General features: G+C 29.1%; 1 protein-coding gene across 1 annotated transcript; it reads right to left on the bottom strand.

Annotated features, from left to right (window-relative positions):
- Positions 1-7166: 7166 nt before the first annotated feature.
- Positions 7167-33492, bottom strand: LOC119613695 (putative carbonic anhydrase-like protein 2; the record flags this gene model as incomplete). The annotated part of the gene is made up of 6 exons (XM_037969722.1): positions 7167-7436; positions 7563-7658; positions 22788-23000; positions 23069-23205; positions 32691-32741; positions 33449-33492. Coding segments are annotated over 6 exons (811 nt in total), but the record flags the coding sequence as incomplete, so codon positions are not given.
- Between the last annotated feature and the right edge of the window lie 30333 nt (positions 33493-63825).

The raw sequence follows: 63825 nt of genomic DNA, 5'->3' as shown, positions 1-63825 counted from the left end.
CTACAAAAGTAGCTTATGTTGAATTTCATAACAGTTCTATTATTTTTAAGACAGCAATGAGCGTTAAGGTAATTTTCTGAAGGGAACTACTTGTATGGGGGCTATGCGAAAACGGTGACTGATTTTTATACCCTACACCACTATAGTGGGGAGGGTATTATACGTTTGTGCTGATGTTTGTAACGCATAAAGATATTGGTCCTACACCCACCTTAAAGTATACTGATAGACTCAGAATCTGAGTCGATTAAGACATGTCCGTCCGTCCGTCCGTCTGTCCAACTGGCTGTCCGTGTAAACCTTGTGCGCAAGCTACAGGCCCCAATTTTCAAGATATTTTGATAAAATTTGGACCATACGAGTTTTTTGTCAAAAGGACGATGCCTATTGAAAATGGTTGTATCGGTCCATTATTTCACCTAGCCCCCATACAACCATACCTTCCGATTTAGGATTTTTTACTCATAACTACGTCAAATATACTACTATCTCATAAAAGATTGGCACAACTAAGTTATATATAGGCATAAATAAAGCCTCTTTTAGAAATTTAGTTTTTCATCAATAAATTGCTTAAATACATAAAAGTTTCTTTATGAAACTATGTGATACCCTACACCATGGGTGTAGGTCATGTCCGACTATATTTTCCTACTTGTTCAAATTTTCAATAACAATGAAAGGAATACAGACGGACGGATGGATGGACATTTTGACACTTAGAATTTAATAAGGTCCCTGAATATATATACCTTTGTGAGTCTACGACCAATATTTTGATATGTTACAAACACAATGACAAACTCAATATATCCCCATCATTTCTGATAGAGGGTATAAAACATAGGAGAGAAAACGAGCATTCGGAGAGAACAGGGAAACTCTGAAACACTTTGCTTTTCGGCGATATTAGATCCAAATATCTTGGGTAGTTTCTGCACCAATCTAATGACAAGTCTTTCGAATGGTGTATTACCTAGTCTTTACACTAGATATTGACATGTCTATGTATTAGTATAATTTTGACTTTTCCAAATAGTTATTAATAAAAATACGCAAAATCGTTTTTATATGTATGACATGCAAAAACAGTCCTGAACGAGGGAGTTTAGACAGTCGACATTGAGCACTTTTTGAGTATAATGTACAATGGAAAATAAATAACTTACAATTAAGTAAAGCAATAAAAATGCATCCCATATAATTCTTATTTTAATTGAAACTGCTCTATATACAACAGAAACAGTGTACATTTTCAAATAACACGTACTACAACTTTAAAGTACAGGTATTTAACAACAACAACAACAGCAAAAAAATAAAATAAATTTAAAGCAACTTTGTTAAGAGAAAAAGCAATGTAAGTTTTTATACTCCCGTGTAAATATGTATGTAAGTAGATGTACGATTATGTGTTTGCAACAACACCAGAAATTGCAATTAAAGCTTAACTCAGATGCAAGCAGGAAGTTACAGCATAACGATGGCGTGATGATACTGACGACACGGTTGATAATTTTATATAAAAAACTACAACAACTTTCTACAACACTTTGCAGCACACCACAATATACGACGGCTGATAGCTGTCTTAGTGTAGTTGGCATAGTAGTGGTTGTTGTAGTGGTGGTGATATTTTATACAGATACCAATATTTAAAGTTACAATTTGGTTTGCATTTAGCCAACCGGAAATAATGCCGGCAATTGTTTCCTGTATAAATGTAGTGAGAGTGTATGCATACTTATTTGCAGTAAGTAAAGTTGTTACAACGTGTAAAAAGTTTTTTGTGCCTCACTGAAAATAAGAAGGCGCCTTAGAGTTAGAGTTGTAAGCAGTTGAAGTTTAGGGGATAAAAGTGAAAAAAAGAATGTTGGAAAAAATTTAATTCGAAGGATATTTTAAGCGATATTTAGAAATTAAATTTAAAATTAGTTTAAAAGTAGTTTAATTAATTGTTTAGAACAGCATATGTTAAGCAATAGGTTCTACAAAAAACCGATTTAAACTATTTTTTGAAGTACAAATATTTACGTAAAAAAAATGATTATTTTTTTTTTATTCTATTTGTTATGTATTATATTTTACAACAACTATAAAATCTTATTCAAATTATTTATTAAAGAGCAATTTAACAATTTTATTTTATTTTATTTTAAAACTTTTTAATATCAACCTGTTACAATAAAAGCTTAAACTCTGTAAAGCAGTAGGAGTATATTCTGTGTTGACCATTAAAAAATACATACATACTTCCTCTCCACGTTTGGTGTTTTTATTATGTGTGTGTGTGAAAATTGAAAAGCGGGCGTTCTACATGTACACAACTTTATAGATGCGTAAAGTCACATTATTAAAAAGCAATTAAACAGCTTCAACATCATGTGTATGAATGGGATCATGTGCATATGACTTGTAACAAGTGACCTGGTAACACAACCGATGTGTGGAACTTGATTACAAAAATGAAAGGAGACAATGATTAAAATTTTCATTAAAATAAAAAGGGAAATTGTAAATATTTAAGGTTGTTAACATATATGTAAAGTTGCGAATTAAACTTTTAAAGGGTGACAATATAAATTAAGCTATTTTTAGGGGAAAAATTTAAGTATGAGTAAATTTCGGGTTTGGGGCTAAAGATTACATTATCAATTGTATAACCAAACTTAAGAACATGATATTAATTCTTTAGAAAAGCATACTTTGGCCTCTAGATTTAGATTTTTATAAGCACAGATTTTATAAAAAAAAATATCATTGAAAAATCAGTTTAAGTTTTAAAGTTTTTAGATGTAAAAAAATACAACTAAAACTGTTTCCTACGAAAAAATCTACAAAGACACGTTGTTATTAGTTTTCTATTTTTAAATACAGTTTTTTTTCTCTACTTAGTTGCATATTTTTTTGCTTCTTTTTCTGTGTTAAAATCCTCTTGAGTATTGGGTTGACTATAGCAACTTGCTTACAAAGAAATAAATAAATATCAAATAGCGTTTTTCTATAAAATATTGTCTCTTCAAAAAATCAATTGATAAACAGTTTAAGTAGATTAAGTGTTGTTGACTACTACACTTCCTTCAATTAAGTATCCTCTATACATCATACTGGGTTTATCTTGTTGGCTGCCATCACCATCATCATCGTCATCTACACTTTGTATAGAAGTGTAAGTGTATAGTGTTTAATCTACTATTACCCAGTAATTTGTAAAACGAGTCAATGTATACTTTTAAGAAAACATACGTCTTAGAAAGTAGTTACTTAACTCTTCAGAAGTAATCTAATACGAAATCAATAGTCCCTTTGTGAGGTAGTTATAGTCTGTAAAGAAACACTTGATTTTTTAAGAAAACGATTAGTTTAAATTAATCTGCCATTTAATAATTCCCAAGAATTATTTAAATCAGTGAGAAAGTTTCACCGAACTGCAGGGTATTTAGTCTACTACTATTACAATCTTATTTATTGGTTTAATACTTTCAGACAACAAGTACATTTTGTATATATACATTTTTTTTAATATATATTTAATGCTGTAGAATTTGTTCAAGAGTGTGTAAGTATCTGTGTGTTTGTGTATGTTTGTCATCATAGATTTTAGTGTTTATTTAGAAATGTATAATGGAGTTTAAGTTTATTGAGCGTAAAATTGTTTAACGATTAAACTTTGTATGGATAAATTTAAACATGTCATTGAAATTAATTTGTTAGCTTTTAAAGGATATTAACTTTCAATTTTAAATTGGAATAAGAATTTTATTAAATATTTTGTATTTGATATTAATTTTTAGAGAAAAGTAACTTAGAAATGATTAATATATGGAATTCAGGATATTGAATAGCTATTGCAAATAGATCAGAGATATGTATGGCTAGTTTAGTACATTTCAAAGATTTTTGGTTTAATTGTCACTGAACGACTCTTATTTTAGCAAAATGTGGTATTTATATACAAGACTTAGTCCAGAAAATTTGTTCAAATTACATTCGTCATTTCGACCAATAATCCTATCAGAATTTTTTGATAAATGATTTATGAATAAATTCCTTAATATGTAGTTTATTGGTATTCTTGTAAAAAACTCATTAACACAATTTCATCTTTAATTATTCAATTAAACGCTGCTTGAAATATTTCTGTTACTACTTAACTAAATTTAATTAGCTAAGAAAATATTTAATAAAAAGAAAACAGATTCTTCTAATCGTTTAATGTGTTTCTTGTTCAAGTATTACTTATTACAAAAACATGACTGTCAATTCATGGAAACCATGAATGAATTAGTATTATTAGAAAAATAACAAAAAAAACTTGCGGCAAACCTTTCAATGTTTGCTTGTCTAAGCGTACATAATCAGTTGGCAGCAAAAAGTTAAACACACCCACTTATGAATACTACGAAGAAAAAAGAAGAAATAGCCAGAACAACATGGTTTTCATGTAAAAAGTTAAACAACAATAACATAGAACCACAAAACAAAAATATGAAAAAAAAAATACAATAGATTGTAGAAAATGTACTTAGAAATGAAAAGTAAAAATAGGAAAAAAAAAACGACAAAGTCATACAATGAATCACAGAAGTTTCTATACACAGACTTTGTTTTCTTTTTGCACTTGAGTGCTTGGGTTAAGATGACAGTGCAAAAAGGTTGCCAAACAACAGAAATGAAAACATTCATACATATGAGAATGAATGAAATAATAAATAATGTAAAGCAATAAATGACATCAAGATATTAACAAGAACAACAATAGGTAAGTTAGAGCAACAAAAACAAATACTTTCCAGGGCGACAAAACAAATGCTTCAACACGTCAACATACATTAGTGGAGTAATTGATAAGTAGTTTGAAGGAAAATTTTTTATGAATAAACAAATTTGAGGGGATTAGAGAAAAGGAGTACCAATAAGTCTCTGATATAAGTTTTTATTCAACAAGGCCAGTCAAATTTTTTCATACTTCTGTATTGAACAAGTAAGAAGCCTATATTCGCCTTTGCCGAATATTATATACCCTTCACCTTAGTGTGTTTAAGAAAAGATTAAACACACTATTAGATTTGGACCCGGAATATATGTATCTGGGGTCTTCAAAAAATTGGTTTCGACAGACAGATGGGCAGACAGATGGACAGACATACTGACAGACAGACATACTGACAGACAGACAGATGGACGGACAGACAGACAGACAGATGGACGGACAGACAGACAGACAGACAGACAGACAGACAGACAGACAGACAAATAGACAGACAGACATACAAACAGACGGACGGACATGGCTTACTCCGCCACCTATAAGGATCCAGAATATATATACTTTATAGGATAGGAAAATTATATTGTGGAAATCACAAACGGAATGACAAACTTATATCTATATATACCCTTCTCACGAAGGTGAAGGGTATAAAAAATATTCAAAGAGTATCATTTGAGGAACGAAAAGGACCAAGAAGTTCATTCTCAATGATTATCATTCAATCAGGACCGTGTATGTTCAATTTCATATTTCTATATATTTTCATATTTAGATCTTCGTCCAATAAGTACCTTGCTTGTTTTTGCTTAATGATATGGAAAATATTATTGAAAACAGCAACTTTTACAAAAACGAGTACTTTTTAGGATTTGTCTTTTTATAATCCGATCGTTTTTGCATAATGTTATTGATTATTCCATATTATTTGGCTAAGCCATTTACTAATCAATTGAACAGTTCATTAACTATTATATGTACTTATCTATTGACTAATGTATAGAACAGGCTATGGACCAGTATATTAATCAGTCTATATCATTCAAATTATATGAAAATTAGCTCAATGAGTTTGAGATAAATTAAATATTCCATTTCCCCTCTTTTTGTATTTTTCTAGGGACAAGTCGTCAAGTTTATTAATTTTGGATTAGTCTATTGATTATTCTATAGAGTAGACTATTGACTACTATTCTATGAACTATTCTATGAACTTGTCTATTGATTAATCTATGTGCTAATACATTAACTATTTTATGGACTTGTAAATAGATTATTTTGTGGACTAACCTATTGATTATTCTATGGACTTCTATTTACTATTCTGTGAACAAGTCTATTGACTATTCTATGAAATAATCTATTGACTAATCTATGGATTGGTTTATGGACTATTCTATATAATAGCCTATTGAATATTCTATAGACTAGACTACTGATTATTGTATAAACTAGTCTATGGACTATTCTATGAACTAGTCCTTTGACTATTCTATGGAGTCTATTGAGTATTCTATGAATAAGTCTAGTGACCAGTCCATGGAACAGTTTACTGAATTGTAATCTATAGACTAGACTACTGATTATTGTATGAACTAGTCTATGGACTATTCTATGAAGTAGTCTATGGACTATTCTATGAACTAGTCCTTTGACTATTCTATGGTGTCTATTGAGTATTCTATGAATAAGTCTAGTGACCAGTCCATGGAACAGTTTACTGATTATTCTATAGGTTAGTTTATTGATTATTCTCTGAATTGTAATCTATAGACTAGACTAGACTACTGATTATTGTATGAACTAGTCCTTTGACTATTCTATGGAGTCTATTGAGTATTCTATGAACTAGTCTGTTGACTATTCTATGGAGTCTATTAAGTATTCTATGTATAAGTCTAGTGACCAGTCCATGGAACAGTTTACTGATTATTCTATAGGTTAGTTTATTGATTATTCTCTGAATTGTAATCGATGGATTACAATTCAAAAAAACTTAAATTTCCTGTTTTCTGCATTTTTTTTAAACTTCTCCCTACATCGATTAAAGAAAACTTCTATTCCAAAAAAAATATTTTGAATTCAAAAGTTTTTATACTCTCAAAATATTTAACATTTAAGGTCACCACAAAATTTTACAAACTTATCAATTTATGAACCTACAAGGTAAATGTACAATGAAATAGTTTGACTTATTTCTATTTACATGTTTCTATTTTTCAAGGAGTGTTTTGTTAGTTGTACAAACTAAACTAACACAACAAACTTGGGTAGTGATTGTAAAATCCTTTAAGGTTTTAATTTATTAAAACAAATACTTTTATACACACACTCATACAACATTTGTTTGCTTTTTTCTTTACGTCAAGCTGACAGTATATGAATTAATAAATATTTACTTTTGTATACTCTTATTACACAGTCTGGACAAAAAAAAACTCACCTGTTGCTTTGTAATATAAATTGGTTTATTTAAAACCACCCATGTAACAGTTTCATGACAGGCGGGTGCCGTGGTTGAACCATCATACGTCATATAGTGATCAGTGTCCGGTAATAAGCCACGTATGGATAAACGTTTAACAAATGCTTCATCTCCACCATAACGTATACGATCCAAAGAGTCGGTTAACATACGTAATTCGGGATTCGATAAATCACCCAACTGAACAAAAGAGAACAGAAACAGATTTATATGTAAAGTACGTACTTTCATATGTAAAGTGTAAAATTTGCTATAAATATTTCTTACTTAATTTTTAATGTTTTTAAATATTGACATTTTAATTACCTGCAATAGTATCGAAACACCAACAATGCCCTGAGCTCTATTTAATGCATCCGAAAAATTGTTGTATAATTGAGAATTATAACCAAATATTTGTATCTGTAAATTAAAGTAAAATGAAGACAGTAAAAATGAAATCGATTTTATTTTTACAACCTGTAATGTATATTTATTATTATTATTGTTCTTGTTGTTGCTGTTGCCAAATTTACTTGCAACATGTTTAAGCCCTTACAAATGAATAAATCCTTTTTTATTCACCCTTGTCTTGTGTGTGTGTATGTGTTGCTGTTTTACTGCATAAGATGTTTTAATTTATATTGACATTATGTTGAAGTATAAATCCAAATAATATCTTAATATCGGTCTGTACATGTGTAAAAAGTTTTCAATATTGTTTGTATAAATGTTGCTGTTGCTGTTGTATGTTTTTATTTTCTGTATTTGTGTCGATACACAGATACAATGTCAGACTAACGAGGAAATTTTAAATAATCTTGTTTATTTGTAAAGAACAACAGCAAACAACAATAGCAGCAATGAGAAACAGTTGTAGAAATAAAAGTAAAATACAAACAATAAAATATAAATTCCAACGGAAGAAAGTATTTTTTAAAGAATATTTTGAAAAGTTAAAAGTTTTGGGTTTTATCTGCAGACACTTGGTTTGTGAAAAGTATTTCAAAAATTTTAAGTGGCTAAGACTTTTGGAAATGAATAAATAAAAATGAATATGTAAGAAATGTCGTTTTAATTTGCTAAGGTAAATAAATTGGAAAACAAATAGAGTCGATCATGCTCGAACACATGACACCTTACAGTCTATGTTATTAAATTTGTCGGGTTTTAAATAATGGGACGAATTTAATAAAATACTGTTAAAATCTGGACCACTTTTATTTTAATCAATTACATATACATATTGGAAATTGATGCAGTCACTATGGTAAAAATCAGATTTTTCACAAAATAAAATTTTTCAGAAAAAATCAGAAATTTTCTTTAAAAATCCATTTTTCACTTAAAAATTTGACTTTTAACCAAAAATTTAAAAATTTCACTAAAGAACAAATTTCTACTTAAAATCTTATTTTTACTAAAAATCAAAATTTTTACTAAAATTTCAAATTTTCATTAAAAATCCGAATTTTCATAAGAAATACGATTTTTTACTATAAATTCCATTTTTTTTACTAAAATTGTTATTTTTTAAAAATCAAATTTTTCACTAAAAATCCTATTTTCAATAAAAATCCAATTTTTATACCTCCATGACATGTGAATGTCGAAGTGCTTTACATGAACACCTGCCGTGTTGGCATTATTTGACGGTGGTCTTTTTCAATCACTGGGTGAGCTTCTTTGACGATTTACCACCGCCTCTTTGTGTATCTTACTAACAGGTGGCAATTTTTGTACATGGTTGTGCTGGTCCATGTACAAGCATTTGCTCAAGTGCTCGAGCTATCCAATCTCTTACCATAGTAGCCCCGTTTAGGAATGACAGTTATCATGAGTCAAGCTCAATCAAACCTCGGCAAAGCAAAAGGTAATCACTGGTAAGAGCCGATAGAAGGGACGGACCCAACATCAGGTGAAAACACCCTATTGATGCCATGAGGAATGCCCTGTCCCTACAAGCATTTTCATCATATAAAGACTCACCCCAATGCATTCCATGAAAGTTGCCCAACCACACTACTGAGAAGGCTCTGTTGTTTCAGCAACAGCATCTAGGGACGGAATTGGTGGTTCGAAAACACAGATCCATATTTAATTAGTCAGACTTATTTTAGTGGTCACAAGGACCTACTGTGATAAGTTGAGCATGTTTAAGAGTAAACTTCAACACACTCAACCATAAAGTAAAATCGCCGATAAATAAAAGATTAAGGTATTAACAACTCCTCCAAAGTCTCAACCAACTCCATCGCCACTTCAACCGATACTTCATCCGTCATTCCGATATCTCTACAGATTTATCTCAGAATCCTTCTCATCCATCTGATACAAGTATCCGATGGTACATCGCACACCAACACATACCCAATCTTTGCATTATCAGCTCAAATCCAACATGTTATTAATCCACAACCTTGCCCTGTAGTTTGAACAACATATACAGCCGAACATCGCTTAAACGATTTCGCTATCTATAAAGAGTCGGAATATATATATACTTCTTAAGGTCGGAAAATAAAATCTAGAAGCGCCCTGATTGAATGAAAACCTATAAAAAGTGTCTTTCTCGTTTTACAATTGATAAAAATAAAAAAAATTAAAAATAAAAAAATAAAATAAAAATAAATAAAAAATTTATTTAAAAAAATAAAATTCGTACTGACTGGTTTATTAACACACCATGGTGTAGGGTATGTTATATTCGCTACAGCCGAATACAGAACTTTTATTTGTGTACTATAAATCCAATTTACCAAATTTTAACTAAAAATCCAAGTTTTCACAAAAGAATTAATTTTTTTCACTAAAAATTCAATTTTCACTAAAACTTCGAATTTTTACAAAAAATCAAAATTTTCACTTAAAAAACAAATTTTCATTAAAATCTGAATTGTGCAATTTTTTACTAAAAATCCGATGCTTCACTAATTTTTCACTAATATTCTGAATTTTCACTAAAAAGATAATTTTATTAATTGACACAGATACAGAAACGGACGGAGGTTAACAAATTTAGATAGACATTCTTAGATAAATAATACGTCATTCATTCTAAATGAATTCTGCGTTAATCCTATGCTATATACCCGATTTACTTATTTCTTATTAAATATTTTACATTCTATTACCTTGTGCATAATTTTCAAAGAGAATATCCTCTTAAAACCTCTGTAAAATTTTGAGTAATAAAATTACAAAAGGAATAACAACATACGATTGCATGTATATAGATTTATCTGACTACTTATCCCTAAATCATAAGGGCTCTACCACTAATATTTAATTAACACTAGTAATTTTATTTCGATATTCCTGTTTTACTCTCATATCCAATGCACCAACATACTTCTTTTATCTAAATACACTTTTGCAGTTTATACCTTCGTACAAACAACACAATAAGTACACACAGATTGTATTGCATACACAACAGGAGGATAGCCGAGAAAAACAACAAAACAGTAACAAAAAACACTTATGTGGACATAGAACCAATACTTGTTTGGCATAAATTTTACACAATATAATCCCAACTATCAACAAAATGCAGACAAATAACTACCACAAACTATTATGTATGCTTTACATCTACAAATGCATACATGTGTGTAATTTAGCATGTATATTAGGGAGGTTCCATGTCAAGAGAGAATAAATGACTTTATGAGAAAATTTTTAATAAAAAAAAAAAAAAAATTCACTAAAAATAAAAATTTTCATGTAAAATCTCATTTTTTATTAAACCAGTTTTTTCTACAAATATATACCTTGATTTGGCGGTAATCTATCTAAAAATCCCTTAATTTGTGTGCATTTATTTAATTGAAATCTAAATGACAAATTAATTTTTAACTTGACCGCCCTAATGTCAACACACATGCAAATTAGTAACAAAACCAAAGAGTAAAGTTTTGGTTTACATACTATACATATGTATGCAAACATGTAAGAGTAACTATTTGTGTAATATTTTGGGAATAAGAACAAAAACAATAGAAAGAACAGCAGCTTTAACAGAAAAAGAAACTTGCATCAGAATTACAAAATCCATAACAACACAAATACCAAAAATAACAAGAACAACTGCAAATACAACAGCAAATAACAGGCGGAAACAGAATATAAAGTAAATTATTGTGTGTGTGTGTAAGAATACTTAAATTTGTGTATGTTAACAAGGATCTGATTCGAATAAAAATTTTTCGAATAATCAATGTAAGATTAATTCGAATAAATTCTAAAAAAAATAATCGCAAAACTTTATGAAAAATTTTTCTTTTTCTGGAAATGTTTAACTTGGAATAATGGGTTATTTGTTTACCAAATTTTTTTTAAAGTATTGAACTACCCATTCGGTTATCAAATCGTAAAGCTAAAAGCTAATTTAAAAATACGAATAACTGCCAACTCTTAGACTTATGTATTATTTATGTATATGTATTTTTCGATTATTTTTGCACCTATGCTTATGGTTATGTTTCCAATATACATGTAGATACATGTAAAAGTCCTTATTTCTAGGTCCAGTGTATACATGTACTTATGTATATGTATTTCATTTAAAAAGAAAAAGTGCATTTTTCGAGTCACCTACTTATTTGCTTGATTGTTTGCCTCTGACAACCAGTATATGGATAAGAATAAAAAATCTGTGTACGATAAGTTGTACCATAATTTTTATTGTTTACTAGAAAGACTTTCAACAGGAGGGATATGGAAATAATGTTTAAATAGAAAATCTACATAAAAGTCTATATAAAAATATTTTATTCATCATAGTTTTTATTGTCTATCTTACAAGAAAAAAAAATATATTATTATTTTCGTAGGAATATTTATTTTAAAAACAAATGGGAATATTTAAATACAATGCATTTTGCAATTGATTGCAAAATATATATGTATTTTAGTATAAAATTTAAAATTTTTATGATTTCCATTTTAAATATTTTTTATTTTAAGAATTAAATAATAGTTTGGGGTTTGAAGCAATTAGGTTTTGTTTTTAATTATTAACTTTTATTGGTTTTATGATTAAGTTAAATAAGGACATTCTAGTGCTTGGATATTCTATATAAAAAACTTTTTAATTTTTTAGATATGTAGATGAAAAGTAGCTGATGTTCGCACCGAAAATTAAAATTTAGTTAGATAGTTAGTTAGTTAGTTAGTTAGTTAGTTAGTTAGTTAGTTAGTTAGTTAGTTAGTTAGTTAGTTAGTTAGTTAGTTAGTTAGTTAGTTAGTAGTTAGTTAGTTAGTTAGTTAGTTAGTTAGTTAGTTAGTTAGTAGTTAGTTAGTTAGTTAGTTAGTTAGTTAGTTAGTTAGTTAGTTAGTTAGTTAGTTAGTAGTTAGTAGTTAGTTAGTTAGTTAGTAGTAGTTAGTTCGTTAGTTAGTTAGTTAGTTAGTTAGTTAGTAGTTAGTTAGTTAGTTAGTTAGTAGTTAGTTAGTTAGTTATTAGTTAGTTAGTTAGTTAGATAGAAACACTAACCACTAACATAACGGAGGCCACTTTCATACGATTTACAACGACTGCTTTTTATAATTACTTATAAGCGTTTGTGGTAAGTACTTTCCTCCAATGACATCCCCGTGTTACAATAATAACTTAAAAATGCTATTGTGTAAGTAAATTTTGAGCATTCTCACCCCTTGCATGGTAATGAAAGTTTTTGCTGGGAAACATCATATAATTTCACCGAAATGATTTTTTCTACTTTACAAACTTTCCTCTTGATAGTATTTTATTTTCATTTTTCAAAACTCATATTCTTGTGTTAGCTATTTAATTAAGAGGTACACTAATTTTATAGAAATGTTTTTAGATTTATTTAGCTGATAAACGGACAACTCAGGCAATCAGTCTGATCTATTTAATATAATGTAAGAGTTTAGGGTTATAGATGAAGATTTGGATTTTTTCCCTTCCTTTATTATTATAAAATATATATTATATTTTTAATATTTTCTTACAAATTAAATTATTTTAATGTGATCCGATAAAAATTTTATCTAACAATTTTAAACCAACAACACTCATTTATCCATTTATTAATGACAATTTTATAATTCTCAAATTACCCAAATATCTAATATCACCCCATTTAATTTCTAACCACTTTAGAACTTAAATTGTCATAATTCTTAATAACTCAACGCCATAGCTAGTGAAAAACTAGTAAAAGGGTCTTACAAATGGTTTAATTTATAACGTTTCCTCTGCTATTTGTCATATGACAATTGCAAAATTTTGAAAAATGACATAATTTTTTGTATCTTGTGTGTAGACTATAATTTCTAACTTCTTTCACAGCACATAGACACAGCACCATAAAATGACATACAAATCAGAACAGACAAAGAAAAACATATATTTTAGCACGAAAACAATAGAAAAGCCATAATGGCAATTGTTGGAAAGGAAATAGCTCGAAAAAAAATATTTAAAAATTAAAATATAGAGAGTACAGCCAAGCATTTAACCACTACTATGTCTAGTAGTTATACATATTTTACATACAAACACCCTTAGACTAACATTTAAACAACGACTAGATAAACTCTAAAACTACATAGAAGTCATAAGTTTGGTATAGACCGCGAAACAGATATATAAAATATTTGTTTATTATTTTAAATGTAATTAAAGAAAATATTAAAATCCAATTTATTAATTAGACAAAATTTTTTAAATGTAAAATTTCATTGAAATTCTTCCAAAATTATTTGAATTTAATTAATTAATATAATGTTCTTCATTACACTCTTTGCCTTCTCTGGTTGTCATCATCATCATTGCATACTCAAAAAGGACTTCAAAAAATGGCGCGCCATTTGTTTGCGGTGGAGCTTGAGGCAATTTATATGCATGACTTTAAATCATGTACTAGTTTTGCTTGCATGTAAAAGATGGTGGATGCATGCAAGACAACATTTTACATAAAATTTATGTTTAAATGTAATAATTAAAATAAGAAAAAAATATTAGCAAAAGAAGAGCAATATCACAGCTAGTTGAGACATAGTTTAATTTGCTGAATTGTGTCTTCTATAACATCATATTATTGTCAACATTTTGTAAGTTAAAATGTCACTTTTTTCACTGTTATTCTTGGCAAAGTTAAATGAGACTTCGTATTATATATGTACATGTATGTATGTATATGTAAGTATGTATATAAGAACAGAAAAAACACTGGGAATTTAATTGAAATTCTAATTTGTTACAACTATTATGAGAGAGATTTTTTTCATGCTATTGTTGTTTTTTTTTAGCCGAACTATGTCTGTTGTGAAACAACAACTGCTGCTATTTAACCCCAATCAAATTTGTATGAAAGCAATGTTACGTTCTACAGGAAATCCCGAAAATATAAATGAGGGAAGTATGTCTAACGTTTGGTATCTTTTTATACCCTACACCACTATAGTGGGGAGGGTATTATACGTTTATGCTGATGATTTAAACGCATAAAAATATTGGTCCTACACCCTAAGACTCAAAATCACTTTCTGAGTCGATTAAGACATGTCCGTCCGTCCGGCTAGCTGGCAGTCTATATAGTCCTTGTGCGCAAGCTAAAGGCCACACTTTTCAAGATTTTGTTGAATAAAATTTGTACCATCCGGGTTTTGGCCACAAGGACGATGCCTATTGAAAACGTTTGAAATTTTTTTAACTCAAAAATACGTCAAATAAACCACTATCGCAGCAAAAAAAATTGGCACACCTAAGTTTTATATAGGCATGAATGACCGTGCTAATTTTTATAATAATCGGCCATCGTTGGACCCTAGCCACCATATAACTTAAACGTCCAAAAATTTACTTATGACCATTAGTATTGCGATGAAATTCAGCATAACTAACATTTACATAAAATTTCATCCCTCTTCCCAATTTGTTTACGATCGGCCTATATAAGTCAAATATAAAGCCTCTTTAGAAATTTAGTTTTTCATCAATAAATTGTTTAAATACATCGGAATTAAGGTAAAATTCAACATAAAAGTTTATTTATTTAAAATAAATAATTTTCAAAATATAACCATAGTATAGGGTATCATGTAGTCGGCCATGTCCGACTATATTTCCTACTTGTTAGAAATGAATTAAATACTTTAAACTTGATTATATGAACAATTTTAAGTTAAGTAAGTAAGTAAGTAAGTAACTAACTAACTAACTAACTAACTACTAACTAACTAACTAACTAACTAACTAACTAACTAACTAACTAACTAACTAACTAACTAACTAACTAACTAACTAACTAACTAACTAACTAACTAACTAACTAACTAACTAACTAACTAACTAACTAACTAACTAACTAACTAACTAACTAACTAACTAACTAACTAACTAACTAACTAACTAACTAACTAACTAACTAACTAACTAACTAACTAACTAACTAACTAACTAACTACTAACTAACTAACTAACTAACTAACTAACTAACTAACTAACTAACTAACTAACTAACTAACTAACTAACTAACTAACTAACTAACTAACTAACTAACTAACTAACTAACTAACTAACTAACTAACTACTAACTAACTAACTAACTAACTAACTAACTAACTAACTAACTAACTAACTAACTAACTAACTAACTAACTAACTAACTAACTAACTAACTAACTAACTAACTAACTACTAACTAACTAACTAACTACTACTAACTAACTAACTAACTAACTAACTAACTAACTAACTAACTAACTAACTAACTAACTAACTAACTAACTAACTAACTAACAAACTAACTAACTAACTAACTAACTAACTACCTACCTACCTACCTACCTACCTACCTACCTACCTACCTAACTAACTAACTGTAAAAATTGTGATCTCAAATTTTGGAGATAAATATAAGATTTTCTTAAAACAAATCTTTTTGAAATTGATCTGTGTTACATAGGAAACTTTCCCACTATTAAACAAAACAAGAATAATAAAAGTTTCATTGAAAAAAAAGAAAAAACGAGAAAATAAAAATATAAACATAAGAATGAAATGTGAGCCAAATTACTTTGCGAAAAAGAAACAAAAAAAAGTAAAATATAAAACAACGTTAAATAGAATATTAAATAGCCTCTAGGCCATTGAACAAGAGTTGAGAATAAAGATTGTGAAAACAAACACACACTCTCATACAAATACCAAGTATTTTAACAGATTCAACAAATATTTTTACACATAAACACAGACTCACTTACCATTTCAAGATAGTATATTTATAGACAGAAAACGTTATTCAACTAAAGAGACAGACATATTGCCATACAAACAAAACATTTAAACACTTTTATATGAAATTTACTCATTTACTCATTTGTATCCTTTTTAACTTGTAATAGAAACATTAGCAACAGACATGACATTGTTATTTGTTGCCAAATAACGTTAGAAATTAAAGTAAGTAAAACAATTTTTTTGTTGCTTTGTGTTTTCTTGTGTTAATTTTGCTATTATACCCTGGATTTGGTATTTAAACATTTACTCTAAGCTTTTTAATTGTTTTGAGGAGTGTGATGAGAAAATTTTGGAGAATGTATTAAAAGGTTTTGTAATTATTTATTAGACTACATCCACGGATGATTTACAATCGCAATTTACTTCGATTACATGGAGAAAATATACTGCAATAGATTACTTTTAGTGGATTTAATAACTTTCTAATGTATACTTAGTACAGAAGGGACAATTAACTTCTTTCCGGATTATTTAAGGACATAAAAGTAACGATTGACTTACTCTCGGCAATACTTCAATTTAATTTACTATTTCGACATTCGTGATGAATACTATATAAAAAATTATATATTAAATTATTTATCAATTGCAATCATTTTAATATTTTGTATTTAAAAGTATTATATTAATACTTGCTCTTGTTTACCTCAACTCATTCCTTAAGTTTGTCTAACGCTACAGTCTAAGTGTTTGTTTACGTATCTGTCGTTCCATCTTTACTAACAATTTTTTATCTAATTTAATGAATTCTTAATTGGTAATTTTAATTAATCCTGCTTACAAGATTGCTAGACATAATTCCGTTTGCTAATAATATCCTGGAAATACTTTTCTCTTGTGTACTTTGCCCTTTCTCACAAGTATGCCTTAACATGTTTGTGTTTGTATTTGCCTGTTCATTCATGCTTAAGTATAAATATTTCAACCCATTCTATGTAGAAAAACAAACATTTGTATATTTTTTCAAATCCAATATTATTATGTCAATATACAAGAGTCGGGGGTATAACAATTATAATGTGTTTTACTAGATATTCTATTGGTTTATTAACTTTTTTCTATTTCATTTATTTCTTTGTTTAGCAAATGTTTTGGCGAAATGTGTCTGTGAGTAAATATATGTACATAACATAATTACAAATTTTGTGTTTGTATGTAATTGCGTTTGTTATCCATTATAGCATGATTTTCGTGGTTATTTTAGTTGGTTTTTGTGGTTTAAATTTAAGCACCGCAAAACATGCAGGTGTATGCGACTTTTTTCTCAATTTTTTGTAAATATTTCCTTTAAAGTTTTTGTAAATTAATAAATATTGAATAGTGTTTAGTTTATTTAGCGTATTATATACACATATACGCTTTTAATGTTTGCTTTTGACTTGTTTATTTTTAAGTAAAAATATACGGGTAAATTATTTAAGAAAAAATATATATACATATTTGTATAGATTACTAATTGGTTTTAAATTTCTTTAATAGAGCGGAATTTTAAATATTTTGTTGCATATTAAAACTTGTAAATTTATTAAAGATATTTTAAAGCAAGACAGAAATATTTAATAATGACTATAATACTGCTTCCGGAGATTTTCAAAAGAAGATACAAACTGAACAGTTAATTATTTTTGGAATTTAAGAAAAAAAAAACATATACATATATATTTAAAAGCAAATACGTCTTTTATGAAATTTAATAATTTTTCTCTAATAAGAAATATACTAACTAAATATAGAAGTAAAAAAGAAAAATTTTTCTTTCATGTACCATATATTAAAAAAAATCCAACGCATGATTACCATTTAAATAAATCATTGTAAATATTACTCATACGCCCCTGTATTTACTACAAAAATTTAATGACTTATTTTTTTGCAAACAGTTGTAAACATTTAATGAACAAAAATATAAAAAAATAAACCTTCTAACAAAGAAATCAAATAAAAATGAAAGTAAATGAACATTTTTTTGCTCTTAGGAAAATAATAAAGTGTCTTCATATTTGTTTACTTAACTGCTACATACAAACATAAGTGTGTAAAAATACTGAGTGGCAAGAAAATTGTGTAAATAAATCACTCAACATTTGTAACGATTTAAATGATTGTTTTTGTTTCTGTTGTTGCTGCTACTGATCAAATATACTTCCGCTCGTTTGTCTAAATAAATATTTAACCTAGAGAAATCTCTAACAAAATATGTTCAAATGACAGCAGTCGAAACATCGCAAAAAAAAAAACTGACAACAAAAGGGAAGCTTAAGCAACCATCGACGACAGCAACTGTCATAATGTTCAAATCAGAAAAGAAAGGAAAAAAAGCACAACAGCAAATAAAAAATCAACAACCAACACGTCTAACAAATCTATATGTACTTCAAATCTTTTTCTATGTTTCTGTATTTTTTTCTTCTTTATTTTATTTTCTTTTGTATTCATATGTAATGACATTTACTATGAAATAAAGTCAAAGTCATATAAAACTGGTAGGGTAAAACCAGGTCCACGCGAGAGAGAAAAACAAAAGACTAGAAAAGTAGTTTATGCACTTTGTTTTGATTTAATTTAAGGAAAAAACGGAAATAAAAGAACATACATGTGTAAGTAGTTGTTGACATTGAATAAAATTTAACTAATTTTCTAATTAAATTGCATATATAAAACCCATTTAAATATAATAGTAACATAATGTTCTGGTAACTTTAAACTGAAAATGAGAACTAGAACTGAACTAGAACTGAAATAGAACTGAACTAGAACTGAACTAGAACTAACTAGAACTGAACTAGAACTGAACTAGAACTGAACTAGAAATGAACTAGAACTGAACTAGAACTGAACTAGAACTGAACTAGAACTGAACTAGACTGAACTATACTGAACTAGAACTGACTAGAACTGAACTAGAACTGAACTAGAACTGAACTAGAACTGAACTAGAACTGAACTAGAACTGAACTAGAACTTGAACTAGAACTGAACTAGAACTGAACTAGAACTGAACTAGAACTGAACTAGAACTGAACTAGAACTGAACTGACTGAACTGAACTAGAACTGAACTAGAACTGAACTAGAACTGAACTAGAACTGAACTAGAACTGAACTAGAACTGAACTAGAACTGAACTAGAACTGAACTAGAACTGAACTAGACTGAACTAGAACTGAACTAGAACTGAACTAGAACTGAACTAGAACTGAACTAGAACTGAACTAGAACTGAACTAGAACTGAACTAGAACTGAACTAGAACTGAACTAGAAACTGAACTAGAACTGAACTAGAACTGAACTAGAACTGAACTAGAACTGAACTAGAACTGAACTAGAACTGAACTAGAACTGAACTAGAACTGAACTAGAACTGAACTAGAACTGAACTAGAACTGAACTAGAACTGAACTAGAAACTGAACTAGAACTGAACTAGAACTGAACTAGAACTGAACTAGAACTGAACTAGAACTGAACTAAACTGAACTAGAACTGACTAGAACTGAACTAGAACTGAACTAGAACTGAACTAGAACTGAACTAGAATGAACTAGAACTGAACTAGAACTGAACTAGAACTGAACTAGAACTGAACTAGAACTGAACTAGAACTGAACTGAACTGAACTAGAACTGAACTAGAACTGAACTAGAACTGAACTAGAACTGAACTAGAACTGAACTAGAAACTGAACTAGAACTGAACTAGAACTGAACTAGAACTGAACTAGAACTGAACTAGAACTGAACTAGAACTGAACTAGAACTGAACTAGAACTGAACTAGAACTGAACTAGAACTGAACTAGAACTGAACTAGAAACTGAACTAGAACTGAACTAGAACTGAACTAGAACTGAACTAGAACTGAACTAGAACTGAACTAGAAACTGAACTAGAACTGAACTAGAACTGAACTAGAACTGAACTAGAACTGAACTAGAACTGAACTAGAACTGAACTAGAACTGAACTAGAACTGAACTAGAACTGAACTAGAACTGAACTAGAACTGAACTAGAACTGAACTAGAACTGAACTAGAACTGAACTAGAACTGAACTAGAACTGAACTAGAACTGAACTAGAACTGAACTAGAACTGAACTAGAACTGAACTAGAACTGAACTAGAACTGAACTAGAACTGAACTAGAACTGAACTAGAACTGAACTAGAACTGAACGAACTAGAACTGAACTAGAACTGAACTAACTAGAACTGAACTAGAACTGAACTAGAACTGAAACTGAACTAGAACTGAACTAGAACTGAACTAGAACTGAACTAGAACTGAACTAGAACTGAACTAGAACTGAACTAGAACTGAACTAGAACTGAACTAGAACTGAACTAGAACTGAACTAGAACTGAACTAGAACTGAACTAGAACTGAACTAGAACTGAACTAGAACTGAACTAGAACTGAACTAGAACTGAACTAGAACTGAACTAGAACTGAACTAGAACTGAACTAGAACTGAACTAGAACTGAACTAGAACTGAACTAGAACTGAACTAGAACTGAACTAGAACTGAACTAGAACTGAACTAGAACTGAACTAGAACTGAAACTAGGAACTAGAACTGAACTAGAACTGAACTAGAACTGAACTAGAACTGAACTAGATGAACTGAACTAGAACTGAACTAGAACTGAACTAGACTGAACTAGAACGGAACTAGAACTGAACTAGAACTGAACTAGAACTGAACTAGAACTGAACTAGAACTGAACTAGAACTGAACTAGAACTGAACTAGAACTGAACTAGAACTGAACTAGAAACTGAAACTAGAACTGAACTAGAACTGAACTAGAACTGAACTAAACTGAACTAGAACTGAACTAGAACTGACACTAAGAACTGAACTAGAACTGAACTAAACTAACTAGAACTGAACTAGAACTGAACTAGAACTGAACTAGAACTGAACTAGAACTGAACTAGAACTGAACTAGAACTGAACTAGAACTGAACTAGAACTGAACTAGAACTGAACTAGAACTGAACTAGAACTGAACTAAACCTGACAGCCTGAACTAGAACTGAACTAGAACTGAACTAGAACTGAACTAGAACTGACTAGAACTGAACTAGAACTGAACAGAACTGAACTAGAACTGAACTAGAACTGAACTAGAACTGAACTAGAACTGAACTAGAACTGAACTAGAACTGAACTAGAACTGAACTAGAACTGAACTAGAACTGAACTAGAACTGAACTAGAACTGAACTAGAACTGAACTAGAACTGAACTAGAACTGAACCAGAACTGAACTAGAACTGAACTAGAACTGAACTAGAACTGAACTAGAACTGAACTAGAACTGAACTAGAACTGAACTAGAACTGAACTAGAACTGAACTAGAACTGAACTAGAACTGAACTAGAACTGAACTAGAACTGAACTAGAACTGAACTAGAACTGAACTAGAACTGAACTAGAACTGAACTAGAACTGAACTAGAACTGAACTAGAACTGAACTAGAACTGAACTAGAACTGAACTAGAACTGAACTAGAACTGAACTAGAACTGAACTAGAACTGAACTAGAACTGAACTAGAACTGAACTAGAACTGAACTAGAACTGAACTAGAACTGAACTAGAACTGAACTAGAACTGAACTAGAACTGAACTAGAACTGAACTAGAACTGAACTAGAACTGAACTAGAACTCAACTATAACTGAACTAGAACTGAACTAGAACTGAACTAGAACTGAACTAGAACTCAACTAGAACTCAACTGAACTCAACTGAACTCAACTAGAACTCAACTAGAACTAAACTAGAACTCAACTAGAACTCAACTAGAACTGAACTAGAAATAGAATATAGAATAATAGTTTTTCTGCAAAAATTAATCACCCATGAATTTTTATTAAAATTTTTGCTGCCAAATTTAAAAAAATAAAATCAAAACAATCTCTATCCGCAACTCTTCTGGCTAATCTTTTAAAAATGTGTGCAAAAACTTGCCCATCACTGTACAAAAATTCCATAACCCTATAAATGGAAGTGTGTGTAAATATAAATATATTTATTCTGTATAACATTATTACGAATACTTATGTATAATCAAATGATTTTATTTCTTTGTTTTATTAAAATGAAATTCTCAACAACACGACAAAGAAAATATAAAAAAGGGAAAATACCAAATTGCGCCTTTAATTAAATCTACCCGTAAGTAAATTATATTTAACAAGTAAATATTGATTTGCTATCTACAGGAGCAATTTAAGACAAAGAAGAATTAACTAAATATTAAGTTACAATAACTTACCTCAGCGGGAAATGTATAACCATCCACACTATGCTCTGAACCAAATTGATCGTGTAGACCGTAGTGTATGTGTATCTCATGAAATCTATAGCGATACGATAAAGGACCGCCTGTAATATTTACAGGCATTTGCATGCCATCATAATTGGCAACCGTATCATTGCCCGCTGTGAATATAATACTATGACCTGTGTTGGTGATTAAACCACTTATCTGTAATTAAAATATTTGTTGTTAATTACTTAATAATTAAAAATATGTATGTGATAAAGATTACTTACTCTATGTTTATCTATGTGTAATATTCTTAAATTAGGATCAAATAATAAACGTTGAGGTTCTAAATTAACTGGTGATTGTCTTCGTCCTTTATTACACAAAGACCATTCGGGATTAATTAAACCCCAAAAGGCAGGACCTATAATGAAAAAAAAGATGGAAAATAATTTTTACAAAATATATAAAAAATGGTGAAAGATTTTAAGATAAATCACGTTTTAGTTTTGATTTGATTAAAAATGATTACAACAAGTGGTTTAGTGCAACCAATATTTTCTTTTATATTTTAAAATTTTTTTACTTGCCATTATGTATCATTAAATTGTCACCTTAGACAAAGTCTTCCTTTAGACGTTTTTATATTTAAATTTAATGTTTATTTTTTCTTAGTGTGTTTATAGATGTCTAAAAATTCTTATGCTCAAAAGGACTACTAAAGTTTTTTTTTGCAGTTCCTTTTTTAGTATATCTTTGAATTAAAAATTGTCACTTAAGTTCTAGTAGGGAAATCTTAAGAAAACAAATCACGTTCAATACACTTAGTTTAAAACGATGTGATACTATTGCTGAGATACATACTTTGTTGGAATATACATACATATATAGGAATAATAAAAAACTTATAAAACGTTTAAGTGTTTTTTTCTTTACTGAGTATGTGTACCACTGTTCTTGCTGTTTTTGTTGTTGAATAAATGTTATTATGTTATCGATGTATAGAAAAAAACGTCTAATAAAACATGTTTATTTAGGTTGATATGACTTTACTTAAATTTTAAATCAATCGTGTTTAGGGTAAAATATTTAGTACTTTAAAGTACTACAGTTCAAAATATAGTTACATATATGGGGAATTTTATCGATTGAAACAACTATTGAAACCGATGTCTTCCGATCGATTGTTTTTAAAACAAAGTTGAATTTTACTCACAAATAGACATATTTTTCTAATACTTTAATAACACAAGCCAACGTAATGTAGGTTTGTGAAAACTTTTGAAACCAATTCAACTGATTTTAATGTAGTATAAGCTGCTGAAACCGAATATGATATCTGTTTTTTTTCTATCACCCGCCATATACTCGGAAAATGGGATCGAATATTTTGTTCATATATTACAGACATTTTATATAATTATAAAAATATATTTACGTTTAAAGGTTAATTTGAATTTTTTCGAGGTCATCTTAAATACGGGTCTTCATTATATACAATTTATCTTAAGTTTCATTTAAATCGGTTGAAAACAAAATTATATTTCACTTTGGTTTCAAGAGGATTTCTTAATATTGCATAGCTTGAGTTTGACCTTTACAGTTTATGGGTTAATATTATTCGATTTTACTAAAACTTCAGATATATGTTTCATATTATCGTAAATTGTATTATCTGAAAAAGTTTTATATAAAATGGATAACAGTAAAGAATAAAATCTGTTTTCCAAAAATTTTAACGAAAAATAGTTTTCTCCGAAATCCTCAAAATTAAATTCGCAGGTACCTCTAATATGTGAAAGATATCGACCTAATTTCTTTACTATTTTTTATTGTCCTTCTTATAAGTCACATGGACATTTTCCCAAATGTAATGACATGATTTTTACATTTTTTTTAAATACTTCTCAGATAGGTGTTTTGTGACACTAAATGATCGGAAGAATTTGTAATAACTTTTACAATTTTTAACCAATTTTTTGTGTTTTATATCTTATTGGAATGATCAAGGAATATATATTTAAATTATTTTAATATATTTATATTATTTTAAATTATTTTAATATATTTATAATATGAAGTATAAGTCCAGATGCAGAGACAGCCACTATTTGCAACACCTGAAAAATAACAGAATTTTATATTTGGGACTCAAGTATACAGTCAGAAGGACTAAAATATGAAAATGTGGAAAATTGGTGGGTGATACGACTTTTTTATTTTCATTTTCGGAATCAGCACACCAAATAACACTAGAATTAGATTAGATAATTTAATGTGAAAACATCTCAAAACTAGGAAAAAGAGTGCAAAACTCACATACATTTCTCTAGATTACTTAAACACCATATACATATGTCTATCATTATAGAAACCTCAAATTATACTTTTTAAAGCCGTTGAGAATCCTAAAATTGATTGATATTTAACTATGATATTGGGTTTAAAATGCATAAAGATACGAAAAACCGGTTATTTACCTATATATCAAGATTTTCGAGGTGTTTGACAAATTTCAAAAACAGATTCTTGTTGTACTTGATAATACCTATCAGTCAAATAGTATCGCAAAAACTTACATTTAAAAGTAATGATTTTAAAAGCCAGCATACAAATAACTTCTTAAAAAACTTCTTTACGCACAAAAACTTACTCACACAGAATATGAACCTGGGCCTCTTGTTCATTAGTTCACTACCAACTCACAACACCACTGCTTAGTTATTTTATTGTGCGTCAAATAATGATTTTCACCCAGAAAAACTATTTCCTTTTCGTGTGTGTAAAAAAACGACAAAACTCAAAATAAAGTACTTATTTCATTATATGTAATTCATTATAGGAATACCTTATAACAATACGTAGTAGTAATTGAAAAGTAAGCAGTTCTGTAAGTACAAGTTATTACTGGGAATTTGCTGGGTACTTACTAATAAACAAAAACGAGACTGCAAGTTCAGTGACAGATTAGTCTTGTGTCATAAAAATTCAACTTCCAGAAAATGGAAATTTTATGCAAAAAAAATATACCTTTACGAATGGTTATTAAATTATCGGTATGCAAATCTTTTGTTATCAGTATAATCCCATTTGGTTTCACTTCAACTTTAAACAAAAAGTTCAAATTATATTGAACCTTAGAAAATAAAACAATTCGAAATACTGTAATCGAAAAGAAACTGACACTATGAAACCCCTTAGTAATACATATTTTATTATAAAAAATCCGACATTTACCCACAATTAAATATTATTTTACCACCCTTTTAAGGACAACAACACCTTGAAATATAAACTACAAAAAGCGCAATAAAAGGCAAATATGCATTTAATGGCTTTTAAACATATTTAACTATAATGCACTTTAACAATTGTTTTGTCGTTGTGCTTTTACGTTTCTGTGAGAGACAGAACGTGTAACTGGTTTCTAGATGGTAGTTGGATTTTTCCTTATCAGCAAAACTTATAGTTTTCATCTCTCCTTGGTCATATTATTCCTTCTAAAGTTTTATTCTTCTTTCTCTTTCCATTTTTATTTTTGATGGAACGTGATAACGACACTCGTTCTATTTGAAAATCAGAATAAAAAAATAAAAACCAAAAATTGTACGTTGAAAAGAATTGATGTTAAACACATCTATTCTAGTTGACTTTTTACATGAAAAATATACGCAACTTTAGTGTGGAAAAATAAAAATTTAAAGAAGCAGAATTTTGTTCAATTCTTTTCTTAAACAATGAAAACTAAAGTTGAAATTACCTTTTTATTTTGGCTTTTTTTGCTTTCTTTAACTAAAAGAATAAAGAATTCCTGGCAATTTTATGCTGCGTTTGCAGTCACATACCATAACAGTCTCATCTGCAAGGAACAGCACGTTTTTTAATGCATACGTAAAATTTTGTTGAAGGCAGCCAACAAAAAAAGAAGGTTTCAACATAGAGCAACAGACACCAAGAAATATAAACCTTACAACTACTACATTCGTACAAATACAACAAAACATGCTTCATTCAAATTTGATGACAAAATACGGATGACACCCAGCTGCATAGTTGGCATTACTGATGCTGTTGCTGCCAAACTTACACTTTATATATGTATGTACGAACATACGTATCTATACGTGAGTTTGTCGGTTTGCATTGGCGTCAACTTCACAATCCTTTGGTAATATTCGTGAAAGTTGTACAGAGTTCGTTTTATAAAATACAACTGCATAATCCTACGCCTTCGTATAGCTTCTAAATCTCATTAGGATTTCCCTAGTAATATTTTCATTCATAACATTTTCTTTCCATCTCAACACCAACATCATCACCATCACCATGCACATACACACTAATGCTATGTAGTCATGATAGCTCAGTTCTAGTAATAGTATTGTGGCACTGCAACAATAGATTCTATTATTATGGCATCCTTGTAGTGTTGTTATTTCCACATTACTTTAAATAATTTCCTTATTTTCTCTCTCATTTCTTTATTTCCCTTTCTATATTTCGCATTAGTATAAGAATGAACATCTTAGGAAAAATCATTTATGGTTTCCTTTTGATTTTAAGCTTCTTTTCCTGGTGCTGTTAAAGTGTAATAATAATTTTTGAATTCCTTAAGTGAAGTTTTGTTTTTTGATGTTGTTTGTTTTCATTTGGTTTACAAATGATTTCATTGCATTATCATCAGTACTCGTACGTTTGTGCTACATACCCTTGAAGCATGTTCAAAAATTTGTTGAATGTTTTAGCAGTTTTGAAGTTATGTATGTGTTCTAACAGAACAAGTACGTATTTATTAAGGGGAATTTGTATAATATTAATTATAGTAAAATCCACAACATATATACCAGGAAAAAGTAATAAAATATTTCCCATGAAGAGATAATTAATAAGTCCTAGATGTATTTAATACTTTTTACTGGAAATCTATGTAAATTTCGATGAGTAAATGTTCACATAACGCATAAAAGACTGAACTAGAACTGAACTAGAACTGAACTAGAACTGAACTAGAACTGAACTAGAACTGAACTAGAACTGAACTAGAACTGAACTAGAACTGAACTAGAACTGAACTAGAACTGAACTAGAACTGAACTAGAACTGAACTAGAACTGAACTAGAACTGAACTAGAACTGAACTAGAACTGAACTAGAACTGAACTAGAACTGAACTAGAACTGAACTAGAACTGAACTAGAACTGAACTAGAACTGAACTAGAACTGAACTAGAACTGAACTAGAACTGAACTAGAACTGAACTAGAACTGAACTAGAACTGAACTAGAACTGAACTAGAACTGAACTAGAACTGAACTAGAACTGAACTAGAACTGAACTAGAACTGAACTAGAACTGAACTAGAACTGAACTAGAACTGAACTAGAACTGAACTAGAACTGAACTAGAACTGAACTAGAACTGAACTAGAACTGAACTAGAACTGAACTAGAACTGAACTAGAACTGAACTAGAACTGAACTAGAACTGAACTAGAACTGAACTAGAACTGAACTAGAACTGAACTAGAACTGAACTAGAACTGAACTAGAACTGAACTAGAACTGAACTAGAACTGAACTAGAACTGAACTAGAACTGAACTAGAACTGAACTAGAACTGAACTAGAACTGAACTAGAACTGAACTAGAACTGAACTAGAACTGAACTAGAACTGAACTAGAACTGAACTAGAACTGAACTAGAACTGAACTAGAACTGAACTAGAACTGAACTAGAACTGAACTAGAACTGAACTAGAACTGAACTAGAACTGAACTAGAACTGAACTAGAACTGAACTAGAACTGAACTAGAACTGAACTAGAACTGAACTAGAACTGAACTAGAACTGAACTAGAACTGAACTAGAACTGAACTAGAACTGAACTAGAACTGAACTAGAACTGAACGAACTGAACTAGAACTGAACTAGAACTGAACTAGAACTGAACTAACGAACTAGAACTGAACTAGAACTGAACTAGAACTGAACTAGAACTGAACTAGAACTGAACTAGAACTGAACTAGAACTGAACTAGAACTGAACTAGAACTGAACTAGAACTGAACTAGAAATGAACTAGAACTGAACTGAACTGAACTAGAACTGAACTAGAACTGAACTAGAACTGAACTAGAACTGAACTAGAACTGAACTAGAACTGACTAGAACTGAACTAGAACTGAACTAGAAACTGAACTAGAACTGAACTAGAACTGAACTAGAACTGAACTAGACTGAACTAGAACTGAACTAGAACTGAACTAGAACTGAACTAGAACTGAACTAGAACTTGAACTAGAACTGAACTAGAACTGAACTAGAACTGAACTAGAACTGAACTAGAACTGAACTAGAACTGAACTAGAACTGAACTAGAACTGAACTAGAACTGAACTAGAACTGAACTAGAACTGAACTAGAACTGAACTAGAACTGAACTAGAACTGAACTAGAACTGAACTAGAACTGAACTAGAACTGAACTAGAACTGAACTAGAACTGAACTAGAACTGAACTAGAACTGAACTAGAACTGAACTAGAACTGAACTAGAACTGAACTAGAACTGAACTAGAACTGAACTAGAACTGAACTAGAACTGAACTAGAACTGAACTAGAACTGAACTAGAACTGAACTAGAACTGAACTAGAACTGAACTAGAACTGAACTAGAACTGAACTAGAACTGAACTAGAACTGAACTAGAACTGAACTAGAACTGAACTAGAACTGAACTAGAACTGAACTAGAACTGAACTAGAACTGAACTAGAACTGAACTAGAACTGAACTAGAACTGAACTAGAACTGAACTAGAACTGAACTAGAACTGAACTAGAACTGAACTAGAACTGAACTAGAACTGAACTAGAACTGAACTAGAACTGAACTAGAACTGAACTAGAACTGAACTAGAACTGACTAGAACTGAACTAGAACTGAACTAGAACTGAACTAGAACTGAACTAGAACTGAACTAGAACTGAACTAGAACTGAACTAGAACTGAACTAGAACTGAGCTAGAACTGAACTAGAACTGAACTAGAACTGAACTAGAACTGAACTAGAACTGAACTAGAACTGAACTAGAACTGAACTAGAACTGAACTAGAACTGAACTAGAACTGAAACTAGAACTGAACTAGAACTGAACTAGAACTGAACTAGAACTGAACTAGAACTGAACTAGAACTGAACTAGAACTGAACTAGAACTGAACTAGAACTGAACTAGAACTGACTAGAACTGAACTAGAACTGAACTAGAACTGAACTAGAACTGAACTAGAACTGAACTAGAACAGAACTAGAACTTAATTAGGATTACTAAGGTAATTGGTTTTGAAAACACTGCCGTGACTATAAACTATAAAATTACACATAAGAAGCAAACAAATTTACCTAAAATAAAAGGTTTTTATTTAAAAATTTACATACATCCTGATCCTTTTTGTAACTGCATAAAATACACATTTAATTCATTGCAAATACTATTGTTCTTGTTGCTTATACCAACAAAAACAATGAATTAGAAAAATATACCGGATAAAAAATAAAATAAATTGTTTAAAAATGAAATAAAAACGACATAAACAGACGCGGTCCATCAGACAAACAAATAGAACAGACAACCAAGCTGGTAGACAGACAGACAGACAAACAGACAGGCCAGACAGTTGGACACTTTCATTTGGCTTAACGTCACCTATTGTTGTCGTTTGTTGCTGTTATTATTATTGTGTTGTGCATAGGGATGCCAAACGGGAATTCCCGATTCCCGAAAATCCCGGGATTTTCGGGATTTGAAAGTACCGAAAACCGGGATTTTAAAAAATGAAATCCCGGGAAATTTCGGGATTTTAAAATCCGAATTTTTAAGTATTTTTCCGCTATTTTATACATTATAAAGTACTAAATAAGAGAATTTTAATAGTTTTTGGACTTAAGATGACTCTACTAACTTACAAGCTGAAATATCAAAAAAAAAAAAAGTAAGAGTGCTATATTCGGCTATGCCGAATCTAATATACCCACCATCAAACCGTATGCCGTAAAAGGAATGCTTTTCTATAAACATCAGGGTGATATTACTCATCAAATTTACTGATAGGACCTTATATGAGAGGTAGGGTGAATCATTGACCGTTTTTATAAAATTTTTCATAATTTTTTAGACCAATTTTGGTTCATACACTTTCCGGTAGGAAGATTTACGTTCCCATAAAAGTTTCTTAGCTTTTCGCGAGTAAGAAACTTACTTATTTCAAATTTCATCTCTACACTCGTACTTGTAAGCCAGTAATGAGCGTTAAAGTATTTATCTGGATGGGACCTTATGTAGGGGTAGGGTCAATTATGGACCGAACCACATAAAACTTGGTAGAGAGATTTTGACTCGCATGAAACATATGTGTATCGAATTTCATCGCTATTTTTAAGCCAGTAATAAGCGTTATATGGGGGTAGGGTCAATTATGAACCGACCCACATAAAATTTGGTAGAGAGGTTTTGGCTCGTCAGGGATTTACTAATATCAAATTTCATTGCTATACTAAATAGGCATAGATACTATCGGATATATAAAAATAACAAGTACGAAATTATAGGCGGGCGAGGCCGACCATATAACCCCATACACCAGTTATAAGAGTAAAATGTAATTTAGTTTTCATAATAAATGTATACCTCGCCTCCGATATATTCTAGCACTTTATTGTTAAAAAACTATTTTTCTGAAATATGCTTGGGGGAAGGACGCCATCATATGAGTCGATCCTCATAAAATTTGGAGGACGAATTTACGGTTACATAAAATGTTTTATGCTGAATTTCATTGCGACAGTTCTCTTTTTAAGCGAATTGTGGACACTAATTCTTTTTTAAAGCTGTGTTTTGTATGGGGGCTCGGATCAAAAGCCCGATCATTTCAAATTTCATCAGCGTATTTTAGGACAGTATAAAACAAAAGCACTACTCCGGAGAAACCCAATATACCATCCCTACTAAGGGTATAAAAAGGGCAATAAATAGGCATTGATACTATCGAATATCTATAATGGAAGTCAACCTGTCAATAAGATGGCGAGAAGATAATTCCCTTGGTTAGTGAACACGGAATATAAGGTGGAGGAGATATAGGTGCAGTACAGGTGCTCTATGTAGCCTCGTATGGATCCCCATTACACATACTATTTAAATATTATTTGGAAACCATTGTAAATTTGGATATCATGGGTATTATTTTAGGTTTTTATTCTACTATTCAGTGCCTGGGATGGAAAGATTTTTATTCTAAGTATGTACTTTGAATTAATTTGTTTTTCTTTTCACAAAATGATTATAGGAAAGTAAACACCTACTAAGAGTATTCATATTGCAATATGAAATAAAACGTTTTATTTTTGTCGGTAAATTATTAAGATTTTTTGAATTTTTTTTATATTTTTCGGGATTTAGAAATCCCGAAAATCCCGGGATCTCGATATCGGGATTCCGGGATTTATTTAAAAATCCCGAATCCCGGGATTTCTAAAAACCAGTCCCGATTGGCATCCCTAGTTGTGCATTCAGATAACAAGAAAAAAATAATACAAATATGCATACAAATTTATATTTATTCATGGCATTTTTTTATAGTTTTATAGTAGTTTACTTTTTTGTAGAGTAAATTTTTTCCTTCATTGTAATATAGTATGATATTCTTTTTTTTCAGCATTTTGTTTTTGTCCGTTTTAGTTTATATAACTTTAGGCTGATTTTTTTTGTAATATTTAACCCAAATTTAAGTATTCATAGTTGACATTTAAATTTATATCTGTAGTATTTATTATAAAACATATTTTTTCGAGAATGTAAGTATTGTTGTGAATGTATTTCTTTTTATTATAGTTTTGCATAAAACTTACCTGATATACCATCATAGGTCCACCATTCTTCCCAGCTAACTGCATGTAGTACTGAAAATAGAGATAGAAAGGAAAAAAACTAAATAAAGTTTCATTTCATTTGTATGAATCTTAAGCAAAGTAAAATAAAGTTTAATGAATATAAAGTTCATTAAACTTTAACGTTATCAGTGGTTTATTAATGCCGATTTCCTATACAAAATTCCTCTTGTAAAATATTTTTGATTTTATTAATCTTTCATGAATATTTATAGGGGGTTATATCGTATTTAAATTCCAAAGCAACAGCTTACGGTATTCCAATGAAGGGTAACTTCTCTGATGAATCAGAGTAAACGCAATGCCTGGTTTCACTTTACATTTCTTTATTTAAAAACGTTGATTCGAAAGGTTTCTTCTCAGAAAGCTGGTTAAAAATATTTAAGTTACATAGACATTTTCCAAAAATAATGAACCTATAAATTAAACAATTAAACATATATAAGCAGACCGCTTAATAGAGCTAATAAACTCAAATTAACACAAATAAATTCATAGAATAATTAAAAAAAATTCTTTGTATTTCTGTTATACAAATTCTGAGCTAATTTATTTCTTTAAAGATTTTTCACGTTCAAGGTAATTTAATTGAGCATTATAACAGCTTAAGATTTCCTTTGGTTTGTTTTCTTCGTTCACACATTTTTACTAATTTATATTTTTGAAATAAATTAGCAAAAAACTAAACTTCTTTTTATCCTGTGGTGATGAGTTAATACCTCTAACGTAATTTTTCTTCTTTATTTTTATACGTATAAAGATACTACGTATTTCATTTAACTTGGCGTTTTTCGTTTTTTTTTTTTTCTTTTTCACTTTTTACTTTGTTGTCGGTACGTTTTCAACATTTTTCCACTCAAATAGTTGATTTAGGATTTGCAAGTGATTCAACTTAATTAATTGCTACTTTATTTAAAACGATTGCACCTCATTAAGTGTTGCTTATTTTTAATTTTTTTCTCATTTTTTCCATATACAATTTTTAGTATTTTGCAAGTTGGTTTACTGTCTCTTCTCTTTATCTGCTTCTGCTTATATTTATAAGGTTTGTTGCAAAGCTGTTCTAACAAATGAATATGTGTGTGTTTTATTTAAATACCTTGTATAGAATCCATATAGCTACAAAATTACATAGATATACACCAACATACATAAATATATCTCTGTAAAACACCCAACAGTTTAATAAGAAGTCGATGTATCCTAATAAAATGTCTTACAAATAGTTTACATAAATTTCCTGAAATTATCCTGAAAATTGCGACCCAAACCAATGTTTGGTTTTTGGGCATTCTTACTAATCTCATAGTTAAATAAGTAACCGAGGATAATCACAAACGAAAGTTTAAATGGGTACATCTAACCCGAACTGCAGGGAAACGAGAGCATAACATATATCCTTGTAAAGCAGTTGATTTTGTAAATTATAATATGAGCGTGTATATGTAACATTAATATGAATGTTTATGTATGTATGTTTGTATGTGTTTAAATTTTAATCTCTTTAAAAACGAATGTGTGGTATAAAAAAGTATTAATATCTTAATTTCTTTTGTATGTGTCTGTTAAAAAGTAGAATTAAAAAGTTAAAAAAAAAATATATTTAAATTTAATGAGGCATTAAGGGGCTGTTTAAGCAAATTAAATTAATCTGATATTAAACCTACAAGTACAATAATATAAACAACAATAACAACCACATTGTGGTTTTGTTAATGTGGTTGTTATTATGATGATTTGCCAAAATGTTTATGTTAGAAGTTTGTGATTTTTTTGTTGTTTTGTTTTTTTTATAGTTATTTAACACTAGTTAAATGGAATTAAAATGTATAGTGTTGTTTTTATTACTTGTGGAGTTTTTTCTATTAAAAAGGCTTTGATATAACGGTAAAAGTTTTGCAATAATAATAAAATGCTTTATCATTTCGAAAATTGTTGCTCAATATTTTTTGCTTAGTAATGGGTAAAACCACAAGAAATATTTAAGCTAAAAAATAACAAAAATTTATTTATATAAAAATGCTTTTTATATGAAGAATCATATTGATTGGCTTTTTAACTTAAATGCGAAAGCATCTTTAAACTAAAATATTTAAAGAGGTTATGTATGACACTTTTATAAATTTAAGATCCTTTAATTAAGTCCTTGTCGCGTGAACAAAATGTAAAAAATGTCGATGCCAACATGAATTTCTAACCCCAGGAATGAAATATCACGATCGACTGATTTTCTTCATAGATCCAAAGAAGGTTTGTTGTGTTCGGTTAACGATGAATAGAGACAAGACGGCTTGGAAACGTCTTGGAAACAATTCGATAAAATATATTGCCTTTAGAGAAGATTCTGCGGACTCTAGACTTGCACGTATGTGTTGAGAATATCGGCGAGAGTTTGGTCCCTCTTCGAATTCTGGACAATCAAGCTTTAGTAACACAGTACAACACGAAAGAATATAACCATGTGATAAAAGACCAAACAAGACCTACAAAATTTGGGGCCTTCCTGCCATTTTTGCGATTTTTTATTTACTTTCTGAGGCAAAGTTATAGCTCCTGTCATAAAGAACTTCTTTTTTAAGAATAAAATCACAAAAAAACTTCGCTTTTTTTACGTGTTAAAAAATATGTATTTAAAGTGTTTTTGTAAATTAGGCGTATACTTAATATTTGTAATATCAAAAAATTATTAACACGTATACGTACAGGTGTCGTTAATAAAAACAGTGCAATTTTACAATGTAAGACATTCCACAATGTTTGTTCTTTATGACAAGAGTTACAACTTTGCCTCAGAGAGTGAATCAAAATTCCAAACAGTTTGCAAGATATAAGCCTGGGAAAATTATTCCTTTTTTGCAAATATGACACCGAGTCCCCAAATCTTTGAAGGCTTATAAAAAACTGTGCATGACTTTGGGCAAAACTGGGAGACTTAAAAAATTACACACAGTGTAATATTAGACATAAAAAGAAGGAATTTGGAGAAGACGTCTAGAAGATTTGAAAAAGAAAATATGTAAATACCTGGATCAGAATCATTTCGACTCCCACGCCTTTTTTCTTCGATGATGATTACATCTAATAATACTAACCACACCTCTTGTAGTGTCATAATATAATGGATTAAAAACCTGCTTTATCGGTAGGCACGCGAGCTCATGGAAACCGGGAACAGCTGGGGATTATATTTTTCGTTCAGAACACATTATTTACTATAATACTTCTATGAAAGTTTTTTATTAACACAACTGCCAACATTTACACAAAAATTAAAGTACAAATTCCTCTATTTATTTAACAAAATATTTTTCTCAATTTACTTTAAGTTTTCTTGACTTTTTTCTACAAATAGATATTGTTTCTAGAAAATTAACAAAACTAAATGAAATAAAATAAAAACGAACATTTATTTTAATATTAACACTTTTGGCTAAAAAAAAAAAACAATTCATAAGAGAATAAAAATTTTCTAAAAGAAACTTTGGGGATGAACAAAATATTAAAGTCAATGAGGACGATTTAGTGCTTTTTTGCAAATATTATTACAATTTGGTCAAAAACTATTACATAATTTTATGAACTTAAGTAAATTTAAATTTCAATATTGGTCATAAATATTAAAACATATGGATCCTTATACAACTCTTAGATGATTCAGATTTACCATTAAAAAACTTTTATCCAACAACAACAACTGCAAAATCGAAATACTTAGTTCTTATGATAAAATTTGATAGGAGAAGAACGAACTTTATAAAATGAATTGAAAGCCGTTGTTCAACTAAAATCACAACATTCGCCATACTGAGATTGTAACAAAACTATACACAACATTTAGAAATACATTAATTTCAATCATTGTCCATGACTTTACAAAAGTACAACAAAACTCATGCCACAAAAATGTCTTCGGGTAAGAAATATTAAAACCAACAAGAAAAGGAAAATGCAAACCAAAAATAGAAAAATAAGCCAAGCCTTTTAACACTGACACAATCAGCATTGTTGCTTTTGCTAACTTGTTAATAGTAATACAAACTACATACATACATAAGTACATATCTACAAGATACAAATATACAAAGTTATCTACAAGTAACTAATACTCTATTTAATAAAGGTTGCAATATAAAACAAAAAATACCTGAATGAAAAGCTAAATACTCGTCCTTGTTGTAAAGATTCATTCACTTCAGAGAGAATGGTTTGGGTTGGATATGGATTTTATTTTTTGGTTTTAGCAAGGCTACATTTTACTTGTTTCCAATTTTTTTGTTTAGTGGTGGTGCTGGTGGATAGTCAGGTTGTTGGAGAGACAGATAGACAGGGCCAAGGTTGTTTTGTGTGTAATGAAATAAACTAACAAATACTATTTGGGGAATAAATAGATATGAGTTTCGAAAAAACAAACCTGTGTACATAAGAGTTTTATTCCTTAAGCTGGCTTTTTGGGCAAAATAACAAAAATCAATAGTAGTATATTTTACTGTTGAATAAATAAAGAAATTAATATATATAGAACCATTTGAATTTTACAAATATATATGTATGTGTATAGTATTTAAAGCCAAGAGCAGGGCCGGTCGACTATTTTTTTAAAGGTAGTGAGTGTCAGAAACAGACATTGATTTAATTTAAACTTTTGTATAGTAACTTAAGAGTTTAAAGTAAATTAGTTAAATTAGTTGAAAAAAAGTTTTTGGAACAGTAAAAGAAATAATTTATTTATAACGTCAGTTCACAGATAACGGAGTACTTAGTTTTAGTTATTTTGCTTCGCAATTTAGCTCTCAACCATTAGGACATTTTTATAATAAAATTAACAACGTACACAATTGCTCTTGAAATCAAGCACCAACATTTTTTGTAATTGATAATAAAATTAATTATTAATTTATAATTACACCAAAGCTCTCCTACCCAAAAGACATAATCACAAAAATCAACGATTTTATTTACTATATATCTTTATTAGTCTTTAATGTCACTTTAAGTGTATAGCACTCATCAAAGATTTAATGCTAAGTAGCAGAGCACAAAAGTAATTCTCATATAATTTAGTATTCTCAATAACATTTGGTGTCTAAATGAATGAATGAATGAATGAACTCTATTAAAATGTCGAACACATCAATATTATGGACAAATAGAGAAATGTCTGCATTTGTGAGTGAGTGAATAGACACAACTAAATAAATATTCTGCTCTTGTATAATTAAGATCCCCATTTATAGACAAATTATTTAGCTAATGTCAAATGGTACTTTAACACACTCTTATATACTCATAGATACAACTGTATATATTCTCACAAACATGATTGAACATGTAGTAACAATAGAATTTACTAGCAGCTTCTAGTAAAATAAAATGGACCAAATGGCCATTAAACAAGTTGGCCAAGCATCAGTGGATATTTTATATAAATAAAATAACAACAACAAATATTTAAATGTTTAGACATATACATATTTATAAAAGAAATATAATGTGTATAGATATAGACCTAGAATAGCAAATATTTGTATTATTGGGTTAATAAAAAAAGTATAAAATACGGCAATGAGGTATGTTAGGTCCACCTATTATGTACCTTACATTCGATTTTTCCATGAGTTTCGTAAAAAGGTTAATCTAACTGGAAATAAATTCAGAACAAAATGTCCGTCCATAAATCGAGATTAATTAAGAAGTTAGATGACATTAGAACAAATTAAATTAAACTTGTGAAAAAAAATTGTATCGAAATATGTATATGAAAAAGGATGTGAAGTTTAGATTACACAGACCGACAGAGGTATCAGAATTTTTCCATTACATCTGGGATTTGAGATAAGGTGTCCCGAAATTCGGTAAAACGCAATTTAAGGCTCTTTTTGAGACGTTATAACAGCGCCAAAACAACATTATTTATAAAATATAAATGCCAGAAAGTCCATTTTATTGTTTTAAAATAAAGGCTTAACATCTGACATATCTCCTTTCTTCTTCGAGATATCTTTACCTAAATCTAGATACAACAATAAATTGACAAAAACTAAATTTTATAAAAAAATTATATAATCCAAATTTATTCTATTGAATCGTTTAAAGATCCGCTGTAAATGCTGAGATATCAGCCGTAGAAGTTGACGGACGGACAGACATCGTGTACAAAATTGCATTTTTTCAGTTTCAGATTCACCGCGGCTCAATCCTATAGAAAAATATAACTTGGTCTCAGGGTTTCGACTTAGTGCTACTATGTCAAATTGGCTTTATAAAAGTGTAATTATGCTTCAATAATCTGGTGAACTGCTTTGGACAAAAAGTGTAATATCAAACTAGGAGTTCTGCGTACATGCTGCTTGGATATAAGTGGTGACATGTGTACTACTTCATCCAAAGCTCTAGAAACGTTGCTAGATATTCCACCCATTGAAACATATTAAAGATATGAGACGGCGCTTACAGCCGAAAGGCTCTTTACTTTAGGCGAACTGGACAAAAGCGGTTATAGGACACGTCATCAATGTATACTGGACACATGGGAAGGCTATACACAATCATCGGACGTATCTGATCGCATACCAGGCGCAGAATATGTCGGAAACTTTGAAACGCTGATCCCAGATAGAATGTCTTGGTATAGCGGAAAACTAGAGCAAATACTAGTAGGAATCCGTTGTTACTCGGATGGCTCTAAATGAGGGGACAGAGTAGGCCTGGGGTTCTTTATTGAAGACCCAGAAACAGAAATATACCACCGTTTACATAATCATACCACAAGCTTCCCGGCAGAAGTCCGAGTAATAACGGAATGTGCAATTAGGGCGATATCAGGTGATAGAATTAAAGCTAACACCGTATTGGATTGTAAGAAAGCTTTAACTGAATACTCTCCCAGAGGTAAGGTTTACATCATAATTGTACCAGGCCACTGGGGAGTAGTCGGCAACGAAAGGGCGAATGTAATAGCTTTAGAGGGAAGGGTGCTCGAGGTAGTTAACTTGACAAACGCAAAATCATTCGACGCAACAAAAGCTGAATTAAATATATGATTGAGAGAAACCCATAAGGCCTCTTGGAATAATGAAACGATGAGAACAAGACGAAAAATCTCCTCAAATTGAGCATGTCTGCAGTACGTATGATGGTACGTATTCTGAGTTACGAGTTTATCTATGCAAAATTGGCCATGTGGATTCAGACGAATGTAGAGTATGTGGAGAGGACAGTGAAACTCTGGAGCACTTTATTTGCCCTGACAGTGGCAAAGTAAGATAAAGTATCTTGGAGGTGATGTAATTCCAAAAATAACATTCCTGACTAACACTGATTGGAAAATTCTTGGGAATTACGTCCAGGAAACTGAGTTTCTGAACATTGAAAAATAATATACTCAGTGAACAATTTCTTTTTTTCATGAAACGGATCGCACAACAGGTTCATCCTCCTATCAACCTAACCTAAAAAATGCCATGTTCTAGTAACGAACATGTAAAACCAATATGCGATGTATGTATATCATGGAAACCTGAGTTACACATTGTAACATTTGGGGTCAAATGTGTCAGAATTATTTATATAGAAAATATGGTGTCCGGATATGTTTCTCGTTAGAAGAATTTTCTACAAAAGATGTTCAAACTTTTAAGTATCAACAAGAGAACCTTCATTTGATGGTGCAAATTTTGCATTTATATCGATTAAAAGCATACATGTTTGGTCGCGAAATCTTAATATTATTTCGAAGTATTCATTATAAATCCCAACATTCCACTCTTTTTAGATTTTATGATTTTATGAGGTGCTTTCAATGCAGTAGAATAGACGGATATTGATATTGTTATTGATTATGGGTATAGAAGTATGTATATCCCGTCTTTTGAGAGCCCTTGCTTCAAGTGATGTTTCCTTTATGAGATTTAAATCCTAATATGAACTTAAACTGATCATACTAGTATAGCGCACTACAACAAATCAAGTAAGCTTCAATAAAAATAAAACAGTCAACATTCAAGAGCAAAAACAAATTTCATCCAGGGAAAACATACAACGAATATCAACTAGGGAAATATTTGAACTCTTACCAAGTTTTTGTATGCTTGTATATATTAATTCATGGAAATGAATGAACAAGTGATTGGTTGAAATAGACAAATTGTCTGTCCATGTATTCTTTCCTATTAATGTGCAAATATATGTATTCTGTATTCAACGAACAAACTGAACAAACATCTGTTAAAGACAATAATAATATTATTTAGATACTTCTAACATAGTATTCTACAATACAATAACTATTGTATAGCTATCACTGCCACCACCATCAATGTCACTTGTTACAAGTACCATTTCGACGTTTATATTTAGAACGAGTGTGTGTTGGCTGTATAGCAACATATGAGATCAATAACCAAATAACAAAAAAAAGACAACAACTACAAACAGCAGCAACAAAAATTAATGGTTGTAAATATAGTTGTAATAATAATCGTTTAACAAAATAATAATAACGAACATTAAACAAAAGCTGTTATTTCCCATTCTGTTGCCATTTAATTGAGCCAGATGATATGAAAGTTCGTTTAGCAGAAAAACAGTTAATTTTAAATAACTTTACTAAAGTTACACTTAAATGAATTTGGTAAATTGCAATTTGTATAAAAATAGTTTTTGGTTTAAAATATTTTTCCAATAAACTTATTTTATTTTTGTTTAAAAATTTATTTATTTACTATTAATGTTATCTTTGTTTTTTTGCTTTAAATAAATAAAATTTAATTGAATTAAAATCTATTTATAATAGCTTTAGGGAGAAATAATTTGTGCTTTGTTTTACTGTTTTCTAATAAAACTAGTCTGTGATTTAATTAGTTTTGTTTAAAAAAATTAAATTAAAATAAGAAAATAATAAAGCCAGACAAGTAATTCTATATTTATTTCGTTAAACGCCAAACACAATTACTTGGAATGGAAAATTTTATTTCTCGAAATAATTAACTATCACAGTGGTATATAGATTTCAACTATTAGTAATAATAAATCAGTGACAACAACAAAAAGTATATAAGTAGGTTCCATGTACTTTTCAGAAGAAAGTTCCAAAGTTATAAGTTATAAATTATATTTTTTTAAATATAATATGTTAAATAGAATGCTCAAATTTAACCTTCATATCAAAAATATCATTTCACTAAAGTATTGTTACCATTGTTATTTACTTCTTTCAATATTTAAATGTTCATTTATGTCCAATATGTCAAAGTTGTTCTCTTTTTGTTCATACATTTTTAAGAGACAGACAGACATTGGAAATTGGTAGCAGTCAACTATCTCTCTCTTAATAATAGTGTGATAATAAAAACAAAATTTACAACAAACAATTGAAAATAACAAAAACAAACATTTAACTATTCATAGTAGAGCAGGAGTTCCCAAATTGTGGTTAGTGTGAACATTGAAAGTACAAATCTTTAGATAAATATCTCAATTCGTATACAATTACATTTTAAAACTAATGGTTTAGGAATAATTGCAATAGGTTTTTCTGAGTATGGCCCATATCGATCCATAGAAAAAAGAATCTTAGATTGAAGTTCAAAGTTGATTCGATGTCATTCTGATGAAAGACATTGTAATTTGCATGAGATGAAAATCTTGAATAAGAGCGGCAATTCGACGTATAAACTCTTAAGATGATCTGCCCTCAAAAGAGACATACTGGTCCTGTGACCTTGGCATCACAGCCAAACTCTTCTACAAAGATGTATTTAAAATGATATACCTTGAGTCAGCACACAAAATTTCTAAATTGAACTTTGGACCGGCGGTCCATTACTGCTCATCCAAATGGAAGTACGAGTTAAAATAGAGAGCATGTCCCTTGGAGCATGTGACCTTGATGAAAGTCCCTCATCTTGGTGTAAATGCAATAACGGAGAAAAGAGGTGTTACCAGTACCTCTTGTCTGTCGAGACTATAAATTGGTGATGATCAAATGTATCCTCGACATTTCCTTGGAATGATTTGATATGAAGTCGAACCAGAGAACCACTTAATCTGGTACCACGGGAACCGGTAGCCCACAGGGCATTGTTTCGGACTTTACCTTGTCCCGGTTATTGGATAAGTCCCTTAGGGTTGCACATGGTGGCTGTGGTTTAAACACAAATTCCCATGGAGAGAGTTTGTTGGAAGACTAATGCAAGGTAAAATCTATGATTCTGGATAGGTTCTGTGCTGTTGCCGAGACAACAGATACCCCACAAAGGAATGACTGTGTGACTAAGCGTTGGAAATGAGTTGGTGTCAAGTGTATATGCTGGTTGGTGTAGGGGTGTGTGGCACTTATACACCTGTATAACTAGAGGAAGTGTGTCGGATGAATGAGAAGTGTGCTGGTTTGAATGGTCATGGGTGTAAGGTATCTTAGTTATATAGTGATACCATTGTATATTCCTTCCATGTCCGGGTATACTCTGTTTATACCAGATTTACACTTGTTCTCTATAAGTAAGAACAAGTTCTCGGCTTATTTGATGGTTTCGTATCTCGGTGCTGTTGTCGATTCAACAGAGGCCATATGAGTGGTTGTAATTTTAAGTGAAGCTTTTGCATCTCGGAAGTTAAACAACGGGGCAGCAATGGCCAGAGAGTAGATAGTTCGAGTACTTGAGAAAAGTACTTGCACAATGACCGGCAGAAAAATCGTGAATCGTCAAAAAAGCTCACATATGGATGAAAAAGACCACCGTAAAATTAGGATTTCAAGGCAGATGTTAACGTAAAGCACTGTAAAGGCAAAAAGTCGGCAAACTAGAAAAGGGTTTTAAGGGTTTGAGAACTTACTGATTTGATGACAATGAACCCCTAAAGTTTAAGCAGTCAGATTTGGGAACTGCTATTCTAATGTGTATGTAAGAAAACAAATAACATTAACATTGTTTGAAAAAAAAAAAAAAAAAAAAACAGAACAAAAGTACAATAGTGACAACAAATTGACAGTAACTAGTTATCAGTGTCGATGTCAAAGAATCGGAAACAACAACGAAAAAAGGTTAATATCTGTTGACCAACTTACTAACACACAAATATATTCATACATATGTGGAGTTTAAGTGAATGATAAAATTCTTTTACATATGTACATTTGAATAAATAAATACGTATGCCAAATATTTACAACATTATTCGTATACATGACTTCCTAGTAGGGAGGTCTACAACAGGTTTAAATAATTTAAAAAAAAATGAGGATTAAAATAAATTGCTATAAAGAATGACGAAAATATTTCTCAATAAAATAAACTTCTATAGAAGATTTAATATTTTCTACATATTTTGACAGCATCTACTGCAACACCCTAATATACATACGTTTGTGTGTATTTCACAAACAACATAACATATTGAAAAGTGTAATTGTCAGTAAAAACGAGTGATTAAGTGTATACAATAGAGTAGTCATTTAGTTAGTATAAATACAAAGGAACAAAAAAGGGACATTCATATTATATTCGAATGTATTCTGTGTGTTTTTTTTGCAGAAAAGGAAATCTGAAGCTTTTACTTTATTTCAATGTACTTAACCCAGTATTAAAGGTCACAAAATCATATTGACCTTTTTGTGAGTGTGTGTGTATGTGGAAAATAAGAAAATATTTTCTTTTTTTCAACAGTTTGGTCAGACGACAATAAGTGATATTTGAATTGAAAATCCTACACCTGGTATTATGAGAAGAATAAGAAATAAAAAATAAGGTAGATATTTTATGATACTAATGTAGCCAGCACAAACATATACAGTGGTGAGATAGGTGGGAGTTTTTTAAACCATAAAAATGATTGTATTATAATATTTCTTGTAAATGTGATTATTGTGATTATTTTTGAGGATAGGCAACGATTCTTCTGTTTGCAATCTTTGATCGTGAAAATTAGAACATAATGTCCGTCTGTCGGAGGATTTCTCTTATTGTTAATATTGTGGAACACAGTTATATATCTGCGATATCGATTCCTTACCACATTTTTTAATTTCCCAACCACTGTTCAACAATCTCATAATATGTGTTGGTCATTTTATTGTGGCCCCCAGTCTAAGGTCATATTTGAACATAAAATAATAATGTTCATGGGTGATGATGATATTACTGTGATGCTGTCGACGTCGATGTCAATGATGTTCATGTTGATGTTTAATAATAAAAAATCTATCGTGTGTAAAATTAAGTTATTTTAACAAGCTAACAAAAAGAAAACAAACCAAACACACACACACACCAAGACAACAAGGAGTTTAGTTAAAGAAAATCCTTGTCAGTTAAAGGAAAAATAAATATATTTCCTTTTATTGAAAACATAAAATAAAAGATTTGTTTGTTGTTTATAAGAAAAAAGGGAAAAACAAAAATAAGAAACATTACAAAACTTTAAACTAATTTATTTTTTTTTTATATATATAAGTATAAAATCAAATGTGAATGAATATGTATAAAGAGTTGTGTGTAAAGGTTTGGTTTAGTCCTTTTAGTTTCAAGTGTTTATATGTGTTTGTGTTGAGGTTTTTTTCTTCTCTCCTTTAAGTGTAAAAGCCATTTGTGGTTTAGATGTGTTTTCATTTAACTAACCTTACACAAAATCATGTTATCCTTTGGCTCCATTTAACTTAACAAGCACCTATTTTGTGTTAAAATCATACAATGTAAGTGTTTAGAATGTGTGCGTATCTTCATATATGTATGAGTATCTATATATTTGTAAACAACACAACCAATCATTTTCTCTTTTAAGTAACACAACCATACATACACTCAGTCACTAACATGCATATCCCAACATATCCTTACATATAAATACTTTTATACTCAGGCTAACATACATACATCTATGCATCAACGGCAGCAGCACCCTCACTTTTATGTATATTAAAGAAAGGCCCTGCAGTTTAGGTTGGCAGTCCCTCATTAATTTTGTTTACTTTCTTTATTAACCCTTATTTAAATAACTATAGCTAATTTTAGCTATTTGATTGTATAATTGATATGACTTTCACTATTTTGCCTAATGGACGCATATTAAAGTAGCTGTCGTTTTTAGATTTTTGATATAAGAATAGCTTTTTGATATTTATAAAGAAAAAGTGGCTTCTTTTGAGCCTTTTAAAACCACTGGGGTTTGTTTGTATGTGAGTTGAAATTTGTTTGTAGTAGTATCGTTGTTTAAACATTGACAAATGCAAAACTAACTCAATTTAACACAAAAGTAAACTTTTGATGCGTGTCTTTTGTTTATTTGTAAAAGCGTAAAGGTACAGTATCGTTCAAAACAATACGAAAATCAAACAAGCAAACAAACACTTCGACGTAATTGTACAAATACAACAATTTTAAAGAATTTCAAAAGTTTCTCCTTCATTTGTGAAAAAAGTAATTTTTCTCTTATTTTGCAGCTTAATCTTTTCGATTTGCTTTGACCCGCACTGTCCTCACAAATGTGTGTATGTGTTCATTGGGTCTGTTATATCTATTTACTATGTGGTGATCTTTGAAGTTTCTCTGAGTTGTATTTCCATTTTACTTTATGCGGGTCAGTTAAACTTTTAGTTTGTTCTTTGTTAGTTGAGGTTTATCGGATGTGTATATCTCAATATATGCATGTGTTTATAGGATTACGTGTGAATGTTTATGTTAACCTAGTTTCAAGTAAATATTTTAACATTATTGAAAATTTGTTAATACAACAATAACATTATGTTGCATTACGACTGCAAACTGAAATGAAAATTATTTTAAAGTGAAAATTTCATTTGTTTAGAGATCAGAAGAAAACTTTCAACATAAATAATAGCTTTGTTCCAGAACTTTTCTGGCTAAAGAGAATAAATGAATTTTCTCTTTGTACTTATAAAAATTACGGGAACATAATTTTATTCATTAATTTTACTCATATTCATATAAATTTCTATTGAAATTAAAATAAAATTGAAAAACTACAATCACACATACTTATTAATGAAAATAAATCAAAAATATCAAACATTTTTTGTTTTCAATGTATTTTTTTAAATAAATAATTTATTTGACAATTTTTTTTCTATTTGCCAGGAAAAAATGTTCTGGCTAAAACCTGCAAGTTCTGGCAAAGAGAAAATAATTTTAATTGCTCAAATTTGTTCTCTTTTACAATTTCTGGTAAAAACCTGCAAACTTGACAAGTAAAGGAACAAAGCTAATATGAATAGTTTTCTTTGCTTAATATTTAAATAGTCTGAATTTTTTCATATCGATTTTTTCAAAAAAAAAAAAAAAAAAAAAACCTGGAAGCATATGTCCGTCCGTCCATGTAAACCTTGTAATCAAACTACAGGTTGCATTTTCGAAGATAATTCAAAGAAATTTGGCACATGAGTTCTCAGTGACGAAGCCTATTGAAAATGGTTATGATCGGTTTATTATTTCACCTAGCCTCCATACAACTGAACCCCCGAAAAGAGCTTGTTAACCTTGTAATCAAAGTACAGGTCGCAATTTTGAAGATAATTCAAACCCTTCACATTCATGAGAAGGGTATAAATAACTTTGTCATTCCGTTTGTCATTTCTACAATATAATTTTCCGATCCTATAAAGTATATATATTCTATATCCTTATAAATAGTGGATTCGATTATGTCATGTCAGTCTGTCCTTCTGTTTGTATGTTGGAATCAATTTTCTTAAGACCTCAGATATGTCAGTCTTCAATAATTCTATCTGACATGCTTTCGAGAAGTTTCCTATTTAAAACCAGCAAAATCGGTTTATAAATAACGGAGATATGAGCAAAAATCTGAGACAACCTATGAAAATTTCTTCAACAAATAGTATTTTTTTCATGCAGACGCATGAAAACAACAACAACGTTCAGATAGTGCTTGTTTATGTGTACATTGTGATTGCTCCCAGCTAGCGTTTGGAAGATTGTTGGATGATTAATCAGTAAACTGACTCATTTTTGACTCCTTTTGATGACCTTAACGTGATTAATAAGTTGAGCGCTTAAAAAATTATTCGAAAATGATCCCGATATATGATTGAAAACTGATTATTTGAAAAACAATAACGAAATATATAGCAATCATAAATTGATCATCCTGGTGTATAAAATATGATGGTTTTAAAAACTTATTTTGTGATCATATTTCGAGAAGTTGGAAGATCAAAAATTGTTTCTTATGTAATTGTTTTTGTTTGCAAAGAAATAGCAACACTTACACTTAAAAATTACTCAAAAACGATTCGAAACTGATAAGAAAATGGACTCAGAAAAGACTCTTTTAGAAGAGTTGGCAAAAAATTTTGTGTGGCCTAAAATAAGTTAGTATAATTCTCATTTTGTTTATAAAATTAAATGCATAAGTATTTCAATTTGTGCGATATTTATAAAGTCGATTTTCTGTCAAGGAAATTGAAATTATATTATGCTTTAATTATAATAATATATATGATCTTTTACGGAAGATAGTTGGGTGACTAATCACTAAACTAAGTCTAAATAATTCCAATTAATATTTAAAATCTTATTTATTTAAAAAACAATAACAAAATATACAGCAATCACGAATAGGTCTTCCAGGGGTTCGAAATATGATTGTTTATAAATTTATTTTGTAGTTACATTTCGAGGAGTCGGAAGATCAAAAAGTGTTTTCTGTTGTATTGTATTTGTCTGTAACAAATATAAAAATTACTCAAAAAAGACTCAAAAATTACTATAATATGATTCGAAAATAATTCTAAAACGACCAGTAAGTCGGCTCAGTAATGACTCAAAAAAAGATTAAAAAATGAGTCAGAACTGATCAGAAGTGGGGCTCATAAAAGACTCGTTTAGAAGAGTCGCGGGTAGGGTACCATTTTCACCCGACGAATGTATAATTTATGATCAGGAAATGAGTGCATATAGGATGATTTCAATCGTGCAGACGATTCGACTCGAATGTGATCAAAAATTTCAAAAAATTCTAGCTGGGATTGTTTAAATAAACTGCTGGAAACAACAACAACAACGTTTGGTATTTGTGTTTGTTGTTTTGAATTTTTTCTATGTCACAGAGATGGTAAAGCATTTTTGGAAAAATTAAAGAAAAAAAATCTTAAATTTAACACAGCCGAATGTAGCACTCTTACTTCTTTTTCATTTTAGATTTCGTTTTTCAACGTCTATTTTTTTCCTTTTTATTAAAAAAAAATTAGTAATATACTATTTATGAACTTTTCATATTCAGAATAAAAAGTTTTCTTCATAATACGTACTAAAAATTTCATTCCAGTTTGTTGTGTTCTACATTTCTTTTAGAAAAATAGTTTTAATTTAAGGATTTCATTAAAAAATATAAAATTTTAATAGAAAATTTAATTGATCAAAGATCACTTTTCTCAATAGAAAATTTTTTAAAGAGATCGGTGATTGTTTTTCAGCTATTTAAACAAAGCTTGAAAATTTCTTTTCTCTCGTGAATAACTTTCTTACTTTTAATTAACATTTTTAGTAATTATTTAATTTAAAATATTTCACATTTTCTTAAAATAACTAAATTGTATATGATTTTATTTTTGTTTTCTTTATTATCTTTCATTTTAATCAAATTTTAACTTTTTAGCAAAACAGAATTTTCAACACTTTTATTTATCAAACTTAACACGCACATATTTGTACAGAAGCCAAGAAAAAAAATGTTATTAGATTAAATCTAATTTTCTTAACTAAAAACTAAACGAAACTTTTGTATAGAGAAAAAGAAAACATGAGAAAAACTTATACATTTCTTATAAAATCAAACACACAAAATCCATTCATATCGATGGTGTTGGTTGGGCATGCAAAACATGTGTCATCATCAACAAACAACACACACAAAACAAGCACAAACATGCAAAATCTTGTTAAAGAAATAGAAAATTTAATCAAAATACATAAACAAACTATTAGGGGTATTTCATAGTAAATAGTATAGGAAAGTTATTTCAAATTTAGATATCCAGTAGTGCAGGTTACACTCTCTTAAATATATCACAGTTTCTAACGTTAAAGACTTAGATCTGGTCTACTAGTTAAAATTCTTTTTTAACAGCATTTATGTTGTTTTTGATTTTGGTAATGGAGCAAAAGTTCTGACATAAGCTCCGTGGTTGATTTAGTGTTATTAAGCAACTTTCAGCAAAACGTCCAATTGCTGAGTTGTAGCTTTTTTGCTAAACATATAGGAGAAATCCACACCAGAAGAGTAATGGGTTATAGAATTCGTCTCAGATCAGCATACATATTTTCTTTTTTAAATTTACAGAACTCTCCATATATGAAAACTTCTTTAGCATATATAAACAGAAAAGAAGGCAGGACTTTTATATCAAAACGAATATTTAGTTTAAATATATCTTGTTTCGGTTTTGTTTATATCGAAATGTAAAAGTGTACTGAAGTGGAGTTAAGTAATGCATGGTCACTCACATGCAACGTTAAATAAATTTTTCATACACAAAAAGGGAATATTTTTTTTTCACAGAAAATCACATATACAAAACAAAAATTCTAATAACGGAATGAAAACTAAACATAAACAACATGTAGTAGTACTTTTGCAAAAAACTAAAAAAAAAAAAAAACATTTGCACACGTAAGTTTACTTTTTTTTGTACATTTTTGTTAGTTGTTTTTTGTTAAAGCACTTAAAGAGTTGAGTTGATAAAATCATCATCATTTGTTATAAAAGGAAAAACTTTAACATACATTCGTGCAGCAAGAATAGAAAGGAAAAACATACACATTTATACGAGGCCTTGAAAGTGTTCAATTCTAAAAATTGACTTGATATTGGCACATAAAATGAACACGCACACTTATGCACTTGTAGAAATCATCCTTCCAGCACGAAGTACTACAAAAAACACACACATGTGGTTGCCGTTTTATGTTCACCATTATTTAAGTGGTAACATCAAATGCCAATTGAAATTGAGTTTTAAAATTAATTTGAAATCATCAACACTTTTAACACTATTTCAATGTTATTTGAACTTTTCACCTTATAAATCTTTTTCTATTTTTTTTTTTTTTTTTTTTTTTTTTGAATTTTTCCTTTAACATTTACTTTTCATTTTAAATGCGTTTTATTTAAGTCCATAATTCAAACTGTGTGAAGTAAAATACATACATTTAAAATCGTTTTAGTTAAAAATTTATTTTCAGTTTTACTTATTTTCAAACTCCTTTAAATTATTCAACCGAAATTCGTCTCTTTTGTATACTTTTTTTCATGGGTTTCTTGAAGGTTTCTTTTTGTTGGTTGCGTTTTCTTTAACCCACAATTGTAAGTTAAAAAAAAGAAAAGAACTGTGGCATTTCATTTTGATAAATGTGGAAAAGCATTCATTTATTTAATTTAAATTGTTTGAGAGGGAAATGTATGTAGAATATTTGTTGTGTGTTTGTTATTTGGTTTCTTTAAACATTTGTTTAAATTTTACCTTGAAATATTAAATTGATTGTGAATAAAATTAAAGGTTTGCCTAAGTTTTAGCCAAGGTTTTGATTATTTGTAAGATTTAAGTTTTTTTTACTTTCTTTTTTTAAGGCAAATTAATTTAGAAATACAAATTGAGGTTCAATTTAAAGCCGTAGAATTTAAAAAGGTTTTAAGCGGGGAAGCTTGATGGGAAGAGTTTTTTGTTATTGCTCAAAATGATTTGCGTTTAAATTAGAACTCAGTCTAATAGAACCATATTGATTGAAATAATTTGCAATGCTATATTTAGATATGCGGAATCTTAAGTTGGTGTAGTTTAAAAATATAATTAAAATTTTTTTGTAACAGTTTATATATTCTAAAAATTTAAAAAAAAAATTTTTTTCTTTAAAAAAAATTTAAATATTTTTTTGTTTTTCTAAAAAATTCAAGTTTTTTTTCATGAATTGTTTACATCCCCTTCTCCCAAAGGTTGAAGATTGTAAAAACTCAAAGCCGAAATCGTATGCTTATTTTTATAACACTCATACGTTAGGAGTACTCTTGTAAATAAATAAAAAAAATTAAGTCTACTAACAAAAGTTTCATATCATAGTTGCTAAGATTGCTATATCTCTTGGCGGCTAGGGCACAGCATTCGTAAAGAATGTGGAATATGTACCGTTTCTTCTTTCCTCCTTTCATTGCAGCTACATCATTATTCACAAAAACTTAATCTTGATTACTGATGGCGTATGATTATTTTTATAACACTCATACGCTAGGTGTACTTTGATAAATAAATAAAAAGAAAATTAAGTCTACTCCCACATAACTCACCACGGTTGGATATAGTGCAGTTGCGAAGAAGGTATAATACCTTTACATATTTTCCCAGGACATTGCAACTATGAAAGTATTCATTGACAGGGAGTCCAAGTCGATTTGCATGCCTAAGTGTTTAGCACCCAAGGTCTAGTTATTACAGCAAGAATACATGTGTTTTTCATCGAAAGATCGAGGTTCAGGTTTTAAACGAGAATTTCAATTTGATATCATTAAAATTCTGTTGAAAACTAAATAGCATTTCAAGAAAGTTTTCCAATATTGTCTAATTTGATCATTACCTTCATACACGTGTGTAAAGAGTACTCCTCAAAGGATAAGGACTGGTCCAAAACTAATCCAAATATATAGCAAAAACTTACTCCATTTAACATTTTAACATCCTAGGTGAGGACCAATATATATATATATATATATATATATATATATATATATATATATATATATATGTATGCATACCGCATACTTTGGGGACAGAAAAATTCTTCACTTTTTCCGATATACATCCAATCTTTGCTATAATTTAAAAATACAAATTCGTTTTTTCGGACTTAAAACCAACAAAAGTAGATCAAAATCACTTTTAAGTATGCTCCGCATACTTTGAGGACAGTTATATACGGCGCGTTTACTTCATGGACATGTCCCCATAATATACGCTGCGTATATGAAAAATATTATTGCCAGATTGGTTACTTATTTCGCGGGTACATTTATAACGCCGTTCTATTTTCATGACCGGCGGCATATTAAACGCAGTTTACACGGTAGTTTACTTACGTTTACACGGTAATTGCTTAAATTTATGCATTTTAATATAAAATAATAATAAATTATTTAATAAATAAGAAAAAATTAAAAAAAAACAAACTTCTTAGTATTATACTCTACATTATTCACTTCAAAATATGAAAATATCACGCTTTAAAATGCTTTTTTATGTTTTTGTGTAAATTTGAATAGTTTTTTTCTTAAATTTAAAAGAAAATTATTTTTACTGATGATACTAACAAAATTTCAACGTTATTGCATTAATTTTAATTAAATTTGCACAAATTAAATTTCCAAAACCTTTTTCCGATAAATGAAAATCTGTCCTCAAACTATACCTAAATCGAAAGTCCTCAAACAATGCATTACATAGAAAAAATGCACCCAAACTATGCGCAACGTAAATAATTATATACATTCAAATATATATATAAATAGAAAATGCTTAAATTTTCACTTGTTTAGCCCAAAACGTGTTCGTGGAAATAATATAACATTTGGTATAATTTAAGCATCGTACGATACGTACGTATTTTAGTTAATTTCAAAAATTTTAAATATTTCATTAAATTCGCGTCAATCGAAATGTCACACATTGTTGCCTCTATCTACACTTGATAAAAAAGTGTTAAGCCAAATTATGCTATTATTTTAATAGCCGACATTAAACGAATTTCAACTTATTCCGAAGTTATTCGATTTTCTCGAGGCTGAAAGCCAATTTTATGTTCTCTTACATTCTTTTGTAAAATTTTCGAATTTTTTCGGCTTTCTCAATTTATTTCCTTAAAAAGTCGACCTTTGAAGACTTCTTTCGATTTTTTTCCAATTTAACTTAAACAAAACCTAATTTTTACACGACCTTTTATAAATTTGTCCAACATTCATGACTTTATATGAGTTTTTATGTAAAAATTCGACTTTAAACAACTAAAAATGTTGACTTTTTGACTAGTTCGTGTTCTTTTTTTTCAAAAAAATCTACTTTAAACAACTTTTACCATGCAAAAGTTATATTATTTCGATATAAGTCGAAAAATCTTTAAAAACATAGGACGAACATGAAAATGGACAATATAGGTCCACAATACTTTAAGGGAAAATGTCGACAGTTGATAAAAAAGTGTTAAGTCAAATTTTGCTACTTTTATCCGATTTTGTAAATAATTGTCGGGAGAAGATTATTATAAGATCATTTGAAATGGATAATGGACAATATATCGCCTCATAAATTCACATATCATTTAATAAAGTCGACTTTCTAAATTTTTTCCTTAAAAAGTCAATCTTTGGAGACTTCTTTCGATCTTTTTTCCAATTTAACTCGAATTTTAACAAACTTTAAAGACCTTTTTAAATTTGTCCAACATACTTGAATTTTTGTGGAAAAAGTCGACTTTAAACGACTAAAAACTTGATTTTAAACAAATTTTTAACACTTTCTTATTTTTTTCATAATTTTTGACTAGTTTGAGTTCTTTTACCAAAAAAGATTAATTCAAACGTCATTTCGATTAAATTAAATATTTTTGGATTCCTTGTTTCTTCAAAAAAAGTCGACTTTAAACAACTTATATCATAGAAATTTCGATATAATCTTTAAAAACATAGGACAAACATGAAAATGGTACATAACCTTAAGTCAAAAATACTAAAAAGTCGATCTTTGAAGACTCTTCTGAAATTTATATAGCTTTTTTCTGGAAAAAGTCGACTTTAAACAACTAAAAAAGTTGACTTTAAACTAATTTTTAACACTTTCATATTCTTTTTTCATCATTTTTGACTAGTTTCAGTTCTTTTAACTAAAATGATGAACTCAAACGTCATTTCGACTAAATTAAATTTTTTTGGATTCCTTTTAAACAACTAAAAAAGTTGACTTTAAACTAATTTTTAACACTTTCATATTCTTTTTTCATCATTTTTGACTAGTTTCAGTTCTTTTAACTAAAATGATGAACTCAAACGTCATTTCGACTAAATTAAATTTTTTTGGATTCCTTGTTTTTTCAAAAAAGTCGACTTTAAATAACTTTACGATGCAAATGTTTATAGAAATTTCGATATAAGTCGAACATCTTTAAAAACAGAGGACAAACATGAAAAAAGTGAAAAATTCTACACTTGATCAAAAAAAGTCGACTTTTTTCAATTTTTATCCGATTTTGTAAATAATTGTCGGGAGAATATCCTTATAAGAATCTCTGAATTTGAAAATGGACAACATATCGGTCTATGAATTCACATATCATTTACTAAAGTCGACTTTCTAATTTTGTTAACTTAAATAGTCGGGTTTTGAAGACTTCTTCCGAGTTTTTTTCCAATTTAACTCGAACTTTAACTAACATTCTTGAATTTATATAGTATTTTTGTGGAAAAAGTCGACTTTAAACGACTAAAAAAGTTGACTTTAAACAAATTGTTAACACTTTCTTATTCTTTTTTCATCATTTTTAACTAGTTCTTTAAACTAAAAATATGACTTTAAAATCATATCAACTAAATTAACATTTTTCTGACTTCCTTGTTTTTTTTTTTTTAAAAAAAAAGAGTCGACTTTATACAACTTTTACCATGCAAAAGTTATATTATTTTGCATTTAAACACTTAAAAAAGTATTAAGCCAAATTTCGCAATTACATTTAATAAGAAGTCGGCTTTCTGCAATTTTTAACCGATTTTGTAAATAATTGTCGGGATAAGATTCTTTAAAGAATCTCTGAAATTGAAAATGGAAAATATGTTGCTCCATGAATTCACATATCATTTAATAAAGTCAACTTTTTAATTTTTTTCATTAACTTTTCATTTTTTTCCAATTTAACTTAAATTTAACCTAACTTTTACACGACCTTTTATAAATTTGTCCAACATTCTTTAATTTATATAGTTCTTTTTTAGAAAAAGTCGACTTTCAACGACTAAAAAGGTTGACTTTAAACAAATTTTTAACACTTTCTCATTATTTTTTTCATAATTTTTGACTAGTTCGATTTCTTTAAACTTAAAGAAAATATGAATTTAAAACCATTTCGACTAAATTCAAATTTTTCTGACTTCCTTGTTTTTTCAAAAAAAGTACTTTAAACAACTTTTACCATGCAAAAGTTATATTATTTTGATATAAAAATTTCGATATAATTCGACAATCTTTAAAAACATAGGACAAACGTGAAAATGGTACATAACCTTAAGTGAAAAATTCTAAAAAGTCGATCTTTGAAGACTTCTTCCGACCTTTCTTCCAATTTAACTCTTACTTTAACTAACTTTTACGACCTTTTATAAATTTGTCCAACATTCTTGAATTTATATAGTTTTTTTCTGGAAAAAGTCGACTTTAAACAACTCAAAAAGTTGACTTTAAACAAATTTTTAACACTTTCTTATTATTTTTTAATCATTTTTGACTAGTTTGAGTTCTTTTACCTAAATAGATGAATTAATACGTCATTTCGACTAAATTAATTTATTAATTAATTTTGGATTCCTTGTTTTTTGCAAAAAAGTCGACTTTAAATAACTTTTACCATGCAAATGTTATATTATCTTGATATTGAAAGTCGAAAATCTTTAATAAGATAAGACAAACATGAAAATGGTACATAACCTTAAGTGAAAAATTCTACACTTGATAAAAAAAAAGTGTTAAGCCAAATTTTGCAATTACATTTAATAAGAAATCGACTTTCTGCAATTTTTAACCGATTAATTGACGGGAGAAGATTTTTTTAAGAATCTCTGAAATTGAAAATGGACAATATGTTGTTCCATGAATTCACATGTCATTTGATAAAGTCGTCTTTCTAAATTTGTTTCCTTAAAACGTCGATCTTTGAAGACTCCTTCCGATGTTTTTTCTAGTTTAACTTAAAATAACTTTTACGACCCTTTATGAATTTGTCCAACATTCTAGAATTTATATAGTTTTTTTTTTTAGGCAAAAGTCGAAAAGTTGACTTTAAACTAATTTTTAACACTCTCTTATTCTTTTTTCATAATTTGCGACTAGTTTGAGTTCTTTAAACTAAAAATATGAATTTAAAATCATTTCGACTAAATTCGAATTTTTCTGACTTCCTTGTTTTTACAAAAAAAGTCGACTTTAAACAACTTTTACCATGCAAATGTTATATTATCTTGATATAGAGATTTCTATATAAGTCGAAAATCTTTAAAAACATAGGACAAACATGAAAATGGTACATAACCTTAAGTGAAAAATTCTAAAAAGTCGATCTTTGAAGACAGCTTCCAAAATTTATATAGCAATTTTCTGGAAAAAGTCGACTTTAAACGACTAAAAAAGTTGACTTTAAACAAATTTTTAACACTTTCTTATTCTTTTTTCATCATTTTTGACTAGTTTCAGTTCATTTAACTAAAATTATGAACTCAAACGTCATTTCGACTAAATTAAATTTTTTTCAAAAAAGTCTACTTTACATAACTTTACGATTATTTTGATATGGAAATTTCGATATAAGTCGAAAATCTTTAAAAACAAAGGACAAACATGAAAATTGTACATAACACATACGTAATGTTACACATTCTACACTTGATCAAAAAAGTAGACTTTTTGCAATTTTTATCCGATTTTGTAAATAATTGTCGGGTGAATATTCTTATAAGAATCTCTGAATTTGAAAATGGACAACATATCGGTCTATGAATTCACATTTCATTTAATAAAGTCGACTTTCTAAATTTGTTATCTTAAAAAGTCGGATTTCTTCCGAGTTTTTTTTCCAATTTAACTCGAACTTTAACGACCTTTTTTTAAATTTGTCGAACATTCTTGAATTTATATAGTATTTTTGTGGAAAAAGTCGACTTTAAACGATTAAAAAACTTGACTTTAAAAAAATTTTTAACACTTTCTTATTCCTTTTTCATAATTTTTGACTAGTTTGAATTCTTGAAATTAAAAATATGAATTTAAAATCATTTCGACTAAACTCGAATTTTTCTGGCCTCTTTGTTTTTCCAGAAAAAGTCGACTTTTAGCAATTTTACCATGCAAAAGTTATATTATTTTGCATTTAAACACTTAAAAAAAGTGTTAAGCCAAATGTCGCAATTACATTTGATAAGAAGTCGGCTTTGTGCAATTTTTAACTGATTTTGTAAATAATTGTCGGGATACGATTCTTAATGAAATTGAAAATGGAAAATATGTTGCTCCATGAATTCACATATCATTTGAAAAAGTCGACTTTTTAATTTTTTTCCTTAAAAAGTCGATCTTTGAAAACTTCTTTCGATTTTTTTCAAATTTAACTTAAACTTAACCTAGCTTTTACACGACCTTTTTAAAATTTGTCCAACATTCTTGAATTGATATAGTTTTTTTTTAAAGACAACTTTCAACGACTATAAAATTTTCAAGGATTTGTCCAAAATTCTTGAATATTGTTATAAGATTATCTGAAATGGATAATGGACAATATATCGCCTCATGAATTCAGATATCATTTAATAAAGTCGACTTTCTAAATTTGTTTCCTTAAAAAGTCGATCTTTGAAGACTTCTTCCGATCTATTTTCCAATTTAACTCGAACTTTAACAACCTTTTATAAATTTGTCCAACATTCTTGAATTTATAGATTTTTTTTTGGAAAAAGTCGACTTTAAACGACTCAAAAAGTTGACTTTAAAAAAAATTTTAACACTTTCTTATTCTTTTTTAATAATTTTTGACTAGTTTGAGTTCTTTTACCTAAAAAGATGAATTCAGACGTCATTTCGAGTAAATTCAATTTTTTTGGATTCCTTGTGTTTTGCAAAAAAGTCGACTTTAAATAACTTTTACCATGTATATTATTCTACATTTGTTTAAAAAGTGTTAAGCCAAATTTTGCAATTACATATCTTAATAAAAGTGGAAGTACACACCACGCGTCATTTTGATCTTTTTTTTAATGTTTTTTTTTAAACTACTACTGTTTTAAAAATCAAAATTTTAAGTTCTTGTTTATTTTTTAAATTTTTTCTTTCATTGCTGATGAAATTTATTTTATTTTAGTTTATTCTTATTTTACACAAAACAAAATACAACCCTAATCAGCTGCCGACGCGTTGAAAGTTGCTGTACTTTTCGCGGCAGACGCGTTACAAATTACAGTGTGTAACTTGTTAAATGAAAACACACTATTTCAACTTTTTTTTTGACAGAAGCCTATAACGCGTTGCCGCGTACAACGCGAGTTGTGTACTTCTACCTTAAGAAGTCGACTTTTTGCAATTTTTATCTGATTTTCTAAATAATTGTTGGAAGAAGATTCTTTAAAGAATCTCTGAATTTTTTTTCGAGAAAGTGGACTTTAAACATCTCTAAAAGTTGTCTTTAAACAAAATTTTAACAGTTTTTTATACTTTTTTCATAATTTTTGACTAGTTCGAGTTATTTTAATTAAATGATGAATTTAAACGTCATCGGTATATGAATTCACATATAATTTGATAAAGTCGAATTTTAACGACTATTTTCAAAATCTTTCGAAAATTTTGGAATTTCGAACATTTTAAATAAGTTATATAATTATAAAAAACCGAATTTGTCCGATTTTCTCGAGGCAGAGGGCCAGTTTTATGTTCTTTTACGATTCTTTTGTAAAATGTTCGGGTTTCTTAATTTTTTTTTTTCTTAAAAAGTCGATCTTTGAAGACTTTTGAAAATTTTTAAAATTTTACTCGAACTTAAACTAATTTCTACGACTTTTTAAATTTGTCCTACTTTCTTGAGTTTATATGGATTTTATGGTAAAAGTCGACTTTAAACTACTAAAAAGTTGACTTTAAAATAATTTTAAACATTTTTTATTATTTTTTAAACGTCATTTCGACAAAATTGGAATTTTTCTGACTTCAAAAAAAAAATTATATTTTAAACTAAGCAAAAGTTAAATTATTACGATAAATAGTATATTTATTTTAATCAAATGTACTTTACAGTCGACTTTTTCGGTAAATAAAATTGAAAAATATTGCTTATTAAAGTCAAATTATCGTAAAAGTCAAAAATTTAAAAATAAATAAAAAATCGAAAAATTTGAGATTAGTATTAAAAAGTATACATTTTTAGTTAAATACTCGAAGTCCATACAATATATGATATAAACTGTACAACTTTTTAGATATAATTTTTCACTTAAGGTGTTGTGGACCTATATCGCCTATTTTTATGTTTGTCCTATGTTTTTAAAGATTTTTCGACTTACATTGACATTTCTATATTACAAAATAGACGATTTATGGAAATAATATAACTTTTGCATCGTAAAAGTTGTTTAAGTCAACTTTTTTTAAAAACGAATCAGAAAAATTAGTATTTATATTTTATATTAAAACAACTCGATCTAGTCAAGAATGATGAATAAAGAATAACCCCATGTCTATATTAGACAAATATTTATTATGCTAAACGTCAAATTGTTATCATGATACAAAATTAGCACGTACAGACAGCATTTATTAGCGTTATAGCATCGTTATGAAATGTTGTCTAAACAATTGTTTAGACAATGTTGTCTTGATAACAAACATCATTTTATTGTAAAATATGTTTAGAATTTTGATTTTGAGCAATTAAAATTGATTTTTAACATAAGTTTATGTGAAATTAGTGATTATTTACAAAATTTGCATTTCATTTAAATTGTTTTTATAAAATATAGCATTATTTCAATAAAATTATCAGTGAGTTGTCGTGATAAAATTAGCATTTTGTTACCCCTATGTATTAACATAAACAAAAAACTGACAATTTTTCTGCCGACGTTTTGTCAAGTGCCGTGATAAATATTTGTCTAATATAGACATGAGGTAAAACAATTGTTAAAAATTGGTTTAATGTCAAATTTTTTAATCGCATAAAGTCGACTTTTTCCTAAAAAAAAAAACATATAAAATCAAGATTTTTGGACAAATTTAGAAAGTCGGAAAAATTCGAAAGTTTTTCTAAAAAATCGTAAAAGAACATAAAATTGGCTATCCGAAAAATTTTACAAAAGAATTAAAAAATTTCGAAAGATATCGACAATAGTCGTTAAAAGTTTACTTTTTCAAATTATATGTGAATTCATGGACCGATATATCGTCCATTTGATATTTCAGAGATTCTTATAAAAACTACTCAGACAATCGTTTAAAAAAAATTTGGCTTAACACTTTTTTTATCAAATGTATATAGGATTAACAATGTGTGAAATTTTCGGAAACTACAGTGCTCAAATTGTACATAATATTATATTATTTTCATTAACACGTTTTGGGCTAAACAAGTGACAGTTAAAGGATTTTCTTATTTATATATATATTTGAAAGTATATAATTATTTACATTACGCATAGTTTGGGTGCATTTTTTCTATGTACTGCATTGTTTGAGGACTTTCGATTTACTTATAGTTTGAGGACATACTTTTATTAATCAAATTTGATAAAAATTCATAAAATATCACTTAAGCTTTGTTAGTAACATTCGAAAGGTTGTTTTAAGTCGACTTTTGCAGAAAAAGCTAGGAATGTAGAATGGCGAGCAAAATTTATTGCTTTTTTAAATGTTTTTAAATTAAATTTTTTAGCCCTTTAAATTAGGCTTTTTCTATAAAAATGCCCCTATGCGCAAATTGAAACATTTTCCTATGTGTCAATAATAATGTATATTTATGGCAATCGATCTACTGCATATCTAAAAGAATTTTCTTTTTCCCATTTCATTACTCTCTTGTTGATAGCATTAAAAAATCTATCAAGTGTCAACAATGTCGGTAAGTGTCATTTTGTATTGGCGCGAAATAATACAAACTCCAAAGTCACCACTATGACATTTTTGAAAACGGCGTGGGGCGAAAACTAAATGGCGCCAAAAAATATATGAAAGTCCAGGGCGACAAAGTGGTAATATTTCAACGGCGGAAAATTCCTAATTTGCCATAAAAGAGTGGTAACCCCAAAATCAAAATAAATTTTTAAAATCAAAAATTAAGGCATTAAAGCCGTATACATTAACAAAAAAATACTTAAGTATAGTATAATTAACATAGCGGAATCTAAATATGCAATAAAAAAAAATTGGAAAAAAATGTCCTCAAAGTAACATGTCCCCAAAATATGCGCAAGGCATATAAAATTTTGGGGACAGTCCCCAAAGTATGCAAATGTCCCCAAACTATGCGCTAGATCCAAACACTGTCCCCGAAGTATGCGGTAAGCATACATATATATATATATATATATATATATATATATATATATATATATATATATATATATATATATATATATATATATATATATATATATATATATATATATATATATATAGATATATATATATATATATATATCTATATATATAAAAATGAATGTGTGTTTGTTTGTATGTTTGAACGTTACAGACTACTAAACGGCTGAACCGATTTCTTGAAATTTTCACAGCATATTCCTGCATGTCTGGAATAGGTAATAGGCTACTTTTTATTTCGAAATTTCAAGTGGGCGATGAGCCACGCCCACATTAAGAAATATAAAATCTGTATATTTTAGATAATATAACAGTTAGAGTCCTCAAATTTTGTCGGAGCCACTTTAGTGTCAATATGATCATTTAGGACAAAAAGTAGGCGGACTAGCATTAGGGGGCGTGGTACCTCCCATATAAATTAAATACAAAAATTCGTTTATCTGGGAAACTAATAGAACTAAATTCTTAAAATTTAGCACGAAGAACTTTAACATCCATATAAACATTTTGGGTAATAAATTGGCGGACTACCCATGAGGGGAGCGGCACCTCCCATATTAATTAAATACAAAAATTCGTTTATCTGGGAAACTAATAGAACTAAATTCTTAAAATTTTGCACAAAGAACTTTAACATCCATATAAACATTTTGGGTAAAAAATTGGCGGACTACCCATGAGGGGAGCGGAACCTCCCATATTAATTAAAAACAAAAATTCGTTTATCTGGGAAACTAATAGAACTAAATTCTTAAAATTTTGCACGAAGAACTTTAATATTCATCTGAACATTTTTAAGGAAAAAAGAGCGGACTTTCATCTGGGGGGCTTGGAGCCCCCATATGAATAAAATAGAAAAATTCGTATATCTGAGAAACTATTAGAGCTAGAATCATTAAATTTTACTTGAAGAACTTTGACATTCACCTGAACATTTAGAGTATAACGGGCGGACATCCAATGGGTTACTTGGTACCTCCCATATGAATTAAATACAAAATTTCGTTTAACTGGGAAACTAATAGAACTAGATTCTTCAAATTTTGAACAATTATTTTAATATTCATCTGAATATTTTGGAGGAAAAAGGGCGGTCTTTCATCCGGGGGGCTTGAAGCCCCCACATGAATTAAATTCGTATATCTGAGAAACTATTAGAGCTAGAATCTTCAAATTTTACATGAAGAACTTTGACATTCATGTGAACATTTAGAGAATAACGGGCGGACTTTCAATGGGGGGCTTGGCACCACATATATGAATTAAATACAAAATTTCGTGCATCTTGAAACTCTTATATTATTCAAATTTTTTGTAGATAGATAGAAATTGGCGATAGATAGAAACTGGCGAACTTGCAATAATTTGCTTGACATCTTTCATATGTAACATATACTAAATCTGGTATTTATTATACATATTCCTTTTAGGGTAGCAAAGCACACTGGGTATAGCTAGTATATATATATATATAATGTGTGTTTGTTTGTATGTTTGTAGTTTTGAACGTTATAGACTACTAAACGGCTGAACCGATTTTCTTGAAATTTTCACCAAGCGTATTCCGGCATGTCTGGAATAGGTAATAGGCTACTTTTATTTCGAAATTTCAAGTGGGCGATGAGCGCCCACATAAGAAAATATAAAATCCGTATATTTGAGATAATATAACAGTTAGAGTCCTCAAATTTTTTCGGAGCCACTTTAGTGTCAATATGATCATTTAGGACAAAAGTAGGCGGAACTAGCATTAGG

Source organism: Lucilia sericata, unplaced genomic scaffold (genome assembly GCF_015586225.1).
Source record: "Lucilia sericata isolate MDLA Ls3-8-SP2 unplaced genomic scaffold, ASM1558622v1 Contig002249F_arrow, whole genome shotgun sequence".
Lineage (NCBI taxonomy): Eukaryota > Metazoa > Arthropoda > Insecta > Diptera > Calliphoridae > Lucilia > Lucilia sericata.
This window is presented reverse-complemented; position numbering and strand designations above follow the sequence as displayed.